Genomic DNA, 72,089 nt, shown 5'->3' with positions numbered 1-72,089 from the left:
ATCTATAATTTCAGTTAGTTTTAGTTAGTTTTGTAAACTCACAATTCAGTTTTAGTTAGTTGTCGTTTCTTCCTTTTAATTTTAGTTTTTATTTATTTCAGTTAACGACAATGTTTTTTCAATTTCAGTTTTCGTTATTTCGTTCGTTTTCGTTAACTATAATAACCCTGGTATAAACAAAGTAAATAAGGTGAATGAGAAACAGTGCATTATGTGAACCCCCCCAGCAGACTAGGCCTATAGCAGCATAACTAAGGGATGGTTCAGGGTCACCTGATCCAGCCCTAACTATAAGCTTTATCATAAAGGAAAGTTTTAAGCCTAATCTTAAAAATAGAGAGGGTGTCTGTCTCCCGAATCCAAGCTGGAAGCTGGTTCCACAGAAGAGGCGCCTGAAAGCTGAAGGCTCTGCCTCCCATTCTACTATTAATTATCCTAGGAACCACAAGTAAGCCAGCAGTCTGAGAGCGAAGTGCGCTGTTGGGGTGATATGGTACTATGAGGTCTTTGAGATAAGATGGTGCCTGATTATTCAAGACCTTGTATGTGAGGAGAAGAATTTTAAATTCTATTCTAGATTTAACAGGGAGTCAATGAAGAGAAGCCAATATGGGAGAAATCTGCTCTCTCTTTCTAGTCCCTGTCAGTACTCTAGCTGCAGCATTTTGGATCAGCTGAAGGCTTTTCAGGGAGCTTTTAGGACAGCCTGATAATAATGAATTACAATAATCCAGCCTAGAAGTAATAAATGCATAAATGAGCTTTTCAGCATCACTCTGAGAAAGGATGTTTCTAATTTTAGAAATATTGCGCAAATGCAAAAAAGCGGTCCTACATATTTGTTTAATATGTGCATTGAAGGACATATCCTGGTCAAAAATGACTCCAAGATTTCTCACAGTGTTACTGGAGGCCAAAGTAATGCCATCCAGAGTAAGTATCTGGTTAGACACCATGTTTCTAAGATTTGTGGGGCCGAGAACAAGAATTTCAGTTTTATCTGAATTTAGAAGCAGGAAATTAGAGGTCATCCAGGCCTTAATATCTTTAAGACATTCCTGCAGTTTAACTAATTGATGTGTGTCATCTGGCTTCATTGATAGGTAAAGCTGAGTATCATCTGCATAACAATGAAAATTGATGCAGTGCTTTCTAATAATACTGCCTAAGGGAAGCATGTATAATGTAAATAAAATTGGTCCTAGCACAGAACCCTGTGGAACTCCATAATTAACCTTAGTGTGTGAAGAAGACTCCCCATTTACATGAACAAATTGGAGTCTATGAGATAAATATGATTCAAACCACTGCAGTGCAGTACCTTTAATACCTATAGCAAGCTCTAATCTCTGTAATAAAATGTTATGGTCAACAGTGTCAAAAGCTGCACTGAGGTCCAACAGGACAAGAACAGAGATGAGTCCACTGTCAGAGGCTCTAAGAAGATCCTTTGTAACTTTCACTAATGCTGTTTCTGTACTGTGATGAATTCTGAAACCTGACTGAAACTCTTCAAATAAACCGTTCCTCTGCAGATGATCAGTTAGCTGTTTTACAACTACTCTTTCAAGAATCTTTGAGAGAAAAGGAAGGTTGGAGATTGGCCTATAATTAGCTAAGACAGCTGGGTCAAGTGATGGCTTTTTAAGTAGAGGTTTAATTACAGCCACCTTGAAGGTCTGTGGTACATAGCCAACAAATAAAGACTGATTGATCATTTTTAAGATTGAAGCATCAATAATTGGAAAGACTTCTTTGAACAGTCTAGTAGGAATGGGATCTAATAAACATGTTGCTGGTTTGGAGGAAGTAACTATTGAAGTTAACTCTGAAAGATCAACTGGAGCAAAAGAGTCTAAACAAATACCAGCAGTGCTGAAAGCAGCCGAACATGAAGAATAATCTTTGAGATGGTTATGAATAATTTTTTCTCTAATGTCTAAAATTTTATTTGTAAAGAAATCCATGAAGTCACTACTAGTTAACGTGAAAGGAATACTCGGCTCTACAGAGCTCTGACTCTTTGTCAGCCTGGGTACAGGGCTGAAAAGAAACCTGGGGTTGTTCTTATTTTCTTCAATTAATGATGAATAGTAAGATGTCCTAGCTTTACGGAGGGCTTTTTTATAGAGCAACAAACTCTTTTTCCAGGCTAAATGTGCATCTTCTAATTTAGTTAGACGCCATTCCCTCTCCAGCTTTCGGGTTATCTGCTTTAAGCTGTGCATTTGTGAATTATACCACGGAGTCAGGCACTTCTGATTTGAAGCTTTCCTTGTCAGAGGAGCCCCAGTATCCAAAGTTATCCGCAGTGAGGATGTAATACTATTGACGAGATAATCGACCTCACTGGGAGCAGAGTTTAGGTAGCTGCTCTGCACTGTGTTGGCACATGGCACTGAAGAGCATAACAATGAAGGAATTAGATCTTTAAACTTAGTTACAGCACTTTCGGAAAGACTTCTACTGTAATAAAACTTATTCCCCACTGCTGTGTAATCCATTAAAGTAAATGTAAATGTTACTAAGAAATGATCAGACAGGAGGGGGCTTTCAGGGAATACTGTTAAGTCTTCAGTTTCTATGCCATATGTCAGGACAAGATCCAGAGTATGATTAAAGTGGTGGGTGGGCTCCTTTACATTTTGAGAGAAGCCAATTGAATCTAACAATAGATTAAATGCAGTGTTGAGGCTGTCATTCTCAGCATCTACATGGATGTTAAAATCACCCACTATAATTATTTTATCTGAACTGAGCACTAAATCAGATAAAAAGTCTGAGAAATCAGACAGAAACTCTGAGTAAGGACCAGGTTACATGATAACTATCAGGAAAAATCTAGGCGAGGCAAAAATTGTCTACTTTTTCTGTGTTCCAAACTTAATAGCTACATACTCATTACAGTTACAGTGCTTTTGACTACATAAATGAAAAATATAGGTTGTCTGCTTCGCAAAGACACTAAACTTTTGTGTTTACTCCAAAGAGTTCAGGAACAGCAGCTGATTTAATTTGGGTATGCTTTTCAGGCGTTTTTTGTTTTTTTTAGCCGCCAGTTAAGGGGTTAAGGAAGTTTTAAAACAACACCAGGCCCAGCTTGATGGGCTTACTCAGGAGCTAAGAGCCACTCGTACTGTTAAGCCCAGATTCACGCAAAAGAAGGAACAGCTTATTTGTCGTTGGTGTCAGAAACCAGGGCACTTCGCTAGAGAGTTTGATAATGACAGAGTAGTGGTCCCTAGCCAGACTTTTACTGGCCCACACACATTTTCTCAGTCGGAAAACTAGCTCCCTCTGTTATGCTGAGCCACATTACAGATGGGGACAAGACTGGCTCCAATGGGTCTGATCTTAAGGGAGTGACTCCCCCGCCCTCGTTGGTAGGAACTTGTCCAACAGTCACCATTAGAATGGGTGGAGTTGATATTCCATGTCTATTAGATACGGGTTCTATGGTTACCACTATTACTGAAAGTTGTTTTGCAAAGCATTTTCAGTCTTGGGGCCCAGACAAGTTAAAGGCATGTCATTGGTTACGGTTGCATGCAGCAAATGGGCTAGATATTTGATTGTCCACCCTTCCAGTTCAGGATCAGGAGAGGGTAAGGTCCCTTTTGAGTGATTACCAGTCTGTGTTTTCCTCCCATGAGGGAGATTTGGGATGTACCAGCCTGATCACGCATGAGATTCCGCTTCTAGAGGAGACGCCAGTGCGCCAGCGGTATCGGCGTATTCCACCTTCGGAGTATGAGGCAGTTAAAGCTCACATCCACCAGTTATTGGAAAATCAAGTGATCCGAGAGAGCTGTAGTCCCTTTGCTTCTCCCATAGTGGTGGTAAGAAAAAAGGATTGAAGCATTAGGCTTTGTGTGGATTATCGGCTGTTGAATGCCAGGACTAGAAAGGATGCCTTTCCCTTACCTCGTATAGAGGAGTCCTTGGATGCATTGGCTGGGGCTCGGTGGTTTTCCACGCTGGATCTAGCAAGTGGATATAATCAAGTTCCCGTAGCTGAGGATGATAAGAAAAAGACCGCCTTTTGCACTCCGTTTGGACTTTTTGAGTTCAATCGGATGCCTTTTGGGTTGTGTAACGCGCCAAGTACTTTTCAGAGGCTGATGGAAAGGATGTTTGGTTCACAGAACCATAAATCTTTGTTGTTATACCTGGATGATGTGATTATCTTTTCTGCCACAATAGATGAGCACATTTCACGCCTGAAAATGGTACTTGAGATCTTGTGTGCCCAAAATTTAAAGGTTAAGTTAGAGAAATGCTGCTTTCTCCAAAGTGAGGTAAAGTACCTGGGTCATGTGATCTCTAAGGATGGAGTAGCCACTGATCCAGATAAGATCTCGGCTGTATCTGAATGGCAGGTACCGAAGTCGGTAACAGAGTTACGGTCATTCCTAGGCTTTGTTAGTTATTACCGCCGTTTTGTTCCCGGCTTTGCCGCCTTAGCTGCCCCCCTTCATCGGTTGGTGGCTGACTTAGCTGGTACTAAGCACAAACGGCCCTCCAAGCAACCCGTTCAGGAAGTTTGGACAGCTCAGTGTGATTCGAGTTTTCATGGGTTGAAGGCTAGGCTAGTGGACGCCCCGGTATTGGCTTATGCTGACTTTTCACAGCCTTTTATTTTGGAGGTTGACGCTAGTCATTGGGGTCTGGGAGCAGTGCTCTCCCAGAAGCAGGCTGATGGTCGGGTGCGTCCTACAGCTTATGCTAGTCGGGGCCTAAAGTCCACCGAGTGGAACATGTCGAATTACAGCTCAGTGAAACTTGAATTCCTGGCTTTAAAATGGGCCATGACAGAAAAGTTTAGGGAATATTTGTTGGGCCACAAATGTGTGGTGTATACTGATAATAATCCCTTGAGCCATCTGACTACAGCTAAGTTGGGAGCGTTAGAGCAACGTTGGGCTGCCCAGTTGGCATCCTTTGATTTTTCGATTACGTATCGTTCTGGCTGGGCGACCGGCAACGCTGATGCTTTGTCCCGCCAGTATCAGCCGGTAGAGGAGGGGGCACCCATGGAGACTTTGCTCCCTGGTACCCCCCTCCCGGCAAGCTTGGCCCAGGTGAAGGGGGCACCCCGGCAGCCGGTGGTACAATTTGCCCTCTCTGCGTTACCTTCTTATTCCGCCGCTGATCTGGCTATGCTGCAAAGGGAGGATCTGGCCTTGAGTGGTTTTATGAAGTTCTGGCGTAGGGGGACTGGTCCCACTCATCAAGAAAGGGGGAGTTTGCCAGCTGAAGTGATGGAATTAGTGCATCAGTGGAAGAAATTGACGGAGAAGGAGGGGGTTCTTTACCGCCAGGTGGAGGAGGACGATGGGGACGAACCACTTTATCAATTGGTGGTACCTCAGGGTCTTAGAGACACCATTTTGTATCAGCTGCATGATGAGCATGGTCATCAAGGGGTTGATCGGACAACTGAATTGGTCTGGAGACGATGTTATTGGCCAGGGATGTTTAAGGCGGTTCAGGAGTATTGCAAACAGTGTGAACGGCTCAGGCTAAGGAAGTCTATCCTACGCCTAAAACAACCATGGGCCACCTTCTTGCTGCTAAACCAAACCAAATCCTTGCAATTGATTTCTCCTATCTGGAACTTGCTGTGGATGGGCGTGAGACCGTGCTGATCCTTACTGACGTATTCTCTAAATTCATCCAGGCTGTTGCGACTAAGGACCAGACAGCCCCTACGGTGGCCCGGGTTTTGGTGTACAAATGGTTCTTCCGCTTTGGGGTCCCTGCTCGGATTCATTCGGACCAGGGAAGGAATTTTGAGAGCGCAGTAATCAAACAACTGTGTCAGCTATATGGGGTAAAGAAGACTCATTCTACCCCATACCATCCACAGGGTAACGGGCAGTGTGAGCGGTTTAATAGGACCTTGCATGACCTTTTGCGGACCCTATCCTTTGAGCAAAAGCGAGACTGGCCTAGTTACTTGCAGCAACGGACGTTTGCTTACAACACCACAAGCCATCAGACCACTGGGGAGTCACCTTATTTTTTGATGTTTGGTCAGGAACCTCAGCTCCCCATTGACTTCCTACTCGAAAGGATAGAGGAGCCGGCTCCTGGCTCCCTCCATACTTGGGTTCAAGAGCACCAAAAACAGCTGGCTGCGGCTTATGATGGTGCCCGAAAGCGGGTGCAAGTGGCTACAGATCGCTGTGCAGCCCGACAGACCGCTTCTGTGTCTGATCCGTTGCCGGTGCATCAGTTGGTTTATTTGAGAGACCACAGCTTTAAGGGTAGGCACAAAATTCAAGATCACTGGAGCTCGATTCCTTACCGAATTGTTAAGGCTCCTGACGGTGCTAGCCCTGTGTATGCTGTGGCTCCCTTGAGTGACCCTGACAAGGTGAAATATGTAAATAGGCAGCTGATCAAAGTGATTCCTGCTAACCTTTGTGAAAAGATTGAGCAGGAAGCTCAACCAAAGAAGCCAGCTAGGGATTCACCGGAGAGGTTGCCTAGTCCGGGGATTGATGGGGACTTTTATGTGTGGGAGTGTTCAGAGTCACCCAGTGGTCATATCCCTACCCCATCAGTTGTTGAACCTGGTACAGGGCAAGCTGAGGTTGGTACGTCAACACACATACCGTCAGAGGTAACCTCTCAACCTAGCTCCCAGGCGGAGGGTTCGAGTGGTCCTGCTTCTTTAGTCTCAGAGCATGGTGTTTGGAGAACCACACGGGCAACCGCAGGCCATCATTCAAATCTGTATCACTTGCCTCAATCAAGTGTGACTGGGTCCACTTGTAATCAGACAGCCACGACCTTTTGTAGGCCCTGGCTGTGAGGTTTCATTGTCGGGTCGCCAATGAAAAAAACTTAGGGGGAGATTGTAATGGGTGTGACCTGAGGGTAGTGCCCGCCCTTGGTGGGCGGGGCCCTCTTTTTATAAGCACAGGTGCCGATCATCATGGCGTCTGTGGCGAAATCTCGGGAGCATTGGCATATGTCGGAGCGATTTATCCCTAACGTGTGCAGCGGGTCTTTTTCCTTTCCCTGGTAGTTGAAAGAGAAGTTCATTGTCATACTACTATTGAATGTCGTAAAGTTAAAGGTTTCTACAGGATCAAAGTATCCTGAACAAGGAAGGGTAACTTAAGTTAAAATTTTACAAGACATACACTGTAGATACTACCTGATTGGTACCAGTCTCCTGCTCCAATGTGATAATGAGCCAACATACACCTCCAAACTAACAACTATTGAGATAAGACACAATAGGCTAGTAATCTACCTGCTATAGAATGGCCAGCACAGTTTATGGCACAGTTTTTTAAATTTTTATTTTATTTGTTTATTTTTTATTTTATTTGTATTTTATTTTTTTTTTTTGGGGGGGGGGGGGGGGGGGGGGGGGGGCTGAATATTTTAAATTTAAAAGGAACCCATCAAACCAATGCATTTCTAGTGCTTCAGGAAATATGAGGTAACTCTTTATTACATCGACAAACTGAAAGCTAGGATGTCAAAGGTTTCAAGGTTGTGATTTATCAAATGGAGGATTCTCAAATGAAAGGAAAGTTTGACTGACAAATTTATAACCATAAGTAAAAACCATTCAACACTGACAAACTTGTCAGATTTGAGTCTATTTTCTGTTCAATGTTAAACTCTTTTAAAATTCTATTCTAATTTTAAACTGTCTTTTATGAATAACTCCAAAACTGTTAAGCAGTATTTTGTATTGATATCACTTCCTCTACTGAGTGCAATGTTAAGTTTGTCCAAATTTTTCCAGAAAATAAAACACTTCTTAGAACACGAAGTAAGTAAATAGTTTGTAAATATTGTGCAATATCAACTACATATTACATATTCTCTCTGCCTCACCGGCTAGACATCTTGGTCTTGAACTGCAGTAACAAAAATAAAGATGTCAAAAGAAAAAAAATCAGGTTGGACATCAATAGGCCATTATAATTTCCCCAAACAAGTTTCCAACAAATGTTTGGACATTTTGCAAAATGTTGAGGCGAGGTGGGGTGGGGGACCAGCAGCAGCAGCCAGTGGTGAGCAATAATAAGGAGCAAACCTTGGGGTATATACTACCTGTAAGTGTTTGACTTCTGGCCATCATATTTTTGGGTTTCATCAGATCTGTGGAGGGAAACAAATCATGTGAAAAAGCTTTAACATTAATACTGAAAAATATTCTGAGTAATGTGAGATCTGTATTTTTTTCTGAATTTTATATGTGGATTCAGATCTGCTTATTTGTTTTTTCACTTTTTTGCATTTTGGCATTGAAAAGGAGTGACTTTCAATCTCATTGTACATTCTGTATGACGCCAAATAATGGCATTCTCTTCTGTTCTATTCTATTGTGTTTTATTCAGCAACCTGCTTTTCAACACCTCAAAGCCAAAGAAGGTCATAATAGACTAATGGACAATGCACCACTAATCACTGGTGCGACTGGGTGGAGAGGATAGCAGAGATATGTTTCCTGTCTGTTCACATTCAGGTGCACTCACATGGAATGCAAACTGTGCTGCTAAATTACCAGTAAAGATTGTCTTTCCTGAAGGTACTTAGGATAAAAATCAACCAGACTGCTGGTTTCTTTCTACTGGGGCTCCATAAAAAGCATACTGACACATTGTATCTGTGTGTGGTAGCACTGTGACTCAGAGAAAGCACTACAGAGGGTTATGAACATGGTCCAGTTGACAAAGCTGGGAAAAACCTGGGAATTTAAATGGTCAAGTACATTGACCTTTTTTTCCTCTGGGAATAAAACCTCTTTAAGTTATATTTTTTTAAGCACAGGCTATCACATTATTAGTTCACTATCATTTTGAAACATTTCAGGAAACACTGTAATGGAAATTTACAGCAAAATCCTGATAGACCTGTACTGCCATTCCTATTGTTATCATTCTGTTTTCTGAGTTCAAATCCACCTTGGCCCAGGCCTCTCTGTGTGGAGTTTACATGTTTTTCCCATGTGTGCGTGGATTTCCTCTGGGTACTGCAGTTTCCTCCCCCATCCCAAAAACATGCATTTACTGGGGTTAAGTTAATTGATGATTCTAAATTGCCCATGGGTGTGAATACGAGTGTGGATGGTTGTCTGTTTCTGAATGTTAACCCTGCAACATGATGGTGACCTATACAGAGTGTACCCTGCCTCTCACGCTATGACAGCTGGGATAGGCTCCAGGCCCGATTTTGTTCACTTTAAAGGGTTAAATAAGGCAGCAGAGTGCAATATCAACTACATACCCAGATGTGTCTTGCTCAGCAGCTAGGCATCTTGGTCTTGAAAAAAGAAAAAAAGAAAAAAAAAAGTTAATTGTTTATTTGTTTTTTGATGAATGAAAGAAAAAACAGTGTGGTATGGTACCTGCACAGCATCAACTTTATAATTGTGCTATTGATATTCTCCCGGGAGCCACCTCTACCAGCTCTCCAGGCCAGAGTGTTAAGCCATGGAAGCTTATACAAAAGACTCGCTAACTTCTGGCATCATTTGGGCTTCTTCTCCAGTGGGGGCGGGCTTCTTCTTTGTGGAGAAGGACAGGCTGTTAAGACCCTGTATTGATTGTTGAGGCCTGAACCAAATCACCATCAAAGAATAAGTGTCCCCTTCCTATTCTAAGTTCAGCTTTTGACCCCCTCCATAAAGCCATTTTGTTCTCCAAAGTGGATCTCCATAAAATATACCATTTGCTTCGAATACGAGAAAGGGATGAATGGAAAGCTGTATTTAATACACCACTCGAACATTTTGTGTATTTGGTGGTGCCTTTAGGCTTAACCAAGATGCCAACAGTATTCCAGGCGCTCGTTAATGATGTAATGATTTACAAAACAGCTCTGTAAGTTTTCTATAGGCTGCTCTTGTTGATGTTTGTATTTTAATTTTAATTTTATTTGTTTATGCCAGGCCTGACAGGTAGGGAGGAAGGGGTAAGAAAAAGGAGAAAGAGAAAAGATGGAAAAAAAAAACTACAGGACAGGTTTTTCACACACGCACACACACACACACACACACACACACACACACACACATTACTGCAAACCATAGCAAGATTGTGTGTATGTGTATATATATATATATATATATATATATATGTGTGTGTGTGTGTGTCTGTGTGTGTGTGTGTGTGTGTGTGTGTGTGTGTGCCTCTGTCATGGAATGTATTCACTAATGAGGGCAAGAAACTGCAACCATGCCCCCGTGATCCAGAGGTAAACAGGCATGGACCCAGGGGACCCGGGCTCTTCATGGCCCACTAGGAGCTCAGAAGACACAAGGACACACATCCTGATGGCAACCGCGTGCACATTCCAGAGAAGGAAGAAGGGAGACCACAAAAGGAGCCCCCATAGCCAAAGGGCAAGAGTCCAGAGAGCCATAGGCACTGAGCAGCACACCCCCGCTGTAGGCTTTCACCCCCAGCACTAGCCTAGAACACGGCCCCGAGTATCCAGGGAAGCAGCCAACCAAGACCCGAACCACTAGCCAGTCCCTACCCCAAGCAGGGTACATGAAACTGGGGTGTGGGTAGACCCGCCCACCCCCTCCTTTCATTCCACGTGTTTGGGGTGATAAGTTGGGTGTATGTGAGTGTATGTAGTGGGAAGAATGTGTATCACTGTGTGAATGAATGAATAAATCCCTTTATTAGTCCCGCAATGGCGAAGTTCCAGTTAACAGAACCCACCCCACGCCCAAGGCCCTCAATGTCTAAGATGTAAATAAAACTGAAGTGCAGGCAGCAGTGAACAGACAATTGGGGCCACCTCAGCTGCTCCACCCACTAATCACTGTGGGATATGCCCCCCAGGGGCCCTATGTGTACAATGACGTGTTGTGAGTTGTATGATGTAATTAAAAAAGGAGGAATGGGACATCACACAGCACAGCGAGCAGAGCTGAAGAAGTGGCCCTACTCACTGCAGCACAAGCCCCCCTCCTCAAGACCCAACGTGTGTGTGATGTGATGTTTGACTAAGTGGAAGGAGGGGAAGGGTTTATGTATGTCCCCATACAGAGAGAGCCAGCTAATTACTGGCTCACTAAAGACCCCAGTTTCCTACACCCAACCGCAGTGCAGGGAAGACAGGTCCAGGGAATGAAGTGGCCACAAGTGTGTTTTGCTATCTTTGTGGGGAATTTCCATTGACTTCCATTCATTTCTACAGCCTAAACCTTACCTTTACCCTTTTCCTAACCCTAACCATCACATACCTAACCCTAACCCTAACCTAAACTCAATTCATACCTTAGCCCTAACTCTGACCCCTGACCCAAAAACAGGGTTTCCCCTTGTGGGGACAAGGTTCCAGTCCCCACAAGGAGCAATTGGTCCCCACAACGTAGTATATGTCAGGAAAATTGTCCCCACAAGGTATTATAAACATACGCACACGCACGCACGCACACACACACACACCACGTCCACTGTCACCCCAGCCCACACACCCCAAGACCATAAGATCATTCATCCAAGTTCCCATCAACAACAACCAGGGCCTGCACACAGAAACCACAAAACGGCAGCTACTACCTCCAGTCCAAAAGCCATTAGACACTCGAATCCCCCGGCCCACATCCAGCCACCTACCAGGCACACCGCCAGACGAGACTACAGCCGATAACCCCCACTAAGTGATGGAGTTGATCAGTGAGGACCAGAGATATTCAAGTTTGTCCAATTGGTTTTTAGAGGTGGCAGACATTCTTTCCAGGCTAAAGTGGTCTATAAGTAAATTCCTATAGTGAATATTAAATAAATCATTTTTTGATTTCCAATTCAGGAGGATAGTTTTCTTAGCAATGCGTAACGCAGCAAGAACTATGCTGGATATATTTGCTTTCATGTTTAATTCACCTACATCACATAAACACACAGTTTGGGTGATTCTGGGATACCGCAATTAAAACATGTGGATAAGTCTTCACATATCCTCTGCCAGAACCTCTGAACAAGCGTAGAAGACCACATAGCATAAATATAGTTCTGAGCATGATTGTCTGAACAGTGGGTGCATATATTTGTGTCTCTGAGGCCATTAGGGACATCCTGTGTCCTGTACAGTGTATTCTATTGAGAGTTTTGCATTGTATGGTAAACTTCGACTTTTAGTCATTTTGAAAGTGCAAGTGAGACTTGCGCACTGGTAAGACTCTTTTTTCCCCTCAGGTTATTAATTATATGTTCTTATGATGAGGCAGAGATTTTCGTGTTGAAGTCTGACGTTACTCTAGCATAGTCTTCCTCCTGAATCCGAGCACTAAATGTTTAACAATCACTGGCTCTCCAGTGAAGGCACCAGGAGGCGTCCTTTGAGGAAGGGTGTTGTCATGGGTTGGGGCAGGCTGTGTTGGTGTGTGTTTCTTTCTGTCTGTTTCCAGGTGTTTGGTGGGCAGCTGGTGGTGTCTCCGGCTGCATGGCTGTTGCCAATGTGCACACCTTTTATCAATCGGGGCCTGTGGAGTACTTAGGAGGGTCTGAGACAATAACTCACCCCCAGATTGTCCAACCTAAATGGTGGTAATCCAGCTAGTCTGTTTTTGTGCATAGTTGTTATCTACCTTTCCGTAACCTTGCTCTCTTCTGTTCATCAGTTTACTTATTTCTGTCGGATTGCATAACTAGAATCACAGACCGACTCAGCCTTGCCACAGAGCAAGCAAACTCAGCCACGATCTCTCCTGCCTCCACCTATCAGCCCACTAAGCACGCCAGTCTGTAATCACCCTGCCACTGGACCATGGAAAACTTGAAAAGTTCCCCTCCATGGCCTTGCTCCCTGAATCCAACTCATAAGCCCATTCACTCTCTAAAGGGCGCTTCCACAATATGGCCTTTTGCCCCTACTTAACTTTCTCTCTCTTTCTTGCCACAGATTTTGTTGCCGGTGTCACTTTAACCACATCATGTAACACACATCAGCTCACACAGTTACTTGGCTAATATAATATTCTTTGCCAACCTAGCTACAGTGCTAAAAAAGAAACCTGGGGTTGTTCTTATTGTCTTCACTTAATGATAAATGGTAAGATGTCCTAGCTTTAAGGAGGGCTTGTTTATAGAGCAACAATTTATTTTTCCAGGCTAAATAAAGATATTGTATAGTTTGCAAGTCACTGTATTTGTTTATTAATTTACAGGGAGATCGTTTTATCCATCTGCTCCATAACCGTTTTAAGGCTCAAATATGCACTTTGAACTAAAAACAGTTGCTTAATACAAAAATTATTCCACAAGTACATTTCATACAGTGATACTAAAGGTAGGAATCCTCTGTGTCAGTATTAGTTTAATTTGCTGTGTAAGAATCATGGCAACAAGAAATGGTTTTAAAAATTTCTGCTCCATCAAATCTCACAGAAAGAAGACAGAAGCAAAATATTAATGAGCAAATTTCAATTCTGACTTTAGTTGTTAATTAAATAACAATTTTAGCCTTTACACAATATTTCTCTACATTACAAATATTAAACTAGTTTAAATTTTTTGTAACTGATTTTCATCTGTTGACTTTACCTCGAGTAAGAATTCCCCATTTTGTGGTTTCTTTCTTGGTTTTGTTCGAGGTTTCAGTTTTTCAGCAGTCAGTGTTATTACAGCTGAGAGCAAACACACTGTGACTGCTGCTCACTGTCTCTTTGACTTTTTCTTTCAACTGAACTTGTTGGACCTGTTTGTATACTCATACACATACTGACAGAGTCTGCTATACTTGCAGTGTGACATTGAAAAGAGAAACAAACTGATCAGGTTTGAAAGTAGTGAAAGGAAAAATTAAATATCCCCTGCACATGAACATGTTTAAGGTGTGTGTGCGTGTGTGTGTGTGTGTGTGTGTGTGTGTGTGTAATGAAATGATGCATGCAAACCTACAGTGTGTATGACTGAGTGACACATAAATGAACCAGGACAGACTCAATGACAGCAACATCCGAAAGGAGAACAAGATAATAGAGGAAAACCAAGGACTGGCAGTCTAAAAGAAATGTGGTCCCACTATTAATAGGAGTATTAGAAGCTGTAACCCCCAACAATGAAGGCTTGTGGCTGGAAGATTTATACTTAGCATTAGCAACCACCAAACTGTAATTACCACTCCCATTGGTAAGGGCAGAGAAGATATGTTTTTGGTCACGTTTGTTTATTTCTGTCTGTCTAGCAGGATAACTCAGAAAACTGTGGCCACAATTCAGTAATTAACACATTTCTAATAAAAATTTCTGTTTGTTGTTATTTGGCACTATATACATAAAACTGAATTGAACTGATTAAATTTTGATGGTAATCTGTATGATGGTCTGGATGCAGGAATTTTGAGAAGGACTCATATAACATTTTGAGATACAGAAATATTTGCATATTTTAGGATTAATTATGAACAGATTTCAACAAAGCTATGTGGAATACAATTTCAATTTCAATTACAATTTTTTTTATCTATCTATCTATTGTGGGGAAATTGATGATGTTTTGTCCTCATTACAGTTGAAAATTCATTGTGCTTTTCTTAAATCCTTAAATTAAAATACTCACTATAATTAAATGTGATCTACACACCATACACACACTTTAAGCTACACATTTGTGAATTATACCACAGTCAGGTACTTCTGATTTGATCCACATGCAAGATTAGAGATTATATTAATTAATTTTATTAATCCCTTTGGGAGGGTGTGGTCAGGGATAATTAAAGTTACAGTAGCACTTTTACCTTGTAGACACACATGCACAGCCATAGTAAGAAATATACAAGCAAATGAAATGTCTGACAGATGATGTGGTATTGCACCATATTGCTGCTTTATGTTTGTGGTCAAGCTCAAGGCTATTGTTGCACAGTCTGATGGTGTGAGGGACAAAGGAGTTTTTCAGTCCTACACCAGTCTGTCACTGAGCAGGCTACTTCGATTGCTGATTAGAGTGTGCAGAGGTTAACTAGCATCATCCATAATGTCAAGTAGTTTGTCCATAGTCCTTTTCTCTGCCACCATCACCAGAGAGTCCAGTTTCATGCCAACCACAGAGCTGGCCCACCTGATCAGTTTGTCTAGCCTGGATGTGTTCCTCTTGGACATGTTAGGGATTATTTTTTACTAAGTGAATAAAGGACAAATGTTTAAAGGTAAATTAAATAATAAACAGTGGATCAACCAAATAATAAACAATTAAATAATACAGACAGAGAGCAACAGGTGTAGAAAGTACTAACTTCTCTGTTTCAGTGCATCTTATCTTGAGGACCAGCCACCGAACGTACAATAAGAACATCGGCCGCATCACCATGTTCTGTCATTAATCTGGACAAGATTTCTCTGTAATGATTAAATTAGAACATCAGGAAGAAGATGTGCTCATGACTGAGAGGAATCTGAGTCATGAAAACCAGCTGGAACGAGCCTGGATGACGAAGGTCAACTCATAGCGCCCAGAGATAGTTTATGCTTAGATAATAGACTGTATAAAAATGTTTTGGTGAGACAGGAACAGGGGCTCAGAGAGAGAGAGAGAGTGCACACTCTTACTCTGGTTCCCCACATGGCCATGTGTGTATTCTTTCTGACTCTTTAATATATTAAATGTTTTACTTTTTAATTAAAGTGTTTCAGGTGTCTTCCTTCACAATAAACCTGTTTACCTGACAGATGGCGACCCCGATGTGATAAAGAACTGATAACAGGTAATGACAGGTGATTCGTGAAGGAGGATAATTGGCAAAAGAGGACAAAGGGGAATATTTTCTCCAGGACTCACCTTGGGTCTTGAACTCCTCAAAACACTCACAGGGGCACCTCATGAATAAGGTAAGCAGAAACCTGTTGTTTTTAAATAACCGAATTCTGCAGAATTGGACGTTGAAATTTTTTGTGAGTGACGAGGAGGTAAGGTCTTGAGAGAACAAATTTTACAGGATCTGTAAAACTTCTTAAAGCTTCAAAATATTAAAGTGTCAGAAAAACAAAAAGGGATTGACTTTAAAAAATGAATAAATAGATAATGGGTAAAAGAGACAAAATAAGTGAAGTGATAAGAGTTAAAATGAGTGAAAAAAGGATTGTGTGAGATGAAGGAAACGTAAAACTGCCCTATAGCATTAGGCTATTGATCAAATTTATTTAACCACTTAACTGGCGGCTAAAAAAAACAAAAAACGCCTGAAAAAGCATACCCAAATTAAATCAGCTGCTGTTCCTGAACTCTTTGGAGTACACACAAAAGTTTAGTGTCTTTGCGAAGCAGACAACCTATATTTTTCATTTATGTAGTCAAAAGCACTGTAACTGTAATGAGTTTGTAGCTATTAAGTTTGGAACACAGAAAAAGTAGACAATTTTTGCCTCGCCTAGATTTTTCCTGATTGTTATCATGTAACTACACACTGAATATAGAAGGTAACGACTGGAAAATACATTGGAGCTGTAGAATGAAGTCTTTTTGTCGTGCATTTCGAATTTCATCAAGATAGCACAAAAGCCTATTGTTTTGTAAAGGTTTTTGTGCATTGATGCCCTGGCGTGCTCTCTCATGTGCCATTTGGATAGTCCAAGTGCCGCATCTAAGCCCCCTTTGACATGCAAATTTTAAAGGGCTGTAACTCCTCAATGCTTCAACATACAGTCATCAATGAGGGCTCTAATCAAAGATACTGTCCTGAGGAATCCTGTACTACACACAAAATTACTGAATAAATCATAAATAAAGCCATATTAATCCAATAAAATATGAATGACACTATTGTACATTGTAAAAAAAAAATAGTCACAAAACAAATCACCATTTCTGTAAATGCTATTTTATTTTTCAGAGTAATGTAAAAAAAAAAACACAGCACAGCAAACTGCAACTATTTACAATTATTCTGCTCTACCCCCACCCCCCCCTCACATGGAATTTTCAATGTGCCACTGGTTATAGCAGTCTCTGTTTGGGACAAAGCACAATGGCTTGTCACATGTGGTGCACTGGCCCTTCTGGCCTGTGCTGTAACAGGCATTAGATCCTCTTCATCAGATGAAGAAGCCTCTTCCACCATCTTCTCTTTGGCTGGCTGCCACTCATGATCAGAGGTTCCCCTAATTTGTAAAAGAAGGAAAATGTCAGGCCTTCATGCACCAAAAACCCAGTCATTTTTCAGTGATTCCCTTACACACACAAATAAATACATTGTATATCAAAAAAAGTTACAGTAAATGCAGACAGTGCATACACACATAAAATAAAAACCACACAATCCTCCCAGTAGTCCTTGTCTGATACAAAATGTACAACCTCCTCCCATACAATAACCCCCACCCCCAACTTGTAAAACTTTAGACACTTACTGGTCATCTCCATCGGAAAACAAATCTTCTTCTGATGTTGGATCATCAGTTGAACCCAAAAAGTCTGATGCTGAAATGTCGCTCTCTCTCCGTGTGAGCAATTCCACAACCTCCTGAGCGCTGAACTTGGTCTTGCCGGCGGCCCGCTGTGCCATTTCGCAAAACTCCAAAACAACGATGCGATCACGACGAATCTCAAATGAAGCTCTGAGACGTTGTCCACCTCACCTTGCCCTTTTATCGGGTGATGCTGACGTAATAGAGAAGCCCACGAAACCCCCAATCGATACTTACAGTACACCTTTCCCTACCCCCAAACACCTGGCACATTTCAATACGTAAATCACACCACTATACAGCGCCCACGCAAACACACAATATAAGTGGCGCCACAGCGGCGCACGGTTATATTTTCTGTGTAATGGTGCATGCCAAGCTCAGCATTACATACATATTTACATCAGAACGGCATATAATACGAGGACGAGCTGAGAATAAAAACTTACCTTCTGCCTTCTGAGTAACAGGTGTTCATTTGCAGCGATAAAACTGGTCAAATCAGCGACGACATTCTCTAATACAAAATAATCCACTCTCGTGAGTCATTTAGTCACTTCGTATAATAAATGTAGTCTGTTTTTGATGCATTCTGACAATCCATTGCCGAGAGAAAACATTGTAAATACTGTTTATGCACGTCAGCGCATAGACTCCTACTTCCTGTTTGGTTTACGCATGGAGGACGCAGCAAATACGCACTGAATACGCAGGGAGTTTATGCCTTCATGTGAAAACACACCCCATAGTGCCATATACCCACGTGTCGGGAATTTTATTGGCTATCCATCTGTGGTTTTAGATTTCAGGTTAGAGTTGACCAATAAGAACGATTGGAGAACATTTGGGGGCATGTCCTTAAATGTCACATGACGCTCTCTGGATATTATTGGCTCTGGAAAATCCATTTCATAACATGATTAGCTAAATGAGGTGTCAATCGAATTCTGAGGGTCTAGTCTGTCATATAAAAGCATCGTGAGGGCGAACGGCAGCGTTACTGTGACGCTATGAGGCTTCAAAGTCGGAAATCGCTACAGAGGGCCCGGGGGCGGGCCCTTGCCAGTTAACAGGTTAATAAAACCAAGAAGTGTGTGTGGCTGGAAAATGTTCTATTGAATAGAGATAACTCCTAATATCCACAGCAACAGTAGTGTGACAATTGGCTTTATACCATGAGAGACATTTAAAATATTGATAATTTTGCAAAAAGTACTGAATGTTGTCAATTTATCTGTCGGCTTACCAGAGGCTGATTTCTGGATAGACGCTTGCGTTGGCCTGCGGGCAGAGGCTCATAGCTGCCTAAGACAGTAAAATATTGACGTTATTGTAGTGTAGACTAAAGTAATTTCATCAGCAAAGAAGCCCAGGCTTCCCTCTCCTCAGCCACGTCCTCCAGCTCATCCGGAGGGACCCCAAGGCGTTCCCAGGCCAGCCGAGAGATATAATCCCTCCAGCGTGTCCTGGGTCTACCACGAGGCCTCCTCCCGGTGGGACATGCCCGGAACACCTCACCCAAGAGGCGGCCAGGAGGCATCCTAATCAGATGCCCGAGCCACCTCAACTGGCTTCTTTCGATGTGGAGGAGCAGTGGTTCTACTCTGAGCCCCTCCCGGATGGCTGCACTCCTCACCTTATCTCTAAGGGAGAGGCCAGCCACCCTTCAAAGGAAACTCATTTCTGCCGCTTGTATTCGCGATCTTATTCTTTCAGTCACTACCCAGAGCTCGTGACCATAGGTGAGGGTAGGAACGTAGATCGACCGGTAAATCGAGAGCCTCGCTTTTACACTAAGCTCCCTCTTCACCACGACAGACCAGTGCAGCGTCCGCATCACTGCGGAAGCAGCCCCAATCCGTCTATCGATCTCCCGCTCCCTTCTCCCATCACTCGTGAACAAGACCCCGAGATACTTGAACTCCTCCACTTGGGGCAAGAACTCATTCCTAAGCCGGAGAGGGCACTCCACCCTTTTCCGGCTGAGGACCATGGCCTCAGACTTAGAGGTGCTGATTCTCATGCCGGCCGCTTCACACTCGGCTGTGAACTGTTCCACTGCGAGCTGGAGGCCACCCCCTGATGAAGCCAACAGAACCGCATCATCTGCAAAAAGCAGAGATGAGACTCTGAGGCCACCAAGGAAGAAGCCTTCCGCCACCTGGCTACGCCTAGAAATTCTGTCCATAAAAATTATGAACAGAATCGGTGGCAAAGGGCAGCCCTGACAGAGTCCAACACCCACAGGAAACGAATCCGACTTATTACCGGCTATACGGACCAAGCTCTCACTGCGGTTGTACAAAGACTGAATGGCCAGCAGCAACGGGCCAGACACCCCATACTCCCGCAGGACCTCCCAAAGGACACCCCGAGGGACACGGTCAAATGCCTTCTCCAAGTCCACAAAGCACATGTAGACTGATTGGGCAAACTACCACGCACACTTGAATATCCTTGAGAGGATAAAGAGCCGGTCCAGCGTTCCGCGACCAGGACGAAAACCGCATTGTTCCTCCTGAATCCGAGGTTTGACTAACAGACGGACCCTGTTTTCCAGCACCCTGGCATAGACCTTACCGGGGAGACTGAGGAGTGTGATCCCCCGAAAGTTGGAGCACACCCTCCGGTCTCCCTTCTTAAACATGGGGACCACCACCCCGGTCTGCCAATCCAATGGCACTGCCCCAGATCTCCACGCGATGTTGCAGAGGCGTGTCATCCAAGACAGCCCTACAACATCCAGAGCCTTCAGGAACTCAGGGCGAATCTCCTCCATCCCAGCGGCCCTGCCACCAAGGAGCTGTTTAACTGCAGTGACCTCACCTCCAGTGATGGCCAAGTCATCTCACTCGTCCCCAGACTCTGCTTCCACTACAGAAGGCGTGTAAGTGGGATTCATGAGGTCCTCGAAGTATTCCTTCCACCGTCCGACTATAGCTTCAGTTGAAGTCAGCAGCACCCCACCCGCACTATAAACGTAGCCATAGCCTCCCCGAACTCCTCCCACACTCGAGTTTTTGCTTCGGCCACTGCCCGAGCTGCATTCCGCTTGGCCTGCCGATACCTGTCAGCTGCCTCCGGAGTCCCACAGGCTAACCAAGCCCGATAGGACTCTTTCTTCAGCTTGATGGCCCCTTCACCTCCGGTGACCACCATCTGGTTTGGGGGTTACCTCCACGACAGGCACCAACCACCTTGCAGCCACAACTCTGAGCAGCAGCCTCAACAATGGAGGTGCGGAACATCGTCCATTCGGGCTCAATGTCCTCAGCCTCCCTCGGAATGCTGTCAAAGTTCTGCCGGAGGTGGGAGTTGAAGATCTCTCGGACTGGGGCTTCTGCCAGGCGTTCCCAGTACACCCTCAAAATACGTTTAGGTGCACCAGGTCTGTCCAGCATCTTCCCCCACCACCTGATCCAACTCACCACCAGGTGGTGATCAGTTGACAGCTCAGCTCCTCTCTTCACCCGAGTGTCCAAAACATACGGCCGCAGATCTGATGATACGATTACAAAATCGATCATCGACCTGCGACCTAGGGTGTCCTGGTGCCATGTGCACTTATTGACATCCTTATGTTCGAACATGGTGTTCGTTATGGACAAACTGTGGTTTGAACAGAAGTCCAATAACAAAACACCATTCGGGTTCAGATCGGGCAGGCCGTTCCTCCCAATCACACCCCTCCAGGTCTCACTGTCATTGCTCACATGAGCGTTGAAGTCTCTCAGCAAGACTATGGAGTCACCAGATGGAGCAGTCTCCAGCACCCCGCCCAGCGACTCCAAAAAGGGTGGGTACTCTGAACTGTCATTCGGCGCATAAGCGCAAACAACAGTCCGGACCCGTTCCCCAGCCCGAAGGCGCAGGGAAACTACCCTCTCGTCCACTGGTGTAAACTCCGACGTACAGGCAGCAAGCCGGGGGGATACAAGAATACCCACCCCAGCTCGCCGCCTCTCACCGAGGGCAACTCCAGACTGGAACAGAGTCCAGCCATACTCCAGGAGACTGGTTCCAGAGCCCAGGCCATGCGTTGAGGTGAGTCCAACTATATCTATCTGGTATCTCTCAATCTCACGCACTAGCTCAGGCTCCTTCCCCACCAGAGAGGTGACATTCCATGTCCCAATAGCCAGTTTCGATAGCCGGGGATCGGTCCGCCAGGGCCTCCGCCCTTGGCCACCGCCCGACAGACACTGCACCCGACCCCTGCGACGCCTCCTGCGGGTGGTGGGCCTACAGGAGGGCGGGCCCATGTAACCTCTTCGGGCTGCGCCCGGCCAAGCACCACGGGCTAATGCCTGGCCACCAGACGCTCTCCCTCGAGCTCCCTCCCCAGGCCTGGCTCCAGGGTGGGGCCCCGGTAACCCTATCCCGGGCAGGGTAAACTGTTCCCTTGGTGTTTCCATCATAAGGGTCTTCTGAACCGCTCTTTGTCCTCACCAGACAAAGTAATTTCATTAAGATAAAATAAGGATTTGACTGGGTCAACTCTCATGGTATATGTTGGCAGTAAATAAAAATTGTAACAAAAGTGTTGTGTGAATAAAATAGAGACTAAGAAATTGGCATGAAATTGTTAGTAAAAGTTGCTACTAAAAGTTTGAATGGAGGCCTCTATCTGTGTATATGTGCGTGTGTATGTGTGTATCTGTGTGTGGGAACAAGTGGGCTGATACTGCAGTGAAAAAAAAGGGATGAAATACTAAAGAAACCGATAAAACAAAATTAAGGGTGAATAAAGTCCAGAGGACAAATATCAAGGTTGCAGTAAATGTAAACAAAAAAGGAGGAGACGTCCCCCGCTATCTTATTAGATAAAGCAAAAGCTTAAATAAATTATTTGTTTTAAATTATGCACCTGGGAAACAAAAGAAAACAAAATCTTGTGTCAAATGTGGGTGTTTAGTGGTGTTGAGATCTTGATTACCTGAAGCCTAAGCCTAGTACTATGTGGACAATCATATATTGAATGTATAAGATTGTTAGAAAATGAATTACATGATTTAGAATCAAATATTAAACAGTGTGTGTAACACAGAATGATCTGCATGTAAAGTTGTGTAATCATTGAGCTTATGGGAAGGGGGGAACTTGAAGCTGGTGCTTAGATACAAGCAAAACAGAGCAAAACAAAACAAGTTGAGGCATGCTGAGACATGTCCGGGAGTGGAAAAGTACCTAAAAGACCAGATGAAGTAATGTTTAAGCTTAGCACCCCTTAAAAGGATAAGGGCAGTGGAGTGATGATTTGTCATGATGATGTTTTAAAACTAGGATGTGTTTTAGAATGAAGATATAAAAGATGATGCACAGAGGCATTATACAAGATTTTCAGGAGTTTATTCCCCAGACAAGAACTGCTCTGCTGAGAGTACTGGACCAAACCCTCTGCGACCCTGAACTGTTCTGCTGGTTTCTGCCTGCCTCTTGAGTGAAGTTGGAGGTTGCTTCGCTTTGGGATTCTCATCTCTTGGACTTTGGAATAGGTCAGAGAGGATTGCTGAATTACAAGTGAGGACTATAAGAAGGGACAGAAGGACAGAAAACAACTTTCTTTTGGACTTCCCCTTTTTTCACTCCGCTCAACTGAGGCAGCTCAACGGACTGGACTTTGGGTGTCGTCGCTTCGGCCAAGTGGCTCATTTGAAGTCCGTTCTTCCCAAAAAGGATTTTTAACCAGAATTGGATATTTTTCCATTTCCCCTTCTTCATCAACCCAGCTCAAAAGTAATTCTTCTCTGATTGTAGTTTAACTGTTATGAGATCAGTGTCATGATTGATTAGAATTATTTCTGCATTCTGAATTTTGAATTAATTACTGAATTTTAAGGATTGATTCTGAATATCTAATTTTGGAACAGATAATTGAATTCTAAAGATTGATTAAAACTGATTTTAAGCTATGCAATTGCTTGAGCTGAACCTGCATAATAAAATTTGACCCTAAAAAGTCAGAAGTGTTTTTCTGATATTTACTTCCCCTTAAGGTACACTAAGTCTCATGCCACAGTAAAACTCTAGGCAAGTTAAGCTCTAACAACTGAGCTCTGTTTGCTCACACTAGTCTAGGAATCCACTTGAACTAATACTAAGTCCCAAAGGCTTATTTTACTAGCCTTTAAATAATTCCTGGCCCGTAACAAGTGCAAGGATCCCAGGGGTAAACCACCATAACTGAGCGGACTATTCCCCGGGGCCAGCTGCGAAGCCCCCTGACTGGTAGCGTCGGAGGGATGTCATTGAAAGATAACCAAATAATAATAAAATGAAAACAAATATCATTTGAAATGCCTATTGTTTTTATTGTTTTTATTTTTGTATTTTATTTTTAATCTATTTTAACAAAAAAAAAGAGAAAATAAATGGCTAAATTCTGAAATGTCAAATATAAGGTTTGGGGGCCGGAATCGGCCAGTGAAGTCTTAAACCTGGCCACCCGCTTCGTATGTTATCAATCCATTAAATGGACGTTATTAGCAGTTTTCAGGCCCATAGTTTAGGGCCAGTAGGGGGCGTCTCCACCTCCTAGCTGGTTGAAAAGGTTGTTATCATTGTTGTAATCAAGGATTACTGACAGACGCATTAAGGATTACAGAATCCATGCTTGCTGACTTCCGGTGGATGTAGCAGTGCTTACAGGTAAGACGAGTTAAATGCACAGCGTTTATATAGCGATATTAATAAGATAGTGAGTGTCAATAAACACTTGAAATGATATTAATGTGCTGTAAGAGAGCACTAATATCACAACTCTGAGATGCATTTGTAGAAATTATTGCAGGTTTTTAACGTCTTTGTGGCGCTAGCTTAAAGTTTCTGTGAAAATGTTAGCGGGTATCATAGGAAGCAGTCACTATTTAAACGATGTTATGACAAAAATATGAGCTTCTGTTGGGGATCATTAGGTTACCAGTTAAGTAAAATGAATGTTTTCAGCCACAAATAAATTCCCGATTAGCTTCAGTGCATTTATATTCAATATCTGCGAATTCAATGCTTCATTAAGCTGCATCATACTGAGCCAGGGTTATGGACAATGTAAAATAAAATGATATTTGTCTGTACAGAATCTGGCTACCTTCAGTCCTCCGTGGCAAACCCGAGGATGCAGCTTTATTCGACCTGCTGGCACCTGAGAGTGAGCTGAAACTTCCAGTAATATTCCCATCATGGAGAGGCTGTCAGACTCTGGGAATCCTGATTCACTGTCCTCAGCTTTAAATAAACCCAGAGTTCATCTCTGTCTGTGTGTCTGTGCTGAATTCGACTTTTCCCACTTCCCTTTGTTGTGTCTCTGTCTTAACGCCAGTATTTTTATGATTAGATGAATTTGTTAGTTCTACATGCCAATATTTTTTTATTCAGGTGTGGGAACAGTGGTTCAGAGGGTGCAATTCAGGACTGTTAAATCCTCACTGCGTATAACTTTGGATACTGTGGCTCCTCTGAAAAGGAAAGCTTCAAATCAGAAGTGCCTGACTCCTTGGTATAATTCACAAATGCACAGCTTAAAGCAGATAACCCGAAAGCTGGAGAGGGAATGGCGTCTCACTAAATTAGAAGATGCTCATTTAGCCTGGAAAAAGAGTTTGTTGCTCTATAAAAAAGCCCTCCGTAAAGCTAGGACATCTTACTATTCATCATTAATTGAAGAAAATAAGAACAACCCCAGGTTTGTTTTCAGCACTGTAGCCAGGCTGACAAAGAGTCAGAGCTCTGTAGAGCCGAGTATTCCTTTCACGTTAACTAGTAGTGACTTCGTGGATTTCTTTACAAATAAAATTTTAGACATTAGAGAAAAAATTATTCATAACCATCTCAAAGATTATTCTTCATGTTCGGCTGCTTTCAGCACTGCTGGTATTTGTTTAGACTCTTTTGCTCCAGTTGATCTTTCAGAGTTAACTTCAATAGTTACTTCCTCCAAACCAGCAACAGTTTGTTAGATCCCATTCCTACTAGACTGTTCAAAGAAGTCTTTCCAATTATTGATGCTTCAATCTTAAAAATGATCAATCAGTCTTTATTAGTTGGCTATGTACCACAGACCTTCAAGGTGGCTGTAATTAAACCTCTACTTAAAAAGCCATCATTGACCCAGCTGTCTTAGCTAATTATAGGCCAATCTCCAACCTTCCTTTTCTCTCAAAGATTCTTGAAAGAGTAGTTGTAAAACAGCTAACTGATCATCTGCAGAGGAACGGTTTATTTGAAGAGTTTCAGTCAGGTTTCAGAATTCATCACAGTACAGAAACAGCATTAGTGAAGGTTACAAATGATCTTCTTACAGCCTCTGACAGTGGACTCATCTCTGTTCTTGTCCTGTTGGACCTCAGTGCAGCTTTTGACACTGTTGACCATAACATTTTATTACAGAGATTAGAGCTTGCTATAGGTATTAAAGGTACTGCACTGCAGTGGTTTGAAACATATTTATCTCATAGACACCAATTTGTTCATGTAAATGGGGAGTCTTCTTCACATACTAAGGTTAATTATGGAGTTCCACAGGGTTCTGTGCTAGGACCAATTTTATGTACATTAAACACGCTTCCCTTAGGCAGTATTATTAGAAAGCACTGCATCAATTTTCATTGTTATGCAGATGATACTCAGCTTTACCTCTCAATGAAGCCAGATGACACACATCAATTAGTTAAACTGCAGGAATGTCTTAAAGATATTAAGGCCTGGATGACCTCTAATTTCCTGCTTCTAAATTCAGATAAAACTGAAATTCTTGTTCTCGGCCCCACAAATCTTAGAAACATGGTGTCTAACCAGATACTTACTCTGGATGGCATTACTTTGGCCTCCAGTAACACTGTGAGAAATCTTGGAGTCATTTTTGACCAGGATATGTTCTTCAATGCACATATTAAACACATATGTAGGACTGCTTTTTTGCATTTGCACAATATTTCAAAAATTAGAAACATCCTTTCTCAGAGTGATGCTGAAAAGCTCATTCATGCATTTATTACTTCTAGGCTGGATTATTGTAATTCATTACTATCAGGCTGACCTAAAAGCTTCCTGAAAAGCCTTCAGCTGATCCAAAATGCTGCAGCTAGAGTACTGACAGGGACTAGAAAGAGAGAGCATATTTCTCCCATATTGGCTTCTCTTCATTGGCTCCCTGTTAAATCTAGAATAGAATTTAAAATTCTTCTCCTCACATACAAGGTCTTGAATAATCAGGCACCATCTTATCTCAAAGACCTCATAGTCCCATATCACCCTAACAGAGCACTTCGCTCTCAGACTGCTGGCTTACTTGTGGTTCCTAGGATACCTAAGAGTAGAATGGGAGGCAGAGCCTTCAGCTTTCAGGCGCCTCTTCTGTGGAACCAGCTTCCAGCTTGGATTCGGGAGACAGACACCCTCTCTATTTTTAAGAATAGGCTTAAAACTTTCCTTTATGATAAAGCTTATAGTTAGGGCTGGATCAGGTGACACTGAACCATCCCTTAGTTATGCTGCTATAGGCCTAGTCTGCTGGGGGGTTCACATAATGCACTGTTTCTCATTCACCTTATTTACTTTGTTTATACTCCACTCTGAATTTAATCATTAATTGATATTAATCTCTGGCTCTCTTCCACAGCATGTCTTTCTCTCCCCTCAGCCCAACCGGTCGCGGCAGATGACTGCCCCTCCCTGAGCCTGGTTCTGCTGGAGGTTTCTTCCTGTTAAAAGGGAGTTTTTCCTTTCCACTGTCGCCAAGTGCTTGCTCATAGGGGGTCGTTTTGACTGTTGGGTTTTCGCTGTATTATTGTAGGGTCTTTACCCACAATACAAAGCGCCTTGAGGCGACAGTTTGTTGTGATTTGGCGCTGTATAAATAAAATTGAATTGAATTGAATTGAATTGAATTAAATGAAGTTGGTGAGATGTATTGGATTCATCCCTGTGCAAAGATATCTTCAGATTACTGGACTGACCACATCAACCTTTTGTGAGGTCTGTCTAAAGAAAACTAACAACAATTCAGAATCAGAATCAGAATCAGAATCAGAAGGTTTTTATTGCCATATGGGTGAACAGGTTCACAGCATTAGGAAATTGCTGCGGTACTTCGTGCTTACAGAAAAAAACAAATAAGTATAAAAACTATAAGACAATATACAAGTATACAAATTGCAAATATACAGAGATATTAGTGCTATAACTATAACACAATATTACAAAATTACAAAATATACAGTGCAGAGACTAATTAAAAGATAAAAGAATGCAAACTATATTCCACTAATATGTACATCAGTGCAATCAGACAGGTGCATAGACATAGGGTCATCAGCGTTTGTGGAGGGTGGTGGTAACAGTCTTAGGGTAATTGTTCATGAGTCCAACAGCAGAGGGGAAGAAACTGTTCTTATGGCGGGAGGTTCTGGTCCGTATGGACCGTAGCCTCCTGCCTGAGGGGAGAGGGTCAAAAAGTCTGTGCCCAGGGTGAGAGTGGTCGGCTGTGATCCGACCTGCACGCCCCAGTGTCCTGGAGGTGTACAGGTCCTGGAGAGATGGGAGGTTACAGCCAATCACCTTCTCAGCAGAGTGCACAACGCGCTGTAGTCTCTGTTTGTCCCTAGTGGTGGCTCCAGCGTACCACACAGTGATGGAGGAGGTAAGGATGGACTCAATGATGGCAGTATAGAACTGCACCATGGTCCTTGCTGGCAAGTTGAATTTCTTCAACTGCCGCAGGAAGTACATCCTCTGCTGGGCCTTTTTGACGACAGAGGTGATGGTGGGCTCCCACTTGAGGTCCTGGGTGATGGTAGTTCCCAGGAAGCGAAAAGAGTCCACTGTGGTGATGGGGGTGTCAGGCAGGATGATGGAGGGTAGAGGGGCTGTGTGCTTCCTAAAGTCCACTATAATCTCCACTGCCTTCTGGGCGTTCAGTACCAGGTTATTGTGGCTGCACCAGGACACCAGACGTTTGACCTCCATCCTGTAGGCCGACTCGTCCCCGTCTGAGATGAGTCCGATGAGAGTCATGTCGTCTGCAAACTTAATAAGCTTGACAGACTGGTGGTCAGAGGTGCAGCAGTTGGTATACAGGGAGAAGAGCAGAGGAGAGAGGACACAGCCCTGAGGAGTGCCGGTGCTGATGGTCCGGGAGTCCGAGACATTCTTCCCCAGCCTCACGTGCTGCTTCCTGTTCATCAGGAAGTCAATGATCCACCTGCGGATGGGATCTGGCACGTTCATCTGGGACAGCTTGTCTTGGAGGAGATCAGGGATGATGGTGTTGAAGGCAGAGCTGAAGTCCACAAACAGGATCCTGGCGTAGGTTCCCTGGGAGTCCAGATGCTGTAGGATGAAGTGCAGAGTCAGGTTGATGGTGTCGTCCACAGACCTGTTGGCTCTGTAGGCAAACTGCAGGGGGTCCAGAAGGGGGGCTGTGAGGGACTTGAGGTGGGACAGCACCAGACGCTCAAATGACTTCATGACCACAGAAGTCAGTGCCACAGGTCTGTAGTCATTTAGTCCAGTGATCCTTGGCTTCTTGGGGACAGGAACAATGGTTGCGGTTTTAAAGCAGACAGGCACGTGGCAAGCCTCCAGTGAGGAGTTGAAGATGTTCGTGAACAATGGGGCAAGCTCGTTAGCACAGTGTCTCAGTGTGGCAGGTGAGACACCATCTGGACCTGGAGCTTTGCGAGCTTTGACACTCCTGAACTGCTTTAGCACCTGGTCCTCCTGAATACAAAAGTGCAGCGTCCTGAGAAGTTGGATGTGAGGACAGAAGCACACAAACATGTAGTTGTAGTGAGCTGCCAGTAATTTTAAATGAATTTGTTCCTCTAACTTTTGTCTGTCTCTCTATCAGCCCTGTGACACATTGGTGACCTGTCCAGGGTAAACCTGCCTGTGCCTGCTGGGATAGGCTCCAGCCCTCCACCCACACCCTGACAATCACATGTGGACAGACTAACTTCTTTTTTAGATTGTTCAAGAAAGTCCGTTGCGATGTGTTAAGCAATGCATTCATATTTAATTCAAAAAAAGAATCAAAGTTTTTCTATAAATTTGTGATGCATTTTTGTTTACTGATTCCAAGATGGCATAGTGGTCTTTAGAGAAATCCTGTTTGGATTTTTAAATGTTATTTCTGTTTTCTGTTGCTAGCGCAGCTCTGCAGTCACTATCCAGGTGGGTCAGTGGAAGCAGAAGCCCTCTGCTGATGTACAGGCTCTGATCAGCAACATCCAGCAAGACCCACACAGCCTCTTCTTGCTGGAGCTTTTTGTTTGCCTGTGACTGGAGTGTCAGATTTCTATTCGGGGGTTGCAGCTTTCCTGTGCTGGAGAAACCACTTCACACCTGCAGAGGTCAGTCAGTTTGCAGAGGTTATTAAAACCCTCCCACCCTGACTTTCATGTGGTGGATCTTATTAAACAAAACAGCAATATTTCAGTGGCTGCTGCTTATACCACAGGTTTACACTCTACAGATCCCTGATGGGCTCCTTCAACAAAGATGTTTAGTAGATGTTGGTCTCCAGTTTGATGCTCAGCATCTCCAAAGTTTGTTTCTTGTTTATTATTCATTCATACAAAGTAATGTGATATCTAGTACTAGTATAACTGTGTTAACCTGGTGCTCTTCATTTATGAAGAATTAATATTGGAGTATGAATGTTGGACCCTGTGGATCTGTGTTCTCTGGGCTTTTCTGACCTTGGTCTTTTTGCAGGGTCAAACAACAAACCTCGTATTACTGTACATGTTTCTTTCTCAGGTGGACCGTGATATGATGGTGACCCAGGCTGCCACCTTTGGTCTTGTGAGGAAGCAAAGCTCAGGAAGAAGGAATCCCTGCAGTCCTGTTCTTTTAGCTCCAAGCCTGCTCAGGTTAGTCATAGTTGTAGAACAATAACGAGTGCAATAACTGAGGTATAAAATTTGTGATTAGACGGCTGGAAAAGAGAGAAATATCTTCTATAATTATCACTATTTTAATCTTCGGTAACTTCGACATGTCGAGGTCACAAAAACAGGAGAAAAGAACTGCCCGGATGTTTGTCACCATTTGCCAAGTAGAGCACAATAAAGTAATGACAAATGTGACTTTGGCCACAGTTCTACAATAATAATTGACACAATAATAACCGTAATTGATTGTTCCCATATAAAAAATACTTGGAATGGCATAAAAGTCTGCAAAAGGTTTTATCCTTGTAACATCTGTAGCATCACCCTTACATAAGTCATGAATATGGGTAATTAGGTTCATAGCTTAGTGAGAGTATTACTATTTTTAATATTCAAAGTATCATAAGCTTGCTATGGTTGAGATTATTCTTGAAAAAATATTATTAGTTACTGCTTGAGCAATCTGCAGAAAAACATCTACAGGAAAAAAGGGAAAACCGAGCATCAGGAGTCGGACAAACACAGTTGATGCTGGTAGCTGTGGGTACAGACACACGATGAGTGAAAAGTGGGAGGTGGAGAAAAAAGCTCAGTGATTCATGGGACGTTCCCAACACCGTAGGCCTATAGTAGTGTCACTAGGGGAGATGGGGGGGGTTCAGGGTCACCTGATCCAGCCCTAACTATAAGCTTTATCATAAAGGAAAGTTTTAAGCCTAATCTTAAAAATAGAGAGGGTGTCTGTCTCCTGAATCCAGACTGGGAGCTGGTTCCACAGAAGAGGGGCCTGAAAGAAACTGTATTAATTCAGAATCAGGAGCTGCTACACCACCCAACATCTCACTGTCCATGATTATGAAATGCTGCCACCTGTCCTCTGATCTGTTTGTTCTGCTGTTGAAATGAAGATCCTAAGTTATCTAATGTTTAGTAATATAATATACTTCACTTCTGCATGTGATTTTCTCCAGCTAGCTTTAATCACAGAGGAAGCAGCAGACAGTTTGAGAGGTTTGGGCTCACAGATGGTGACAGCATGGAGAGACTGAAGAACTGCAGGAGTCACAGAGGAGATGACTCCATCTCACTGTCTGGACTTGCTGACTGATCTTCTTCTGCACTGCAGGTGTAGCACAGCACTTACAGGCTGCTAATATCTGAATCTTTGAATATTGGTTCTGTGTTTTTGTAATAAATAGGCTGAGTTTGGGACTTTTATACACACAGTGAAACCCAGCAACCAAGCAATACCTGTTACTGTTGTCTAATAAGTGTGTAACTCTTTAATCTTACCTGCTGCCCATCTTAGAAGGAGTGTTCATATAAACATGGAGGAAAAAGATGGAAGAATCTGAGCTGAACTTCCTGTTTCCTGCTACAGATGCTGACTGTGACCTCAGAGGACAGCTGGTCTGCAGAGTTACAAGTGAATCAAGGCAGAGGGCAGTCTGCCTGCAGCTTAAAAGAAAACATGCAGGTAAAGTGATGTGGATCAGTCGATAACCCTGTCACTACTTTCAAATGAGAGCCTGTTACAGAGAGACAGTCTGAGCCACTTTAGCCTCACAAGAAGGACAAAAATAAAGATCCAACTTTGACCATAATACAAACTAATCACTGCTGTGTGTTTTCAGACTCAGATGGGCAGGATCTCAGCATCAGACTGTCCAAACAGGCTGCAGCTTCAATAGCAGACTGAGACAGAAACAAGAGAAAACAGCAGCTTCAATGGGCTCCACAGGTGAGCGTGTTCCTGCACCAATCAGCATCTGTTCTGTCGGTCTGTGTACTTTAATAAATGTAGTATTGATAAGTACAGTAACCTAACCATAGTAACCATACGGCAGTCACTCAAAACATCTACTTTCTAACTGTCTGGCTGCTGCCTGCGACTCATTTTAGAAACCACGTGGTAACAGGCCTGAACCTCTGCTTCCTTTATTCCCCTCAAGGTCAAAGGTGATATTTTAAAGAGTCTTCAGAGAGAAGGGACTGATGTCACGTGTCGATCACGATTATGAAGATGACAGCAAGAGCAGCTACGACTGTAAAAGTCTGACCACGACTGTTTTGCACTTGTTTTACAAACAAAATTCAACAAACTCAGTTTAACTGAAAAAACGGCATTTTTACAGGCCACACTCACTGCACATAAGAAAAGAATAATTTAATCACTGATGACTTAGTGACTTTATAAAAGCTTTAAGTAGAGCCAGCTTTGAATATTAACACTTACCATATTGTACCTGTACAGCGTGTTTATGTACATGTATGATGCATGAGATGTTTTTCATGTTGAGGTCATTTCCTGATTTAGTTTGTAATCTTTCTTGGTTTTCTCTTCTTTGGAGCTGATTGTGAGTCAGTGTGTAACCTCACCTGCTTCCCTTTGTTCCACGTGACTTTTAAGTTTTTTGATTTCTGTTTATTTAAATTTCTGTTTCATTTTGATCTGTGTTGTGTGACCCTTGCAGACTGTTTTGTGGACTGCTCGCCTCGCTGTGTGTACCCACTGCCTGTTTTTGACTAAAGATTTGGATTTTTGACTTTTACCCCGTCTCTGTGTGTCCTTCGAGTCCTCTTCCGCTGAGTGAGGCACATACACATGTTTGAATTCAGTAACTCAGCTTTACTGCTGTTTTCAGCTGTGGTCAGCAGCAGTGACTCACAGCATGTTTGAGAAAGGAAATTCACTTTTATAAAGTGATTATAGTTGGGATAATAACAGTGTTTTATGCTTTTATTATTGAGTTATTACCTTTTAAACATACATGAAGTCAAATTATAAAGTTCTGTATAAAGCAGGAGCTGTGAAAAATCCTTCTGGCATTAGGACTGGCATATGATAAAGTATCATTAAAATAAAATATCAAAGTAAAGTATAATTAAAATAAAGTATCAAATGTTTAATAAAATATTAGAAAAATGTGCTCTTGTGCTATTGATAATACTGTCAATCAAATCAAATTCTTATACATTTTTTTTATTGTTTTTGCATATAAGTTAAATTGGATTGGAGGTGGTGACCATAAGCATACCAAAACAATGACAGTTCACAATAGAACATGAATTACTGCTCTAAGTCATCATAAATAATGAGCCTAATCCTCTCATCAGTGTCACATTGTTCTTCCAAGTCTTCACAATGTTAAGCTTTTTGTTTGTTTATATTTTTCCTTTTATTTTATAATCAAAACTGTGACCAAATCTACTCTCCTTCTCAAACTAATAATACTGGCAGTCCAGGGCTTCATAGTATGCTGAGCTAGGGTTAGGGTTAGGGTTAGTAATTCAGACTCTAAATGTCATCCATATTACTTTTGCTGAATCTAACAAGTAAGTAGGAAATTGCATAAGAAGTGGATTATTATTTAATATCCATATTGATTATAAGTCTTCATTTTCACCATTGATCCACCCAGGGTCTTGGTGGGGATGGGCTCTATCCTGGGATCCTTGGGTGAAAGTTATGTTGCACCCTGCAGGTCTGCAGCCCATCAGTCATATCTAACATTTGGTTCGAGATTATAAATCAAACTAAAATCAAAGCAGGCTCCTTGCATGGAAATGATGAGCTGACTGTGATCATGCTTTGACTCTCCTCCACCTGCTTCATCAAACCTCAGCAGTAACATATATGAAGGCAGCAGCTGACACAGTAACAGTGAGCACAGCGCACTGTGCAGTCTAAACTCTGCTCTGATTAATTATATGAATGTACAGGGAGTCAATCAGGATTGTGAAACGTCAGCTGCAGAGCCCCAGTCTCCATCATCAGGTCCCTGCCCGGTTCATTTTCCATCTTATAAACAAGACTTTAGAGGTTTTAGTGAAGTCACACTGTGACAGTGGCGTGCATACAGGTGTGTGTGCATCATCAGTGGCTACAAAAGCCGTTTTCTTAAAGGATAAAGTGGTGTTTGAGCCACAGTTACGGCGGAGCAGCGGCTCTTTGAAATGGGACGCAGCCTTCCTGCGGCAGACAGCTAAGATAAGATAGTGTTTATTTGTCACATGCACAGTTATACACAGTACAATGCACAGTGAAATGTATTTTGTACCTGCAACCATATATACACACACATATAAATAATAATAAGAAGAAGAATAAAAATAAAAAAAGTAATTCACACTATACACTATACTCTATATACTATACACTATACACACTTTTTAAATTATAATATTTACATTGTGCAATAATGGTCCAGTTAGGGCTCAGAGTTGAGCAGACGGATGGCTTGTGGGTAAAAACTCTTCTTCAACCTTTCAGTCTTAGTCCTCAGGCAGCGGTAACGCCGGCCTGATGGGAGCAGGGAGAAGAGAGAGTGTCCGGGGTGGCTGGGCTGTTTTAGGATCTTCATGGCCCTCAGCCTGCACTGCTTGGTGTAAATGTCCTGCAGGTTGGGGAGGGTGGTTCTGATGGTCCGTTCAGCTGAACGAACCACCCTTTTTAGGGCCATGAAGTCCTGCTTGGTGCAGTTTCCCATCCAGGTGGTGATGCTCCCACGCATGATGCTCTCGATGGTGCAGGTGTAAAAGTTCCTGAGCACCTTGAGTGGGAGCTTGAAGTCTCTCAGCCGCCTGAGGAGGTAGAGACGCTGTCTGGCCTTCTTCACAGTGATGTTTATGTGATGAGTCCAGGACAGGTCCTGTGAGATGGTCACTCCCAGGTATTTGAAAGTGTCCACTCTTGAAAGGTATTTGAAAGTGTCCACTCGGTTCCTGCTAGCAGCAGGAACCGGACGTGCCAGGTTAGCCTAAGAAGCTACTGAGGCGTCCGTGACAACCACCATAGAAACAGCCTTTTAAGGCCGTTTTTAAAACATCCTCAGAGTTCAAACGAACAAAAATACATGATTTGAAACAGTTACAGCCGCAGAGCTGTGGCGGCTTCTTTAAACGTTGTTTACACAGATGATCATGAATGATACGATGTAGCTAGCAGTGTAGCTAGCAGTGAATGAGGTGACGTCATTGTGTGCGCATTTCACAGGGTAAAGACATCACCTGAATATTATTTTAATGAATATGTGTTTACTTTCTCTGGACCAGCTCAGGTCCACATTACAATTTCAGCCTACAAATGATCTCAATATTAACATACACTAACATCAGTGCACTTTATGAAGCCAAATATTTAAAGTAAAAATTAATAAATGTTCATTCATTACTCTGAAATAAATACAGCTGTTCACGTTTGTCATTATAATTTTATTTATTTATTTGGATTGTGAACTTCAAATTGTGTATCTAATCAGAGTTTAAAATGTACCATGATAATTAAAGCTTAGCAACCTTCAGTGGATCCAGGCTGAGACTGGATCACAGCTTTAATCTCTGCAGAGTCACAAACAGATACAAACTTCCAAATCACAGACAAGCAGCCCAGTCCCATAATTAGAAAACTAAAATGTCTCTACTGTACACTAGACAGCAGTGTGAGCATTAAAAAAATAACAAATGAAAAGATAACATCCACATGAAGATGATTTAAAAGTAAAATTAATAGGCACTTTTTAATATTTTAAAGGCTCTCTGTCAGAGAAAAGACAGAGCCATGACACTCAAGTGCTAGAGACAGAAATATGGAAAAAATGAGAGACATGTGTAACAGCAAAGATTTTGTCCACTGGAAAATAAATAAACTTTTTAAAACAAAAGCTTGGGGTGCAGCTGTCATCAAAATAGAATGCACCATTTTGTTTAATAACACATCTTAGCATGCAGTAACACAGCACAGCTCCTAACAACAATCCATAATCAAAGAATTTGTTCAATGTTTTGATTGTGGCAGTGAAAACACATGTTGCAGTGTGTGAGTGTGACTGGCAGCCTGTGCACTGAGACCATGAAACCCACTTCTCTGAAGCAGCTTCTTCTTCTTGGCATCATAACAGAGATGGGAGAAACAGCACGTGATGCTTTGATCTACCAAAAGGAGAAAGAAGAACATCTGAGGTGAAACCAGTCAGGTCAAATAATTCAATTATATATAGTAGTTCAATACAACGTCTCAGGTAGCTTTGTGCGTTTCAACTGTTGATTTCAGCTCACTGCTTCTGTCTGCAGACCAGTGGTTTTTATGTTTGTACTCATCTAACTTCCATCCATCTATTTAACTCAGGGAGGAGAAATGTCAGGTTGGTGCAGCTGGTGAGTTTAGGAGGGAGGTGCACTTGGTTCTCTGTTGTCATTATCTGACAGATTTGGTTCACCATGAGGCTCAGTGTATCTGGGTTTACGTCATATCTATTCCCTGTCATGCTTAGCAAGTTTCTCAGAGTGGTGTACAAAGACAACCCTGAGAAACCACCCTTATTAATCTCAGTGCTTCTTCCTGAATAGGTTAAACAAGGTTATACATCGCCACCCCTCCTAAAATAATGGTCAAAGTCATTTTTTAATTTTATTTTTGTCTAAATTTAATTTTCAACATTCGGTTCAGTTTTTTTGTGTTTTCTGAAAAGCCTGAAAAAAATTAAGTAGACCATAATTTTGTGAGGGTGACGAAATGTTTCATGGCTAAATGACATAACTGCTGCGGTCTGACGGTGTCAGCAAGACCTGAAGCAGTGGGTGACGAGGAAGAGGAGGAATACCACAATTTGAAGAGATCCCTCAGTCTACAGTCAGCACAAAGGCTACATTAGTGGCTGTTTGAGTTTCCTTCCATCTGCTGTGAACCTGAAGCACGGAGAACACAAAAACATGTTAGAATACATTTGTAATTAGAATACAAATGTGGTCTAATTAAACTGTCCCTGGTTGGTGTAAATGGCTCACCAGGACCTTTGAAATTAAATCACAGCACCTCATGTACAGAGTGATGATCAGAATATCAAACTTGTAAAAGCTGTTTAACTTTTCTCTTTGTGTTAAATATCAACAGCAGATGTCTTAGACTGTAAGCATTAAGCACAACAAAAAATGAAAACTGTCACCCCAAATGTCTCATGATGACAGGTAAAAATACTGTTTCAGTCTGTGGCCTCAAATATTTCTTCTTGGACTTCTTCTGAAGGCCGTCTGCTGCGTCTGCTGCTTTCAAGACAAAAGACCACAACAAGAGAAGATTTGGTCATTTTTCTTGCACCATGCAGCGTGATGTGTTGTGTACAGCCACAGTTATGTATGGCAAGTAACACTCAAGTGAATGTTAAACATGTATTAAAAGAAAAGAAATAATTTAGCTCACCTTTTGTTTCCATGTCATCCCTCTCCTGTGTCAGCAGTGTTGGACTGTGGAGTATCTGATATGTAAGGATCACTTCTGTAATATGACCATAACAACCATCTGGTCTAATATCCATAAAATACACAGCAAGAATGACAGACACTTAATAGATAGACAGTGAATAGCTGGAGGAACATAAAAATATTCCCATGATTGCAAATCAGAGTCATTAAAATATAAGATGAGATAACTGAAATACAGTCCATCCCTCCACCTTCTTCTGCTTATTTAATTTAGGACAACAGGGAGTTTGGAGCTTATCCTAGCTAGCACAGGGTAAAATTCAATTCAATTCAATTCAATTTTATTTATATAGCGCCAAATCACAACAAACTGTCGCCTCAAGGCGCTTTGTATTGTGGGTAAAGACCCTACAATAATACAGAGAAAACCCAACAGTCAAAACGACCCCCTATGAGCAAGCACTTGGCGACAGTGGAAAGGAAAAACTCCCTTTTAACAGGAAGAAACCTCCAGCAGAACCAGGCTCAGGGAGGGGCAGTCATCTGCCGCGACCGGTTGGGCTGAGGGGAGAGAAAGACATGCTGTGGAAGAGAGCCAGAGATTAATATCAATTAATGATTAAATGCAGAGTGGAGTATAAACAAAGTAAATAAGGTGAATGAGAAACAGTGCATTATGTGAACCCCCCAGCAGACTAGGCCTATAGCAGCATAACTAAGGGATGGTTCAGGGTCACCTGATCCAGCCCTAACTATAAGCTTTATCATAAAGGAAAGTTTTAAGCCTAATCTTAAAAATAGAGAGGGTGTCTGTCTCCCGAATCCAAGCTGGAAGCTGGTTCCACAGAAGAGGCGCCTGAAAGCTGAAGGCTCTGCCTCCCATTCTACTCTTAAGTATCCTAGGAACCACAAGTAAGCCAGCAGTCTGAGAGCGAAGTGCTCTGTTGGGGTGATATGGTACTATGAGGTCTTTGAGATAAGATGGTGCCTGATTATTCAAGACCTTGTATGTGAGGAGAAGAATTTTAAATTCTATTCTAGATTTAACAGGGAGCCAATGAAGAGAAGCCAATATGGGAGAGATATGCTCTCTCTTTCTAGTCCCTGTCAGTACTCTAGCTGCAGCATTTTGGATCAGCTGAAGGCTTTTCAGGAAGCTTTTAGGACAGCCTGATAATAATGAATTACAATAGTCCACCCTAGAAGTAATAAATGCATGAATGAGCTTTTCAGCATCACTCTGAGAAAGGATGTTTCTAATTTTAGAAATATTGCGCAAATGCAAAAAAGCGGTCCTACATATTTGTTTAATATGTGCATTGAAGGACATATCCTGGTCAAAAATGACTCCAAGATTTCTCACAGTGTTACTGGAGGCCAAAGTAATGCCATCCAGAGTAAGTATCTGGTTAGACACCATGTTTCTAAGATTTGTGGGGCCGAGAACAAGAATTTCAGTTTTATCTGAATTTAGAAGCAGGAAATTAGAGGTCATCCAGGCCTTAATATCTTTAAGACATTCCTGCAGTTTAACTAATTGATGTGTGTCATCTGGCTTCATTGATAGGTAAAGCTGAGTATCATCTGCATAACAATGAAAATTGATGCAGTGCTTTCTAATAATACTGCCTAAGGGAAGCATGTATAATGTAAATAAAATTGGTCCTAGCACAGAACCCTGTGGAACTCCATAATTAACCTTAGTGTGTGAAGAAGACTCCCCATTTACATGAACAAATTGGAGTCTATGAGATAAATATGATTCAAACCACTGCAGTGCAGTACCTTTAATACCTATAGCAAGCTCTAATCTCTGTAATAAAATGTTATGGTCAACAGTATCAAACGCTGCACTGAGGTCCAACAGGACAAGAACAGAGATGAGTCCACTGTCAGAGGCTCTAAGAAGATCATTTGTAACCTTCACTAATGCTGTTTCTGTACTGTGATGAATTCTGAAACCTGACTGAAACTCTTCAAATAAACCGTTCCTCTGCAGATGATCAGTTAGCTGTTTTACAACTACTCTTTCAAGAATCTTTGAGAGAAAAGGAAGGTTGGAGATTGGCCTATAATTAGCTAAGACAGCTGGGTCAAGTGATGGCTTTTTAAGTAGAGGTTTAATTACAGCCACCTTGAAGGTCTGTGGTACATGGCCAACTAATAAAGACTGATTGATCATTTTTAAGATTGAAGCATCAATAATTGGAAAGACTTCTTTGAACAGTCTAGTAGGAATGGGATCTAACAAACATGTTGCTGGTTTGGAGGAAGTAACTATTGAAGTTAACTCTGAAAGATCAACTGGAGCAAAAGAGTCTAAACAAATACCAGCAGTGCTGAAAGCAGCCGAACATGAAGAATAATCTTTGAGATGGTTATGAATAATTTTTTCTCTAATGTCTAAAATTTTATTTGTAAAGAAATCCATGAAGTCACTACTAGTTAACGTGAAAGGAATACTCGGCTCTACAGAGCTCTGACTCTTTGTCAGCCTGGCTACAGTGCTGAAAAGAAACCTGGGGTTGTTCTTATTTTCTTCAATTAATGATGAATAGTAAGATGTCCTAGCTTTATGGAGGGCTTTTTTATAGAGCAACAGGCTAAATGAGCATCTTCTAATTTAGTGAGACGCCATTCCCTCTCCAGCTTTCGGGTTATCTGCTTTAAGCTGTGCGTTTGTGAATTATACCACGGAGTCAGGCACTTCTGATTTGAAGCTTTCCTTTTCAGAGGAGCCACAGTATCCAAAGTTATACGCAGTGAGGATGTAAAACTATTGACGAGATAATCAACCTCACTGGGAGCAGAGTTTAGGTAGCTGCTCTGCACTGTGTTGGCACATGGCACTGAAGAGCATAACAATGAAGGAATTAGATCCTTAAACTTAGTTACAGCACTTTCAGAAAGACTTCTACTGTAATAAAACTTATTCCCCACTGCTGTGTAATCCATTAAAGTAAATGTAAATGTTACTAAGAAATGATCAGACAGGAGGGGGCTTTCAGGGAATACTGTTAGGTCTTCAGTTTCTATGCCATATGTTAGGACAAGATCCAGAGTATGATTAAAGTGGTGGGTGGGCTCCTTTACATTTTGAGAGAAGCCAATTGAATCTAACAATAGATTAAATGCAGTGTTGAGGCTGTCATTCTCAGCATCTACATGGATGTTAAAATCACCCACTATAATTATTTTATCTGAACTGAGCACTAAATCAGATAGAAAGTCTGAGAAATCAGACAGAAACTCTGAGTAGGGACCAGGTGGACGATAGATAATAACAAATAAAACAGCTTTTTGATTTTCCCAATTAGGATGGACAAGACTAAGAGTCAGGCTTTCAAAAGAATGAAAACTTTGTCTGGGTCTTTGATTAATTAATAAGCTGGAATTGAAGATTGCAGCTAATCCTCCTCCTCGACCTGTGCTTCGAGCATTCTGACAGTTACTGTGACTCGGGGGTGTTGATTCATTTAAACTAACATATTCATCCTGCTGTAACCAGGTTTCTGTAAGGCAGAATAAATCAATACGTTGATCAATTATTAAATCATTTACTAATAGGGACTTGGAAGAGAGAGACCTAATGTTTAACAATCCACATTTAATTGTTTTATTTTTTGGTGCAGTTGATGAAGCTGTATTATTTATTGTTTTTGAATTTTTATGCTTAAATAGCTTTTTGCTGATTTTAGCTTTGGTTTTTGGTGGTCTGGGAGCAGGCACCGACTCTATGAGGATGGGGTTTTGGGGGGATGGCAGGAGGAGAGAAGCTGCAGAGAGGCGTGTAAGACTGCAACTCTGCTTCCTGGTCTCAACCCTGGGTAGTCAGTTTTTAGGAGGGTTAATAAATTTGGCCAGATTTCTAGAAATGAGAGCTGCTCCATCCAAAGTGGGATGGATGCCGTCTCTCCTAACAAGACCAGGTTTTCCCCACAAACTTTGCCAATTATCTATGAAGCCCACGTCATTTTTTGGACACCACTCAGACAGCCAGCGATTCAAGGAGAACATGCGGCTAAACATGTCGCTCCTGGTCTGATTGGGGAGGGGCCCAGAGAAAACTACAGAGTCCGACATCGTTTTTGCAAAGTTACACACCGAGTCAATATTAATTTTAGTGACCTCCGATTGGCGTAACCGGGTGTCATTACTGCCGACGTGAATAACGATCTTACCAAATCTACGATTAGCCTTAGCCAGCAGTTTCAAATTTCCATGAATGTCGCCTGCTCTGGCCCCTGGAAGACATTTGACTATGGTCGCCGGTGTCTCTAGCTTCACGTTTCTCAAAACAGAGTCACCAATAACCAGAGTTTGTTCCTCGGCGGGTGTGTCGCCGAGTGGAGAAAAACGGTTAGAGACGTGAACAGGTTGGTGGTGTACCCGGGGCTTCTGCTTAGGACTACGCTTCCTCCTCACCGTCACCCAGCTGGCCTGTTTTCCCTGCTGCTCGGGATCTGCTTGGGGGGAGCTAACGGCGGCTAAGCTACCATGGTCCGCACCCGCTACAGGGGCCTGGCTAGATGTAGGATTTTCCAGGGTGCGGAGCCGAGTCTCCAGTTCAGAAAGCCTTGCCTCCAGAGCTACAAACAGACTACATTTATTACAAGTACCGTTACTGCTAAAGGAGGCCGAGGAGTAACTAAACATGTGACACCCAGAGCAGGAAAGTGCAGGAGAGACAGGAGAAGAAGCCATGCTGGTAGTGAGTTGGCTAAGGGCTAAGCTACTAGCTGAGCTAAGCTAGCGAATTTCTAAAAACAAATAAAGTGAGTAATGTGAATACAGGTGATTCAGCAAAGAGTATGCTATTTAAAGTAGGTGAAGATTACACTAAAATATGTTATTATCCAGATAAATCAAGTTATACAGATATAACAGCTAACAGACAGCAAAACACTGTGCTCCGAAACAGGAACAGGAAGTGATACAATACCGCAGTGAGAGCCAACACCAAGTGACAGCCAAACAAGTCAAGAGTCCACCCTGGACAGGCTGCCAAATTTATTGCAGGGCTAACACATTGTGTGTTACAAAATCCACTATATTATTTATATTGAATGAAATTGTTCAAAAATATAAAGCTAAATATTAAGACTATCACGGTTTTGTCACATCACAAAACCTGTTAACAATTTTTAATGTAATAATATGATAATGCGTAAAGCTTCTTTCCAAACCTGAGCTGCTTCAGATGCTTTGTTATTCTGAGCTCCTGATCTCAGGGTTGAGGTGATCTCAGTGCAGCGGCCTCTTTAAACTATTTCTGCCACTTGTCTCCTCCTAATGTTTTATCATTCACTGTATCTAAGGGGAAAAAAAGACAAAGAAACATGCCTTTCTTTAATAAGTATACACATACAGAAGTCATCTATGGAAACACATTAGTTCACCCTTTGGTAGAAAAATCTAGTTCTCTAAAAATCATGCAAAAAATTAATTAAATGACACTGCAGCTGACAGCACCCTCACACTGAAACTTCTGTGGAAGAAGAAACTGCTGGATACCATTCTGGAACATGTATAATTAATACAAGGCCACTATGAGCAATGACAAACCATTAAACATGCTAATCAAAAGCACACATTAAGTATTATCGCTCACCTTTGTTTCTGAGAATGTCACTGAGAAAGAGATTGCATGCTGTCAGCTCTCATGGCAGAAGTTTGTCGGAGAAAAAGCTTTGCAGCACCTTTGAATTTTCAATTCAGTTCTGAAAAAGCAAAGGCACAAACCACAATAATGTATGAACCGGATATGTTTGATTGTTGCTGCAGCACAAAACAGGTTTACAGCCTGGTAGCTGACAGAGCCTGAAGTATTAAAGAAGCTCCTCTTCCTTAAAAAAAAAAAAAAAAAAAAAAAAGAAAGATGAGAAAGATTGAGTGTTTCTTTTTGCTGTTTTCAAATCTGCTCCCTCCACAAACATTATTAATGAATCAGTAACAAAAAGATTGTGTTGAAAGTAAGTAGTCTGACGCTTCTGGATTAGTGACTCCAAAGCATCCTGGGCCAAAACCTGACAGAGATGAACTCTGGGTTTGTTTAAAGCTGAGGGCAGTGAGTCAGGATTCCCAGAGTCTGACAGCCTCTCCATGATGGGAATATTACTGGAAGTTTCAGCTCACTCTCAGGTGCCAGCAGGTCGAATAAAGCTGCATCCTCGGGTTTGCCACGGAGGATTGAAGGTAGCCAGATTCTGTACAGACAAATATCATTTTATTTTACATTGTCCATAACCCTGGCTCAGTATGATGCAGCTTAATGAAGCATTGAATTCGCAGATATTGAATATAAATGCACTGAAGCTAATCGGGAATTTATTTGTGGCTGAAAACATTCATTTTATTTAACTGGTAACTTAATGATCCCCAACAGAAGCTCATATTTCTGTCATAACATCGTTTAAATAGTGACTGCTTCCTACGATACCCGCTAACATTTTCACAGAAACTTTAAGCTAGTGCCACAAAGACGTTAAAAACCTGCAATAGTTTCTACAAATGCATCTCAGAGTTGTGATATTAGTGCTGTCTTACAGCACATTAATATCATTTCAGGTGTTTATTGACACTCACTATCTTATTAATATCGCTATATAAACGCTGTGCATTTAACTCGTCTTACCTGTAAGCACTGCTACATCCACCGGAAGTCAGCAAGCATGGATTCTGTAATCCTTAATGCGTCTGTCAGTAATCCTTAATTACAACAATGATAACAACCTTTTCAACCAGCTAGGAGGTGGAGACGCCCCCTACTGGCCCTAAACTATGGGCCTGAAAACTGCTAATAACGTTCATTTAATGGACTGATAACTTTCGAAGCGGGTGACCTGGCTGACTGGGTGTTTCTGGAGGCCAAAAGGAGGGAGCTGCACTAAAACTTTATAATTTTATAATTTTTAAGTGAAAAACTAAAGAACGGATCCAAAACTGGCTCCTTTTCAAAGAACTCCCTGTTGAATTCCCATAGGCAAAATATTGTTGGATCTTGGTGTCACCATTTTATATGATTGTTTTTATGTTTGCTTCTACCTTTAGTCTTTAGTGTTTTTGTTTTCATTTTATTCCATAGGTATAACACATGTACCCATGTGCAAATTTAAACTCTAGGATTTGTCATGGTCCTGGGCCGGTGGCCCAGCGTTTTGAGTTTCTTTTGTGTAGCTTTCTTTTGTTGTACTTTTTCTGGTTGTTTTCTTAGTGTTTCTTTTAGTTTTTCTGTTTGTTGTTTGAGTGTCCGGGTTGGTTTCCTTTGTTTCGTTTTGTAAGGTTGCCTTGTTAAGTTTCTGTGTTTAGGTTAGTATCTGTTGTGTTAGTCAGTTCCTGTTTTATTTTGACAGTCTTGTGTTCCTTGTGCTTTGTGTTTAGTTTTGCTTCCCCTTTGTCATTAGTCTCATGTGGTTCAAGTGTCATTCCCTGTTGTTTCCACTTGCCCTAATCCCCTTGTGTGTATTTAAGCCCTGAGTCTTCCTTTGTTCATTGTTGCGTCGTCGTCATTGTTCTCCCCAGTGTTCCCCTCCTAGCTGTGTGTTTTGGTTTTTGGTTTTCTCCCAGGCTTCCGTTTGTTTTTTGCCCTGGTTGAGATTTCTGGTTTTTGTATTTTGTATTTTTCGAGTCCCGGCAAATAAACAAGTTTTACTTTACGTCTGCCTATGTCCTGCACTTGGGTCCTTCCCTCCACACACAGCCCCTCACCGTGACAGAACGACGCAACCACTATGGACCCAGCGGACTACAGTTTTTTCGAGCCCGACGTGTGTGAGCCATGGCTCGCTTGTGAAGACGAGTCACGGTTCGTCGGCACGTGCCTCGCCCTGGGAGGGCCCGGCTGGAGGAGGAAGCCTCGCCATCGCCGCTCCCCACCTCCGTCGCTCATGCTTTGTTTCGGCAGCTGCCTGCTGCAACAGCTGCCTATACGCTGCCCGCCATGACGGAGATTAAAGTGGGTGGGTATTTCTCCTCCCCACCTCAGTGGAATACGCCACCTTCGTCATTGGCACCAGCCTGCTCTTCACCCGCTGCGTTCCTGGCACGTCAGTGGGAGGAAGAGCCTGCCGCTGCTGCGCTTCCTGTTCATACAGGCAGGAGGAAGCGTGGCTCTCCGCAGCAAAAACAACCCTCATCTACCGTCCCTGTGTGTGAAACCACCGGACAATCTGTGAGTGCTACACATACCAATCTCACTGACAATAACACCTCATCTGGGATTGTTTACGCACCAGAAAAATGCAAACAGGACATTGACACTGTCGTTTTGCTCTGTGAGCAATGGATTGAGCTGCCCGATGAGGCCTGTCAGGACACCATTAAACACATTATGCAGAGACTCGTAACCAGTCATTTGGGACTTTTAGATGACTTACCTGAGGTAATTAGGCTTTTCATTTTGGAAGCGATTCTCCCTGGCTTTATGATTCCCTCAGCTCCAGCCTCCGCTCTATCCCAGTCGGCTGTAGTTCCAGCCTCCGCTCTATCCCAGTCGGCTGTAGCTCCAGCCTCCGCTTTATCCCAGTCGGCTGTAGCTCCAGCCTCTGCTCTCCCTAGCTCTCAGTCAGCCCCTGTGGCTCTCCCTCGCACTCAGTCAGCCCCTGTGGCTCTCCCTCGCACTCAGTCAGCCCCTGTGGCTCTCCCAGCCTTAGCTTCAGTTTCTCCGGTCCCCTCAACCTCTCAAGTCCCTTTAACTTCCTCTGGTTCAGTTCCCTCATCCTCTTCATCCCCTTCAGTTCCTTTAGTGCCTTCAGCTCCAGTTCCCTTAGCTCCTTTGGTCCCCTCAACTTCGGTCCCCTCAGCTCCTTTCCCTTCGGTCCTTTTAGTTGCTCCCTCTCCTGGTCCCTCACCTTCTGTTAGTGCTTCTAAGCCCTTTACACCCTTAGCTCCTTCAGTCCCTGCTCCTTCTGTACCTTCACCTTCCCCAGCTTAAGTTCCCCTAGCTCCTTCACTCCGTTTAGTCCCTTTGGTTCCAACGGCTTCGGTCCCCTCAGTCTCTGCTCCCTCAGCCTCCTCAGCTTCGCTCCCCTTAGCTCCCTCTGCCTCGGTCCCTTTAGCTCCCTTAGTGCCTTCGGTCCCTTTAGCTCCCTTAGTGCCTTCAGTCCCTTCAGCTCTCTTAGTCACCTCCTCAGCTCAGGTTCCCTCGGTCCCTCAGGTCCCCTTAGTCACCTCCTCAGCTCAGTCCCAGCCTTCACAGTCAGCCTCAGCTCAGCCTTCTCAGTCTCCGTTAGATCCCACACTGCCAGTTTCCCAGTTATCCTCCACACCACCACCATCAGACTCACCTGAACAATCCTCTGAGCAGCTCCAGCTGTCCAGGGAAACAGACACTCAGCCTGCACCTCGGGCCTCTGCTCCGCCTCACCCTGCACCTGCACTTCATCTGCCTTCACCTCCATCTTCAGACTCACCCGATCCATCTGCAAAGCAGCCCCAGTCGTCGGAGGAGACGGCTGCGTGCCCTGCAATGCAGCCAGGGAGTCTCACTCAGTCCGAGCCACCGGGGGTCTCCGCTCAGTCCGAGCCGCCGGCGGTCTCCGCTCAGTCCGAGCCGCCGGGGGTCTCCGCTCAGTCCGAGCTGCCCGTGTCTTCAGAGGGTCCCGCTCTGTCTGAGCCCTTCGAGTGTCCTGAGCCTGCTCTTTGCCTTCGTCCTCGTCGCCGCCGCTGGGAGCGCGGTCGGCCTCTAGTCCTGCCTCTTCGTCGTCGCCGCCGCTGGGAGCGTGGTCAGCCTCCTGTTCGGCAGCATGGCTCTTTCGAGTTTCCTGGCTCCTTCAAGTTCCCTGGCTCTTCTGGTGGTTCTGAGCCTTTCCTGTGTCTGGAGCCTTTCGAGTACCTTGAGCCTGCTCGCCTTCGTCTTCGTCCCCGTCCCCGCTGCTGGGAGCGCAGTCGGCCTCCTGTTCAGCAGCGTGGCTCTTTCGAGTTTCCTGGCTCCTTCAAGTTCCCTGGCTCTTCTGGTGGTTCTGAGCCTTTCCTGTGTCTGGAGCCTTTTGAGTACCTTGAGCCTGCTCGCGTTCGTCCTCGTCGCCGCCGCCGCTGGGAGCGCGGTCGGCCTCCTGCCTGCCTTCGTCCTCGTCGCCGCTGGGAGCGCAGTCGGCCTCCTGCCTGCCTTGGTCCTCGTCCTCGTCGCCGCCGCCGCTGGGAGTGCGGTCGGCCACCTGCTCGCTTTCGTCCTCGCCGCCGCCGCTGGGAGTGCGGCCGGCCTCCAGAATTGTGTTTTCTTTTGTTTGGACTTTTTTCCAGCCGTGTGCTGCCGCCTTCTGTTTCTTTCCTGGTTTGTTTTTTGGACATTGTTGCTCCTTGGGGTTTTGTTTTGTTTTTGTCTCGAGCCCTCCGTCCTGGTCCCCCTCCTCCCGCCCTGGTCTGGCTTTTGTTTTCGGGTTTTGGCCGTCTGGAGCCGGCCCTTGAGGGAGGGGTACTGTCATGGTCCTGGGCCGGTGGCCAAGCGTTTTGAGTTTCTTTTGTGTAGCTTTCTTTTGTTGTACTTTTTCTGGTTGTTTTCTTAGTGTTTCTTTTAGTTTTTCTGTTTGTTGTTTGAGTGTGCGGGTTGGTTTCCTTTGTTTCGTTTTGTAAGGTTGCCTTGTTAAGTTTCTGTGTTTAGGTTAGTATCTGTTGTGTTAGTCAGTTCCTGTTTTATTTTGACAGTCTTGTGTTCCTTGTGCTTTGTGTTTAGTTTTGCTTCCCCTTTGTCATTAGTCTCATGTGGTTCAAGTGTCATCCCCTGTTGTTTCCACTTGCCCTAATCCCCTTGTGTGTATTTAAGCCCTGAGTCTTCCTTTGTTCATTGTTGCGTCGTCATCATTGTTCTCCCCAGTGTTCCCCTCCTAGCTGTGTGTTTTGGTTTTTGGTTTTTGGTTTTCTCCCAGGCTTCCGTTTGTTTTTTGCCCTGGTTGAGATTTCTGGTTTTTGTATTTTGTATTTTTCGAGTCCCGGCAAATAAACAAGTTTTACTTTACGTCTGCCTATGTCCTGCACTTGGGTCCTTCCCTCCACACACAGCCCCTCACCGTGACAGGATTCTAGGATGACTAATCATAGACTGTGTGATCTTTAGCATACGTATTTATTTTTCCTGGTTTCTGTCCTAAATCTGTGTTAAGTGTTGATTTCAGAGCATTAAATCATTTTTATTTTTTATCTGAATAGATTGAATAATTTCTAGAGCAGAAAATTTAGACTGGGTTAAACTAATCAAGAGATCTTTAATATGAAGACACTGAATAATAGATTTTTCAAACATACACTTCTGCTGTTAAATATGTCTCTTGGCAAATTGTAGTGTGTAGATTTTAATTGGATAGTCTTTGAGTCAGGGTGTTATATTTAGTGGGTAAAATTAATAAATAAAATCATGTTAAATAGTTAGACCTGTTAGACCACAGGTTCTTTTCAAATTTAGATGTTGACCCCAAAGGCCTGCAGTTCAGACTCAATTTTCAAGCTAAAGACAGTAGGAAAATCAGTACAACTTAATACAACTGGACTAGTTTTTTAGGTACCAGTAACTGCTCCCCACTGATAAGGAAATGTGCCTTTTTACAGGGAATGTTTTGCCTCGGACTGGAACACCTGTCCGTCACACTGTGGATGGGAAAATTTCAGTGTGATGGCCTGTTATCTGAGTATAAATGGTACTAAAAATCGCTGGTTTGCCAAACAGAGGACTGATGTGTGGAGGATGGGAGTTTTGGGAAAATGGAATGGTGTCTGAATTAGTCCAGAGTTCCTGATGGAGTTCTTAACAAATTTAAGGTACAGCAGCAGAGTTTGTGTCACTGTATGCCTTTGGGTCAAAATTAAACAAAACTTAGATTGGGTTAATTATAATATTAAATCAGAAATGTTGATTAACAGATGACTGCCCCTCCCTGAGCCTGGTTCTGCTGGAGGTTTCTTCCTGTTAAAAGGGAGTTTTTCCTTCCCACTGTCGCCAAGTGCTGCTCATAGGGGGTCGTTTTCTCTGTATTATTGTAGGGTCTTTACCTACAATACAAAGAGCCTTGAGGTGACTGTTGTGATTTGGCGCTATATAAATAAAATTGAATTGAACTGAATTGAATTAACCTACAGAGGCTGATTGGAAAACTTAGTGATAGACCTGAACATCATTAACAGCAGAATGAAATGACGTTGATGTGACTTGTGCCGTTGACTCAGTCTAAATAATATTTAACCATAGCAGTTCAGTTTTCCAGAGCATTGTAAAAATTAGCATAGAACTCAGAAATAAATAAATCCTGTATTTTAATGAAGGGAAAATGTTTTGAAAAAATCAGATGGACAAATTCTAACTTTTCCTCTTTTCCTACGGATTAGTGGCCTGGGAAAGGACATAAAAAAAGGGGGTTTGAACCTGTAATTACAGGATCAATTACTCAGCAAATAAATACTAATTGATGAAAATGTGAAAATAAATATTTGTTTCATGTGATGTGCTCTAAACAGATATATTCTGAGGTTATGTTTTATGATCTTGTGTCTCGTGCTAATAACAATTATGCTTTAGAATGCTTTTCATATGTTTTTCCATTCTTTACTGAAAAAGAGAGCGGCTCTCTCCCTCTGTCAGTCTCTACAAATGTGTGTGTGTGTGTGACCTTGTCTATTATAAACAGAGATTACAGAACTCAGTGGCTCACAGAAATATCATTCTAGAGCAACTCTGGCTTGTAGTAACTTATTGTGCTTTAAAATATATTATAATCATGCCATTTTGTTTGTTTTCATGTTGTTTTTAGTTTTAATCAATAGGTTAATAACCATAGGGGTGTTACATTTTCACACCTGAATGGTGTGAAAAAGGACGGAGTTGTTAGGGATTATTTTTCACTAAGTGAATAAAGGACAAATGTTTACGGGTAAACTCCAGTAAATTAAATAAACAGTGGATCAACCAAATAATAAATATATATATATAATAATAAATAATAATAAATATATATAAATATATATAAATAATAATAAACAATTAAATAATACAGACAGAGAGCAACAGGTCAGAAAGTACTAACTTCTCTCTTTCAGAGCATCTTATCTCGAGGACCGCCCACCGAATGTACAATTAGAACATTGCCAACGTCACCATGTTCTGTCATTATTCTGGACAAGATTTCTATGTATTGATTAAATTAGAACATCAGGAAGAAGATGTGCTCATGACTGAGAGGAATCTGAGTCATGAAAACCAGCTGGAACGAGCCTGGATGACGAAGGTCAACTCATAGCGCCCAGAGATTGTTTATGCTTAGATAACAGGAGTATAAAAATGTTTTGGTTAGACAGGAACACAGGCTCAGAGAGAGAGAGGGCACACTCTTACTCTGGTTCCCCACAGGGCCATGTGTGTATTATTTCTGACTCTTTAATATATTAAATGTTTTACTTTTTTAATTAAAGTGTTTCAGGTGTCTTCCTTCACAAAAACCTGTTTACCTGACAGACACCTCCACCTCAGCCTCCACCTCAAATCCTTTAATTTGAACTGGTTGTGACCTTGGTCTGGACTTCCTAAATTCGATGACAGGCTCCTTGATCTTTGAGGTGATGAGCTGTAGGTGGTTCCTGTGGCTCCAGTCCCTCACCAGGGTCCTATATTACTTCTCACTGTCATCCCTGATACACACCACAATGGCCATGTCATCATAAGAGCAGTTGGTTCCCTTCAGGTGGAATATATTTGGCTAAGTTTACTGACATAGCTTGTGAAAAGATGGTGGGGGACTCACAGTACCCCTGTGTGGGCTGTGTGAAGGTTGAACATTTGTCCTTGTAGGTAAAAGCAAACCAGAATTGTGAGTCTGGATGCACAGGAATTTAGAAACATGCATTGGCTAAGTCTTTCACTGAAGACCACTGAATTTTTGTGCCTAAATCATTTAACAGTGTATGAGGATCAGGGACACATGGAACTTGGATTTCTATTACTTTATTTAGCGTGATGATCAGAGCTCAGATCCTATTTCATGAGCCTTGGATGTGATTTGGCTGGTTACAGCTAAGGGTCCACCTTGGATTAAATCTAGACTATACCAGTAATGTGGTTGTTTCTATCCAGTCTATAAGATAGGTCCATAGATCTATAGGATCCATAAAACCAGTCTGTATTGGAGTCCACTTGCACAGTGGGATGGATCCAGAATGGATCAGGATTACGGATCAGGAAAAGCGCAGGACTGGACCAGAAAACGAAATCGTTTTCTCGAGATAACGAGTTATTTATCTCATTATGACGAGATAACAATTACCGTTATATCGAGATAACGAGTTATAACGAGTTAAAACTATCAGAAAAAAGTTTATACGTACTGTGGCCGCTCTCGGCTTCCGTAGGATCTCACCCACATTAGCTGTATTACAGTTCTCCATCATCTTCTTCTTTTTGTGGGTCTGCGGTTGACCAAACCAGCTTAGAGCTGCATTACCACCACCTACTGGAATGGAGTTAGAAAACAAAGCCCGTCAGATTCTATAAAGTTCTCTGTTGCTGCAACGGATTCCCTTTGACGCTGAGCATTCATCGCTGACATGTTTTTCCATGCCCCCACCGCTTTCTGCTGTGTTTGTGTGTTGTGCTCGCTGCGCTGAGAATTTCAGCTGTTATTTTTTCTCTGCTTCAGTTCCCGGGCATGCTGCTAGCAAGCGCAGCTATTAGCACCATCTAATTTACCAGGCTTTGTTGGAGCATAAAGTAGTCCACAAAAAACAAATGCTGCAATTAGTAGTCAATTATGAGACAGGAGTCAATAGTACTTATGTCTCCTGAATAAACAGATATGGTCCCATTTGTGGTTGAGCTGCCAAAGTTCTCTTAACAGCTATGCTCGAGCCAGCTGTTGTGATCCTGCTCTTGATGTAGTTTTGGCTTTCATGGCATCTTCAGTTGAAATAATCAAGGGAATTTTCTTGGATTAATCCACAAGTTTGTGCAAAAATGCAGGATTTTTTTTTTTTTTTAAATAGGGGAAAGAACCCACTGACTGCCCCACCCCACCCTGAGAGGATAATTGTCAATCCAAGCTGAACCCAATAGTTGGCATCCCTGACTTTATCAACAAGCCTCAAAAGGGGTGAAGACACGCAGATGAATATTTTCCACTTTGTAATGAGCAAAATAAAATGTAGACTAAAACAGAAATAATTTTTAAGTGCTCACCTACTGTTTTGGTTAAGAACTTTTTTTTTTTAATTTTGTGTCTCAAAAGTGCTATTTTTAAAACACAGAATTTGTTTCCCCACGTTCTTAAATCACCAACCTTGCACTTTACTTCAATGGCAACTTTCTGGCTACAAACTTTCAGCCTTAATGTTAAAATGTCCTCCTCCTTCATGTATGTCCATCTCCTTCATGAGGTAGTAATTTGAATGATTTGAGTGGACACGCCTGCCATCAGCTGAAAAAAAAAGAGAAAATGTTACATCCCCAACAATTGTCTAGAGGTGAGGGGAGTAACATAAGGCTGGATGAAAGAACATAAGGAGGTATTTCGGGGTGACTGTATCTAAGGATGTAGAGCGAGTCACCTACTGATCGGAAGGTTGGTGGTTTGACTCCTGGCTGCATGCCAAAGTATCCACGAGAGTTGGAGTGTGAATCTTAGACAATTACAAAAAAAAGAAAGTACTTAGTTACATATGGAAGTGCTTGTATGAATGGGTGTGAATGGTTAAATGTAAACGTGTTGTATAAAGCACTTTGAGTGCTCAGACAGAGTAGAAAAATCACTATATAAGAACTAGTCTATTTACCATTTTAGGGTAGTTCAAAAGCTTTATTGCCCAGATCTCATCAGGGGAAGCAAGAATATAATTTCAGGGAGAGCTAAGGCCAACATAACAAATAAAACAACCCTGAAGTATAAAAACAAAATCCCATCAACTCTGCAACAAAAAATACAGACCTGCACCTCTGCTCCCTGACAATCAACTAAAAAAGTAGAAAAAGTGGGTCATCAACAGAAAATGGCAGCTCTCTCCTACCAGCTTCCACAGGGCATTAAAATGGAGAACAAATCAATCAAGATTAACAAACAAAGCAAACAGTTACCAAAAACACAATATAATATAAAAACAAGCTTCAGAGGTGCATGGTGCACTGATCACCACCACATGGCCAAAGGCCCCGAGGCACAACACCAACCAGGCCCTGCATGGCAGCAACTGGCTCCAGATCCCAGACTCCAGTCAATTGCAGCAGAACAGCAGGAAAAAGGTTTAATCCTACACAGCAGGTCCTGGAACAGTGATTAAACCAATGTCAACATTCTCCCAAGGGAATCTTCATTGCCTGTGGCCCTCCTGTGAATGGACCTGGATTGCCCCCCTGACTCAGCCTCTGGTTGGTGGAATTTTTGCCTGTCGTCTGTTTGTCCCCTGAGCCCTCTAGTTCTCCCTTTGCCCATCCACCTGACCCCTCCCTGGCTGGATCCCCGACCCCAGTGGACCTCCCCCTTCCTGACCCACTAGCCTGATTACTCCCTGCTAGCCCCTTACCTTTATTTTTGTAATAAAGACATTTTGTGAACCAACTCTGGTCTTGGCTGCGTTTTGGGTTCTGGCTGATTTTGCTTGTACGTTACAGTACGATCTCGCCAGAATGAACCCACAGCCAAAGCCTGATTGGTGTTCTAAGATGGAGGGTGCCATTACGGGCCTGGAAAGAAATGTCCAGGAGCTTTTACAGGGACTTTCCTCTCTAAGGGATTCTCAAGCCCAAGCTAGGCCCTCCATTACACCGCCGCGTCCTCTAGCTGTCACTCCCTCGGTTAACGCGAACAACGAACCTAAGATCCCCCCCCCAGAGCGTTTTGATGGGGAGCCCGACCAGTGCAGACCTTTTTTAACCCAGTGTTCTCTGCTTTTTGAACTCCAGCCCTCTGCCTTCCCTTCTGAGCGGGCCAAGGTGGCCTACACTATTTCTCTGCTATCTGGTAAGGCAAAACTGTGGGGAACTTCTGAGTGGGAGAATGATGCCGATAGCTGTGACTCATTTTTTGGTTTTTCTGATGAAATGAAGAGGTTGTTTGATCCAGTCCGTCCTGAGAGGGAGGCTGCCAGGAGACTGTTTTCCCTCAAACAGGGCTCTCGGCCTGTTACTGACTACATAATCAATTTCCATGCCTTGAAGTCCAGTTGTCTTTGGAATAATGAGGCCCTGTTTGATGTTTTTTACCAGGGCTTGTCAGATGAAATCAAAGATGAGATTGCCACCCGTGACCCTCCCAGGACCCTCGAGGCCTTAGAAAGACTTGCCACACGGATTGATCAACGCCTTCGTGAACGTAAGAGAGAGAGGCCTTCATCTAATTATCAAAGACGGGTCTCAACTGTCCAGGTCAGTCCCCGCAGCATGCCACAAGTCTCCACAGCCCCCCCTGTTGGCACTGAGGAGCCCATGCAGTTGGGTAGGACCAGGCTCTCTGCTGAAGAGAGGGAGAGGAGGTTCAGAAATAACCTGTGTTTCTACTGTGGAGAGAGAAACCATCGCGCTCTTAACTGTCCGTCAAAAGGACAGGCTCAGTAAAGCTCGGGGGGTCTTTGCTGAGCCCTATCCTCAGGTCTCAGAACCCTCCACACAATCAGTGCACTATCAGATTTCTTGACTCTCCTGAAGGGAGGGAGATTCCTGTCTTCATTGATTCTGGGGCTGATGCTGACTTTATTGATGTTGGCCTAGCTCATATGCTCACCTTGGAGTTGGAACTGCTTGATAAACCACGTGAGATTCTTGCTATTGATGGACATCTTATTGATCAAATAACTCACCGCACTAAGCCTGTGTCTGTTCTGATTTCAGGAAACCACCACGACAGGATCACATTTCTACTGACCAGGTCTCCTGAGATTCCTGTGATTCTGGGACGCCCATGACTAATCAAACACAGCCCAGTCATCAATTGGCTCACTGGTGAGGTTCTGTCTTGGGGTTTATCTTGCTCTACTTCTTGTTTGAAGGAAGCCCCCATCATGACATCTCCCTGCGAGGTTAACCATGACAATCCAGATTTGTCCAAGGTCCCTAAGGTTTATCATGATCTGCGTGAGGTATTTAACAAAACAAAGGCCACTTCTCTGCCTCCCCATAGAGAGTACGACTGTGCCATTGATCTTCGCCCTGGAACCACCCCACCCAGGGGCAGATTGTATTCCATTTCTGGTCCTGAAAGAAAGGCTATGGAGGAATACATTTCCGATGCCCTCAAAGCAGGTCTTATAAGAAAGTCTTCTTCTCCAGCAGGTGCAGGATTCTTCTTTGTGGACAAGAAGGATGGGTCTCTTAGACCATGCATCGATTACCGAGGCCTAAACGAGATAACAGTTAAGAACAGGTACCCTCTGCCTCTCATGACTTCTGCTTTTGAGCTCCTTCAGGGTAGTACTGTGTTCACTAAGTTGGATCTGCGTAACGCCTACCATCTGGTCCGAATGAGAGAGGGAGATGAATGGAAGACGGCTTTTAACACACCTTCAGGGCATTATGAATACCTGGTCATGCCCTTTGGGCTAACCAATGCCCCCGCCGTTTTCCAGGCATTGGTTAACGATGTCTTAAGGGACATGTTAAACAGATTTGTTTTTGTGTACCTTGACGACATTCTGATTTTTTTCAAGGGATCTACCCACCCACATCAAGCATGTTCGTGAGGTTCTTCTTAGGCTTCTGCAGAACAATCTATTTGTTAAGGCCGAGAAATGTGCTTTTCATCAGTCATCTGTATCCTTTTTGGGTTCTATCATTGCTCCTGGCAGGATTTCCATGGATCCATCTAAGGTGGCAGCCGTCTTGGAGTGGCCCGAACCATCCAGTTTGAAGGAGCTTCAACGGTTCCTTGGGTTTGCCAACTTTTATCGTCGTTTTATCAGGGGTTACAGCTCTGTGGCTGCCCCTCTTCATCAACTCACTTCAACCAAGACTCAGTTCAAGTGGTCGCCTGAGGCGAGGCATGCTTTTGGTAAGCTGAAACGTCTTTTCACTTCAGCTCCCATTCTGCGTTTTCCTGATTCGTCTAAACCTTTTGTGGTGGAGGTTGATGCCTCAGACACTGGGGTAGGGGCAGTTCTATCTCAACGCTTTGCAGATGATGCCAGGTTACATCCTTGTGCCTTTTTTTCTCGCCGGCTCTCTGACTCCGAGAGGAATTACGACGTGGGAGACAGAGAGCTGTTAGCTATTAAACTAGCATTGGAGGAATGGAGACACTGGCTGGAGGGGTCCACACTTCCTTTTACTGTGTGGACAGACCATAAGAACTTGGAATACCTCAAGTCTGCCAAGAGACTGAACCCACGACAGGCTAGATGGGCACTGTTTTTTAGCAGATTCGACTTCATTCTGGCCTATCGACCTGGCAGCAAGAACATCAAACCAGATGCCCTTTCAAGACTTCATCAGTCTTCTGTCTGTTCTTCAGATTCTGTTGACCATGACTACATCCTTCACTCCAAGACCAGGTTAGCTCTAACCAGAATAAAGACCTTGCTCAAGAAGAGTCATCTTAAACAACCACCCCCAGCACAATGCCCTAAGGGTCTTCTGTTTGTCCCTGAAGAAATGGTATCTAAGGTCCTTCAGTTCTGTCATGGCTCTAAACTTTTCTGTCATCCAGGTATAACACAGACGCTAGCAGTGGTCCAGTCAGGGTTCTGGTGGCCCACTCTGAGAAAGGACACACGAGAGTTTGTGTCAGCATGTGTCACCTGCTCCAGAGTAAAACCCTCCAGACGCTCCCCAGCCGGTCTACTGAGGCCTCTGCCGATTCCTCATCGACCGTGGTCCCACATTTCGATGGATTTTGTCACCGGACTACCTCCCTCTCAAGGTAACACGGTACTCCTCACTGTGGTTGACAGGTTCTCCAAGATGACCCACCTCATTACGTTACACAAGTTACCATCAGCACCTGATCTTGCTAATGTGATGGCTTGAGAGGTGTTCAGACTTCATGGCATTCCCCGCAACATCGTGTCGGACAGAGGACCACAATTTATTTCCCGTTTTTGGGGTGAGTTTTGCACCCTTCTTGGTATTGATGTCAGTCTCTCTTCAGGTTTTCACCCTCAGACTGATGGCCAGACAGAGAGGATGAATCAGGAGATTGAGTCCAAGTTGCGCATCCTTTGCATGGATGCTCCTAGTCGCTGGTCCCAGAACTTACCTTGGGTAGAGTATGCCATCAACGGATTACCATCAAGCACCACGGGTCTGTCACCATTTCATGTTGTGTATGGCTACCAGCCGCCCATTCTCTCTGTTCAGGAGGGAGCTACCCAGGTTCCTGCTGCCCATTTATCAGCGCGTCGCTGTCTCAGAGTCTGGAGAAGGGCCAGAGCTACACTCTGCAAGACCTCTGCTGTTTATGCCCGGAATGCCAATCGCCACAGATCCCAAGCCCCTAGATACCTGGTCGGTCAGAGGGTGTGGTTATCCACCAAGGAAGAGAACCGCAAGTTGGCATCCCGTTTTGTGGGCCCATTCCCTGTTGCTAGGGTTGTCAACCCAGTAGCTGTGCGTCTCAAACTGCTGCCTTCGTTGCGTGTACACCCCACCTTCCATGTCTCCAAGGTCAAACCATTGATGTCCTCCAGGTTTTGCCCTCCGGCCCGACCCCCTCCGCCCCCCCGGCTCATTGATGGGGCCCCTGCCTTTACTGTGAGGCAGTTGCTGCGTTCCCGCCGTTGGGGCCGTGGCATCCAGTATCTGGTGGATTGGCGGGGCTATGGTCCTGATGAGCGGTCCTGGCTGCCTTCTCGCCTGATCCTGGACAGGGCCCTCATCCGCGCCTTCCACCGCCGGCTTCTGGACCAGCCCAGAGGGGCGTCGCGAGCCGCCCCTTGAGGGGGGGGTGATATCATGATTGCAGCCCTACCCTGAGTGTGCTGATTACTCATTACCCTCACCTGCACTGTGCTGCTCCCTATTTAAACAGCTGCTCGTCACCAGCTCAGTGCGAGATCGTCTGTTGCTCCAGTCTCAGCTTTCAAGCCGTGTCTCATGTTTCCTAGTTTTTTGGTTTTCTGATCCTGCCTGTTTTTGACCACAGATTTTGCCTTGTCCCTTGGCTGCTGGAGGATTTCTGACTTACTGCTGATGGACCCTGCCTGACTCTGACCTTTTCTCATGTTTTTTCTGATTTCTGGATCTTCATTGCCTGTGGCCCTCCTGTGAATGGACCTGGATTGCCCCCCTGACTCAGCCTCTGGTTGGTGGAATTTGTGCCTGTCGTCTGTTTGTCCCCTGAGCCCTCTAGTTCTCCCTTTGCCCATCCACCTGACCCCTCCCTGGCTGGATCCCCGACCCCAGTGGACCTCCCCCTTCCTGACCCACTAGCCTGACTACTCCCTGCTAGCCCCTTACCTTTATTTTTGTAATAAAGACATTTTGTGAACCAACTCTGGTCTTGGCTGCGTTTTGGGTTCTGGCTGATTTTGCTTGTACGTTACAGCTTCACCCATGAACTGTTTTCCCGCTGGTCAAATTGTGAGCAGTGAAAACCTGGGAACATGTTCTTTGAATAGTTGGTTTGTGTGGAATAATTGTGGCTTATTGTCCCCCATATATATATATATATATATATATATATATATATATATATATATATATATATATATATATATATATATATAATTTCTTCCGTCACGTGTTCTTGGTTCGAGACCAGCTAGTTTGCGGGGCTGGAGTTGAACCCATTTTTCGGCCAAGCACCGAGTGCTTCCGCTGTGAAAAACTCGCATTATGGTTCAAATTACCGGCTCCGGAACCCTGTTGGTGGGAAAGAGGCTTGAGTGTGTCCTTTTTTTTTTTTTTCCCAGATGTTCTGCCCCAGCTGATTCCACCCTCCCCTCATTTTCTTTGTGTATTTATTCTATCGCTCTTCCCCTTGTCAGTTGTCAGATTATTGTTGTCCATGTGGCAGTGCTTATGTTGATGTGTTTGCCGTGCTCCTCGTGTTCTCTAATTTCCACTGATTTTAGGATTGTAATCTGATTAGGTTTTTTTTCAGCCTCAATAAAGTCTTGTTTTTCCATTTATTTCTGTGTGTCTTCCTCTGCGTCCTCACTCTACATATACACACACACACACAATTCAGCAGCCATTTGAACATAAAACCAGTAACAAATTGTTATCTTAAGAAGAGAAATTTTTGTCATCTTTCTGATAACATTAGTAACAACTGAGCAAAAAACTTTTATTTCATCATGGATTATAATGTCATTAGAAAAGGCCCAATACAATGACAATACTTATTTATTGTTGAAAAAATAAAACCATAAAAGTAATTGTGCATAAATTTCAAGAAAAAGCACAAACACACAGCAAAAGAATCAGATAAGAAACTAATATCAGTTATTTTCTGACAAAGTGTGCGCCATCTGTTTTCTATATTTTGTGGTGTGTGTGTGTGTGTAGGCCTATTCTTATATGTGGACATTGGGAAACCTTTTCTAAACACACTGTAGTTGACCAGAAATAATATAACAGCTATAAAATGTACTATAACGTGTACAAAATTAATGTAACATGCAGCTGAGAACAGTATGTATGGTCAGGTTGTCACATGAAATGCTCCAGCTGAGGTTGCCAAACATCTTTAGTTATAGATCCACTTCAGTATTCTTTTTCATATGTGGCTGGTTTGCAATTTATTTTCTGAAGGATCATTTTTATTTCAGTGAACAAAGTTTTTTTTTCACATTTAATGAACTACATTAAAATAATCTCCCTATAATCACTGTAATCTTCTATTGGAGTTGTGAATTTTGGTTATTTTATTTAATTGACAGAGGTTTTCATATCTCGAGGGAAAATATCCCAACCATCCATCCCTGGAATGTGATTCTGCCAGTCCAGCTGAAGAGGAGGATTGTTTAAAGCCAACAAGCAGCCCAACCAGTAGCATTCAGAGGCTAAAAGTCTAAGCTGCACCATGACATCCTCTGAGTAGTGAGCTTCATATTCACAAAGAAGAGTCTGAAGGGGAGAAAATTCAAATTTACCTGACATAATATTGCATTTAATTCATGAACATACCCCTAAGCTCTTTTGTTTTAAAGTCTCATCTACCTTCAGAAGATCTTCTTTGCTGCTGTGGTACACAGACATCTGAAGATTGTGAATTGCTAATTGTTTTTGTTCCTTGACCTGGAACAAGACAAATGCTGCTTAAAAAAGTACAGTAACACAAACCTTAACAATCCAGTTTTAGAGAAGATTTTCAGTGCAGTACCTTCTGAGGAGTTTGTCCACTTCCGGTTTCAGTCAGACCAAAAACTTCTATCTGCTCCTTCTTCTTCTCCATTTCATCTGTTGCAGCTTTAAACATTTTCTGTAAAAGTTAGTTTTACGTTTAAGTTTAACTAGTTTACAAACAAACGATGACAGTGGCAGGAATTTAAAGTTGAAAGTTTGAACTGAAACTATACTTCTCAATAGGGTTTATTCCAAACCAAAACTAGATATTACTGATAATACTATAAAAAATGATAATCAGTACTTGTTACTGAGTAATGTCACTGCAATATTCAGCTGTACCTGAATTAATACTGTGATAAACTTTGGGGTGATGTTATTGGATTTCAGATGATCTTTGATTTGGGGCCACCGCAGAAGCTTCAGTTGGTGATAAAATCCAGTCAGTCTGGATTTAGTGACCGAATATTTCATCCCATCAGGGTAATTTTCATTTGTTGAAACAACATCCTCTGATGCTAGTCTATTCAAAAGACAGAGTGAGAAAACAATTTCTTGGTCAAAATTTGAGGAGAATGTCAATGTGATCCCCAAATGATCTGGACTGTACCTGTCTATCACTGTTTTCAGTTCTTCCTCTTTCTGTCTCAGAGCAGATCTGTTGCAAGTCAAAGAAAGAACAAAACAAATGAAAAACTTGTGATTAAACATATAATTAAGTAAGAATTGAATTAAATGTTGAGGTGAGCTACAGTTATTCCTCTTCAAAAAAAAGTAACACTCACCTTGCCTCAGAAAGTTTCTCTTTGAAAAATGTCTCCATCTCAGTCAAACTGTGATAAAACAAACAACTAGTCTGCTTAAAAGCAATCAGATAACAGATTTAGTAATAAAATCTCTGGTTCGGTGAACATTCATGAATCATTGAATGGTCAGGTGTACCAAACAATTGTCTTTCCTCACTGGGTACTAAAGAAAAAGCTTTGATTTTAATTTTCATTGTACTGTAAAGGATAATTCTGATTAAATCAACCTATTAATGCATTTTTTCTTATCTTAATGACCTCATAGTCCCATATCACCCCAATAAAGCACTCAGACTACTGGCTTATTTGTGATTCCTAGGATACTTAATAGGGATGGTATGATACCACGTTTTTATGCCCGATATTGATTCCAGTGTTTTACATTTGGCTATCTGCCAATACCAATAGAAATCCAATCTTTTTCAAAAACCATTGTTTTTAAATGCCTGGACGAATTTTTCACAAGCCAACAGTCTCACACACAAACAATCGCTCTATCACCTGAAGCCTGTTGCTCCTATGTGAGAAGGTGATGCACTGGCTTATGGCATGTTGCAAATTTCATTAGGGCTGCAACTATCAGTTATTTTAGTGATCAAGTATTCTATCAATTATTCCATCGATTACTTGAGTAATTGGATAAGAAATACTTTTTTTTGTATTAACAGTTTATGTACATATTTTAACTTCCGTACTGCAGTTTTTCCCTGTGTGAAACAAACAGGGTGGATGGAGCAGCTACAAAGTTCTCTTTTCTTCACTTACTGATCAGGTGGTTGATGAAGGACCTCCAGCTGTTTCCAGTAAAGGTTTAATGGAGGTTACAGGCGGAAAAGCTTCTTTTGTACATAATAAAAAAATTTCCTTTTATTCCGTCTGAGCTCACCATCTCTTTAACAGCTCTGCCTCTTTGCGCTTGTGCAGACAGACTGCACTTAAAACAGCTGACTGCTGCTATTGTGTTATCAGTATTTATGTTGAAAAATTGGAGGCTGTGTGAGCATAATGTTGTAATGCTTTGTATTCACAAGCATTCTCCTAAATACGTTTCTACTGCAGGTCTATATTTAGCCACTAATCAGGGATTAAAGTATAAAAAATGGGGAAGGGGTCCTTCCGGTACCAAATGATCGCTAGTGCTAATGGTGGTGTTCGCTAGCAAAATGTGGTTATAGCAGTCCTTTCTGGGACCTGAAGTAGAGAAACAATAACAGCTGAAATTTTCAGCACAGCAAGACGAACACACAAAAACAGTAGAGAGCGGTGGAAATTTGTTGTTCCAAGATGGCGCCGGTGAGGTCAGCAGCCGTCGTACCTGCTCCTACGCTTTGTTTGTATATATTAGGTTTAGCTCTAATTTTGGACTTTATAATTCCGCCTGCTCTGTGTCATATCACGTATGACAGACAGACTCTTTTTAATATCAGAATACAGCACTCTGGCTGTATTCTGACACCTTTTTCTCCCGACCCGACTTGGCCTCGGGAGATACTGCGTTTCCAGTGGGCCAGCTCAAACAAAGGACGGACCAGGTCACGGACAAGGCCCCGAGGGAAAAGAGCCGGCGTAAGAGAGAGGCTGAGGCGCAGAGCGCACCAAACGCCACTGCCGAGCATCCTGTTGGCTAATGTCCAGTCACTGGATAACAAGCTGGACGAACTCAGGGCCAGGATACAGTTTCAGAGGGACATAAGGGACTGCAACATCATCTGTCTCACGGAGACATGGCTGACTCCCCTCATACCGGACCACGCCGTACAGCCGTCGGAGTTCTTCAGTGTTCATCGCACGGACAGAACGAGTGAGTCTGGAAAATCAAGAGGAGGAGGTGTGTGCCTAATGATTAATAACAACTGGTGTGACAGTAGGAATGTTGTCCTTCTGAAACAATCATGTTCACCTAACCTGGAGCTCCTAACCCTGAAATGCCGTCCCCACTACCTGCCCCGCGAGTTTACTTCGGTCATCTTCAGCGCCGTCTATATTCCACCTCAGGCGGACACAAACACTGCACTATCCGAGCTACATGAGGCTATTTCCACCTATCAGGCTAACCAGCGTGATGCGGCTCTCATCGTAGCCGGGGACTTTAACAGTGCAAACTTGAAAAAGCTGATACCGGAATTGATTCAACACATCGACTGCCCCACCAGAGGAGAGAGGACCCTAGACCACTGCTATTCTCCATTCAAAGATGGCTACAAAGCAAAGCCTCTTCCGCCTTTTGGGAAGTCTGACCACACCTCTGTACTTCTCATGCCGAAATACAAACAACGGCTCAGGCAGGAACCCCCTGCTGTGAGAGAAGTGACACGGTGGTCTGATCAAACAGAGGCCGCTCTGCAGGGTGCGTTGGATTCAACCGACTGGGACATGTTTCGCAGCAGCGCGGGCGGAGACATCGAGGAGTTTACGGAAACTGTTGTGGGATTTATTGGGAAAGTTGTTGAAGACACTTCACTTAGGAGGACCATCAGGACTTTTCCCAACCAGAAGCCGTGGGTGGATAAATCTGTCCGCGACGCCCTGAGGTCCCGCACCGTTGCCTACAACTCCGGCCTCGCCTCTGGGAACATGGAGGACTACAAGGTTGCATCATACAACGTCCGCAGAGCGGTGAAAGAGGCAAAACATCGCTACGGCCGCAGACTGGAACAGCAACTACAACAGTCTGACCCCAGGGGACTGTGGCAGGGACTACGCACCATCACGGACTACAAAGCACCACACACACACCCGGTGAGTGCCGACGCTTCTCTGGCTGATGAACTCAACATCTTCTTTGCGCGCTTTGAGTCGGGAAGCCGACAGCCCGCTGCGCTCCCGGCCGGAGGGGCGGAGACACTCACTGTGACGGAGCGCGACGTGAGGAGGGCGTTTAGACGTGTAAACACCAGGAAAGCGGCTGGACCAGACGGTATTAGTGGACGTGTCCTTAAGACCTGCGCTGACCAGCTGGCACCTGTGTTTACAGTGATATTCAACCTCTCACTGAAACTGTGTGTGATTCCCACCTGCTTTAAAAAGTCCATCATAGTCCCTGTCCCAAAGAAACCACACCCCAGCAGCCCCAATGACTTCAGGCCCATAGCACTCACCTCTGTGGTGATGAAGTGTTTTGAGAGACTCATCAAGACATTCATCACCTCCTCACTGCCCACCACCCTCGACCCACTACAGTTTGCATACCGGCCAGACAGATCCACAGATGACGCCATATCCTTCCTCCTCCACAAGACCCTTTCACACATAGACACTGGTAAGGGGAACTATGTGAGAGTGCTGTTTGTAGATTACAGCTCAGCATTCAACACCATAGTTCCCTCCAGGCTGGTCTCTAAGCTGCTGGACCTGGGCCTGGGCCCATCCCTGTGCAGGTGGGTTCACAGCTTCCTGACCAGCAGACCACAGGTGGTACGAGTGGGTCACCTCACCTCATCCTCCCTCACCCTCAACACTGGATCCCCCCAAGGCTGTGTGCTCAGCCCTCTGCTGTACTCACTGTACACCCATGACTGCGAGGCCACGTCAGAGTCCAACGTCATCATCAAGTTTGCTGACGACACTGCTGTTGTGGGACTAATCTCTCACAATGAGGAGACAGCCTACAGGAGAGAGGTCTCCCGCCTGGAGAACTGGTGCCAGGAGAACCACCTCCTGCTCAACGTCAGCAAAACAAAGGAACTGATCGTGGACTTCAGCAGGAAGCAGCAGAGGGACTACCATCCACTTGTCATCAGTGGTGCTGAGGTGGAAAGAGTGGACACCTTCAAATACCTGGGAGTGACCATCTCACAGGACCTGTCCTGGACTCATCACATAAACATCACTGTGAAGAAGGCCAGACAGCGTCTCTACCTCCTCAGGCGGCTGAGAGACTTCAAGCTCCCACTCAAGGTGCTCAGGAACTTTTACACCTGCACCATCGAGAGCATCATGCGTGGGAGCATCACCACCTGGATGGGAAACTGCACCAAGCAGGACTTCATGGCCCTAAAAAGGGTGGTTCGTTCAGCTGAACGGACCATCAGAACCACCCTCCCCAACCTGCAGGACATTTACACCAAGCAGTGCAGGCTGAGGGCCATGAAGATCCTAAAACAGCCCAGCCACCCCGGACACTCTCTCTTCTCCCTGCTCCCATCAGGCCGGCGTTACCGCTGCCTGACGACTAAGACTGAAAGGTTGAAGAAGAGTTTTTACCCACAAGCCATCCGTCTGCTCAACTCTGAGCCCTAACTGGACCATTATTGCACAGTGTAAATATTATAATTTAAAAAGTGTGTATAGTGTATAGTATATAGAGTATAGTGTATAGTGTGAATTACTTTTTTTTATTTTTATTCTTCTTATTTATATGTGTGTGTATATAAGGTTGCAGGTACAAAATACATTTCACTGTGCATTGTACTGTGTATAACTGTGCATGTGACAAATAAACACTATCTTATCTTATCTTATCTTAAATTTGGAAAAACATGTCAGCGATGAGCCACTCAGCGTTAAAGGGAATCCATCGCAAAGACGGAGAATTTTTTAGAATCTGAGGGTGTTTTTTCTAACTCTTGATCCCCAGTCCAGTCCAGTAGGTGGCGGTAATACAGCTATAAGCTGGTTTGGTCGACCGCAAACCCACAAGAAGAAGATGATGACAAAGAACTGTAATTCAGATAATATCAGTGAAATGCTATTTAATGGATCGAATTGCATTTTTTATTTCTTCCCAATATCCGATTCAGTAATTTAGGTCAGGATTGGACCGATACCGATACCGAATATTGGATAGGCGCATCCTTGAGTAGAATGGGAGCCTTCAGCTTTCAGGCCTCTCTTCTTTGGAGCCAGCTCCAAGTCTGGATTCAGGAGACAGACACCCTCTCTATTTTTAAGATTAGGCTTCAAAATTTCTGTTTTGAAAAAGCTTATAGTTAGGGCTGGATCAGGTGACCCTAAACTATCCCTTGGTTATGCTGCTATAGGCCTAGGCTGCTGGGGGGGTTCCCATGATGTGCTGAGTGTTTCTTTTCCTTCACCTCTTTTTACTCTGTTTATATCCCACTCTGCATTTAATCATTAGTTATTACTAATCTTCCACAGCATGTCTTTTGTCCTGTCTCTCTCCCCTCAGCCCCAACTGGTCTCAGCAGATGACTGCCCCTCCCTGATCCTGGTTCTGCTGGAGGTTTCTTCCTGTTTAAAGTGAGTTTTTCCTTCCCACTGTCACCAAGTGCTGCTCATAGGGGGTCGTTTTGACTGTTGGGTTTTCTCTGTTATTATCGGAGAGGCTTTACCTTACAACACAAAGCACCTCGAGGTGAATGCTTGTTGTGATTTGGTGCTATATAAATAACTATATAATTAAATTTAATTGAATTTTTTAACAATGACAAGTCATAAAAAATATTCAGTTATCTTCCTACCCCAGCACAACTTTTATTAGCTCTATCTAGTATGTCTTAGTTTGTAAAACCTCATAACCTCACAATTATGATGTCTTGGAATTTAATATTTAAATGACTCAGAACTTAACCTAAGCTAGCAAAGATTGAAGACGAACACTGTCAGCCATGAACTGGCCTCCCCAGAGAGTGGATCTCAACATTATTGAAGCAGTTTGGGGTCATCATGAAAGAGAACGGGAAAAAAATTTCCAAAGAAGAGCTTTGAATGTCCTTCCCAACGCCTGGAGAACTATTCCTGATGACTGCTTTAGAAAATTACAATAAATTGGCCAGGGACTACAGATGGTAAGTAGCATGTAGCTAGCTCACCTTCCCATTTTCATTGAAAGAGTGGTGGCTCAAAACCTTTGCACAATACCAGATGGGCTCACAGCTGATATTTAGACAAATTAAACTGTCAAGATCAAAGTCAGAAGAATTGAGTGGTTGTTGCTGCAGTATACAATATCTTGAATTAAAAACAGAATAACAAAAAAAGAACAATCCAGCAAATATTGACATGATAAATGTTTAATTTTATGCACGTATGCAGCACCTGTGTGTGACTGACTTCAGTTCTTCCTCTTTCTTTTTAAGAGCTGATCTGTGAGAAAATGAAAAGAATTAAAAAAAAATTATGCGGTGACTGAACAAGTTATGAGATCTATCATATGAAGTAAATGTCTGAGATCAGGCAAACTGAATCATTAGTGTGAATGCTTTCGAGCATTCACAGTAGTTTTATGCTGTTATTTCTTTCTTATTATGTATTCCCTGTTTTTCTGCATGTAACTACTTCAACACCATTCAGCTTAGAAGAACCCTTCAACCACAATTTGATTCCTCTTCTTTAGGAAATGACTACTTGTATTTTTTTCATTCAAAGCTATTATGTTAAATAATTTAACGTTGTCTAATAATTTTCCCCATTCATTCTTCAAATCCTCATTCAACCTCATTCTTTTCAACTCTAGCTGAAAGTCTGTAGTAGTTACAGACACCATTTAAAACGATGCCAAGACATTTTCAATATCTTTTAAAGTTTTTCTTCAGTTCCAGTTTAAATTTCATGCTTTCCTTCACCCTTTTAAGAGTTTATAATGTATTGCATGGGCTAGAGTGGGGGGGGGAGACTTCAAATTCTTACTCAAATTCTTCTCTGAAATTTTTCCTTTTAAAATTGACACTGTATCCACAGTGTTCACTCTACAGTCATTATTTTACCCTCAAAAAGTAGAGCTTCTCATCTAATTTCAAACAGTGAGTCTCTCAAGACAGATGTAAACTTTATAAACTGTGAGGATTCAAGTAGAGGGAGCACCTTCCAACTCCTCCATTAAGATCAAATGTAATTTTAGAGAAGAGATTTGCTCAACATCACAAAAGTCCCTCTTTTTAAACAACTCCCATAACCACATTATTGACCTCAGGAAAATAAAAAAAAACTCACTGTTGCTGAGAGCAAGTCCTTGCGATGCTCACAGCTCAAAAAGTATTCTATAGAAGCTAAGGTTTTTGATTTACAAGCAGTTGTTTGACAGGTGTACTGAGACAAATTTAACAGGGATTTGGCACAAATGCTACGTTTCCACCGTTGAGGTGCCGATGCTCGTGCCAGTGCTGGTGTTGGTTTCAATGATCCAGACAAACACTTAAGAGTGGGCCTGCATTTCCACTGCACTTTATGTATGAGTGTGGGCGGAAGCTGAAGGGCAAAAACATGGGAGGACCCGCTCCTCTTTCTTGTGCTGCAAATACATTTTACGGTCCAAACCAAACTACTGCAGCATCTGTGTGCAGCACAGAGGTAAACACAGACAACAATTAGAGCAAAACGACAAGTGCGCACTTTGTGTCCTTTTATCTGTGATATGAACTGATACAAAGCAGCAAGTTCAGCCTCAGAGCCCAACCTAATTCACAGCCGTGAAAATCACATCGCTGCTGTAATACACACCATGCAGTGAAACAGCGATAAAAAACTTTATGTTGAGATAGCAGAGTCACAACTTTCTGCCGCTTTCGTCACGCGTTGAGGGACTGAATTTTGGCAGTTATAGAGTTCACCTGACAGCTTTCGGCAGCTGTTTTTAACTGGTGGATTTAAGTGTGGAGGAGCATTCTGATTGGCAGATTGAACTTTAAACTGATTGGTGGATCTCTCTTCAGCACGCATGTGACTCAAACCTGAGTGGTTGTTCTTTTTTACATTAAAAAAAAAGTTCACCAAGATGGCGCTGGTGAGGTCAGCAGCCGTCGTACCTGCTCCTACGCTTTGTTTGTATATATTAGGTTTAGCTCTAATTTTGGACTTTATAATTCCGCCTGCTCTGTGTCATATCACGTATGACAGACAGACTCTTTTTAATATCAGAATACAGCACTCTGGCTGTATTCTGACACCTTTTTCTCCCGACCCGACTTGGCCTCGGGAGATCCAGCGTTTCCAGTGGGCCAGCTCAAACAAAGGACGCGGAGCACCCAGGTCACGGACAAGGCCCCAAGGGAAAAGAGCCGGCGTAAGAGCGAGGCTGAGGCGCAGAGCGCACCAAACGCCACTGCCGAGCATCCTGTTGGCTAAAGTCCAGTCACTGGATAACAAGCTGGACGAACTCAGGGCCAGGATACAGTTTCAGAGGGACATAAGGGACTGCAACATCATCTGTCTCACGGAGACATGGCTGACTCCCCTCATACCGGACCACGCCGTACAGCCGTCGGAGTTCTTCAGTGTTCATCGCATGGACAGAACGAGTGAGTCTGGAAAATCAAGAGGAGGAGGTGTGTGCCTAATGATTAATAACAACTGGTGTGACAGTAGGAATGTTGTCCTTCTGAAACAATCATGTTCACCTAACCTGGAGCTCCTAACCCTGAAATGCCGTCCCCACTACCTGCCCCGCGAGTTCACTTCGGTCATCTTCAGCGCTGTCTATATTCCACCTCAGGCAGACACAAACACTGCACTATCCGAGCTACATGAGGCTATTTCCACCTATCAGGCTAACCAGCGTGATGCGGCTCTCATCGTAGCCGGGGACTTTAACAGTGCAAACTTGAAAAAGGTGATACCAGAGTTTACTCAACACATAGACTGCCCCACCAGAGGAGAGAGGACCCTAGACCACTGCTATTCTCCATTCAAAGATGGCTACAAAGCAAAGCCTCTTCCGCCTTTTGGGAAGTCTGACCACACCTCTGTCTTTCTCATGCCGAAATACAAACAACGGCTCAGGCAGGAACCCCCTGCTGTGAGAGAAGTGACACGGTGGTCTGATCAAACAGAGGCCGCTCTGCAGGGTGCGTTGGATTCAACCGACTGGGACATGTTTCGCAGCAGCGCGGGCGGAGACATCGAGGAGTTTACGGAAACTGTTGTGGGATTTATTGGGAAAGTTGTTGAAGACACTTCACTTAGGAGGACCATCAGGACTTTTCCCAACCAGAAGCCGTGGGTGGATAAATCTGTCCGCGACGCCCTGAGGTCCCGCACCGTTGCCTACAACTCCGGCCTCGCCTCTGGGAACATGGAGGACTACAAGGTTGCATCATACAACGTCCACAGAGCGGTGAAAGAGGCAAAACATCGCTACGGCCGCAGACTGGAACAGCAACTACAACAGTCTGACCCCAGGGGACTGTGGCAGGGACTACGCACCATCACGGACTACAAAGCACCACACACACACCCAGTGAGTGCCGACGCTTCTCTGGCTGATGAACTCAACATCTTCTTTGCGCGCTTTGAGTCGGGAAGCCGACAGCCCGCTGCGCTCCCGGCCGGAGGGGCGGAGACACTCACTGTGACGGAGCGCGACGTGAGGAGGGCGTTTAGACGTGTAAACACCAGGAAAGCGGCTGGACCAGACGGTATTAGTGGACGTGTCCTTAAGACCTGCGCTGACCAGCTGGCACCTGTGTTTACACTGATATTCAACCTCTCACTGAAACTGTGTGTGATTCCCACCTGCTTTAAAAAGTCCATCATAGTCCCTGTCCCAAAGAAACCACACCCCAGCAGCCCCAATGACTTCAGGCCCATAGCGCTCACCTCTGTGGTGATGAAGTGTTTTGAGAGACTCATCAAGACATTCATCATCTCCTCACTGCCCACCACCCTCGACCCACTACAGTTTGCATACCGGCCAGACAGATCCACAGATGACGCCATATCCTTCCTCCTCCACAAGACCCTTTCACACATAGACACTGGTAAGGGGAACTATGTGAGAGTGCTGTTTGTAGATTACAGCTCAGCATTCAACACCATAGTTCCCTCCAGGCTGGTCTCTAAGCTGCTGGACCTGGGCCTGGGCCCATCCCTGTGCAGGTGGGTTCACAGCTTCCTGACCAGCAGACCACAGGTGGTACGAGTGGGTCACCTCACCTCATCCTCCCTCACCCTCAACACTGGATCCCCCCAAGGCTGTGTGCTCAGCCCTCTGCTGTACTCACTGTACACCCATGACTGCGAGGCCACGTCAGAGTCCAACGTCATCATCAAGTTTGCTGACGACACTGCTGTTGTGGGACTAATCTCTCACAATGAGGAGACAGCCTACAGGAGAGAGGTCTCCCGCCTGGAGAACTGGTGCCAGGAGAACCACCTCCTGCTCAACGTCAGCAAAACAAAGGAACTGATCGTGGACTTCAGCAGGAAGCAGCAGAGGGACTACCATCCACTTGTCATCAGTGGTGCTGAGGTGGAAAGAGTGGACACTTTCAAATACCTGGGAGTGACCATCTCACAGGACCTGTCCTGGACTCATCACATAAACATCACTGTGAAGAAGGCCAGACAGCGTCTCTACCTCCTCAGGCGGCTGAGAGACTTCAAGCTCCCACTCAAGGTGCTCAGGAACTTTTACACCTGCACCATCGAGAGCATCGTGCGTGGGAGCATCACCACCTGGATGGGAAACTGCACCAAGCAGGACTTCATGGCCCTAAAAAGGCCGGCGTTACCGCTGCCTGAGGGCTAAGACTGAAAGGTTGAAGAAGAGTTTTTACCCACAAGCCATCCGTCTGCTCAACTCTGAGCCCTAACTGGACCATTATTGCACAATGTAAATATTATAATTTATAAAAGTGTGTATAGTGTATAGTATATAGAGTATAGTGTATAGTGTGAATTACTTTTTTTTATTTTTATTCTTCCTATTTATATGTGTGTGTATA

At 43.6% G+C, this 72,089-nt stretch overlaps 1 protein-coding gene and 2 long non-coding RNA genes across 3 annotated transcripts; 1 reads left to right on the top strand and 2 right to left on the bottom strand.

Moving 5' to 3' along the window:
* Window positions 1-29,645: 29,645 nt before the first annotated feature.
* LOC115777998 (uncharacterized) lies at window positions 29,646-31,317 on the top strand. The gene is made up of 3 exons (XR_004019731.1): window positions 29,646-29,742; window positions 30,152-30,264; window positions 31,261-31,317. It is a non-coding gene; the product is annotated as an uncharacterized LOC115777998 (long non-coding RNA).
* Window positions 31,318-36,944: 5,627 nt separating this feature from the next.
* Window positions 36,945-42,824, bottom strand: LOC115777997 (uncharacterized). The gene is made up of 3 exons (XR_004019730.1): window positions 42,672-42,824; window positions 37,484-37,538; window positions 36,945-37,326 (listed from the first exon to the last, which is right to left on the bottom strand). It is a non-coding gene; the product is annotated as an uncharacterized LOC115777997 (long non-coding RNA).
* Window positions 42,825-59,776: 16,952 nt separating this feature from the next.
* LOC115778002 (uncharacterized) lies at window positions 59,777-67,511 on the bottom strand. Its single transcript, XM_030726016.1, has 7 exons — window positions 67,468-67,511; window positions 61,450-61,497; window positions 61,275-61,322; window positions 61,007-61,187; window positions 60,702-60,800; window positions 60,539-60,616; window positions 59,777-60,445 (listed from the first exon to the last, which is right to left on the bottom strand). The coding sequence occupies exons 2-7, from the start codon at window positions 61,485-61,487 to the stop codon at window positions 60,248-60,250; spliced, it is 642 nt and encodes a 213-aa protein (XP_030581876.1). The 5' UTR covers window positions 61,488-61,497; window positions 67,468-67,511; the 3' UTR covers window positions 59,777-60,247.
* Window positions 67,512-72,089: the final 4,578 nt, after the last annotated feature.

The sequence above is a fragment of the Archocentrus centrarchus genome, unplaced genomic scaffold (genome assembly GCF_007364275.1).
Source record: "Archocentrus centrarchus isolate MPI-CPG fArcCen1 unplaced genomic scaffold, fArcCen1 scaffold_92_ctg1, whole genome shotgun sequence".
Classification (NCBI taxonomy): Eukaryota; Metazoa; Chordata; class Actinopteri; order Cichliformes; family Cichlidae; genus Archocentrus; species Archocentrus centrarchus.
Note: the sequence above shows the minus strand (reverse complement) of the source record. Positions and strands in the feature narration are given on the sequence as shown.

Excerpts from the sequence above, each read along its gene's own strand:
- LOC115778002 (XM_030726016.1), bottom strand. The coding sequence starts at position 61,487 with ATGGAGACATTTTTCAAAGAGAAACTTTCTGAGGCAAG. Across the intron at positions 61,188-61,274 it reads CTGAAAACAGTGATAGACAG|ACTAGCATCAGAGGATGTTG; the intron begins GTACAGTCCAGA and ends TCTTTTGAATAG. Across the intron at positions 60,617-60,701 it reads GTGGACAAACTCCTCAGAAG|GTCAAGGAACAAAAACAATT; the intron begins GTACTGCACTGA and ends GTCTTGTTCCAG.